The following is a 72,089-nucleotide window of genomic DNA, read 5'->3' as shown; positions in this document are numbered from 1 at the left end:
GACAGGTGGCGTCTCTGTGGATCGTCCCGGCAACAGCCACCAGCACCAACCCGTGAGGAGACACCAGCGCCTTCAGGCCCCGAGGCTCCAGGTTGGGACTGAATATGAGGCGCTCTGTACTTGGCAGCGCTAAAAGACGACAGCTGACCAGTTCGGAGCCCAGAAACTCTTCCATCCGTTCGCTGCCAGCTCTGAAAAAAAAACAAAATTAAAAAAACAGTTTATTTGTTTGTCTGTTAGCAGGATTGCATCCAAATTATTATTTAAAAAATTTGGACAAGATTTTGACCAAAGATAGACTTTACGCCATGGAAGACGCAATCTGGATCAATATACTGATTCTGGATCAGTTTGTTTGTTTTTCTAAATTGAAAAATCTCAATCTTTCATTATTGGCGACATTTCAAAAATTAATATCTGGGTTCATAATTGACCGATCTTTATGAAATTTGACTCAGATTTTTTTATTTTTTCATTATCCCACAAAGTTTCATCTGGATTTGATCCGGATTGCGCATTTTGTGATTTTTCGGAAAAACGGGGGTGCCCTTACATTTATACCTACTGTATCTTTATTAATGGGGACAGACATTTCTTAAGCTAATGCTAACGAGTTCATAAAAAAGTTTATATTAAAGAGTTAAAAGACTATTGAAGTTACTTTTCCTTTTCATGTGCCTTTTTTTTTTAGAAAATAATTTAAATATAAATGAGAAAATGAATGAATTGCATACAATAACACTAATAGAGTGACCCACATGCACAAATATATTCCATAAAATATCAACCAATTAACTCTTCATTCAGCAGCTATTGCAGCTTTTTTTATTATTGTATAAATCCTATTACTGAAGTACATTCTAGTGTTGATGTATTCAATTGAATTTGTATTTGTAAGGAACCTGTTTACACTGGTTTACACTACAAGTTGGGAATAGTTTTTTGATTTATTTATTGTTTTTATTCATCGTAATTTTTATCATTACTGTGAGAAATACCAGAAATTTGGGATACATTTTTAGTCTATATCGCCCATCCCTAGTCTGGGAACATTTCACCCATGACATGCCAAATTTAAAACAAATAATTGTACGATTTATTATCCGATTAGTCGATTAATCGTTTCAATAATTGATGACTAGTCGACTATTAAAACAGTCGTTAGTTGCAGCCCTATGCGTATCATCATGTTTCTTAATACATCAAAAACTAGATTAAACTAATTACCTGCATAATAAACACATTTTTTAAAAAATGCAGGAAATAAAGAAACATTGTTTGCATTCTGTGTCAAAAAGCTTTAAAAAAACAAAAAAGGATTATTATTATTTTTTTAAGTCAGCTATTGAAAGTTTGTTTATTGTTCTGTTCAACTTCACATGCCGACAAAAATCATTATTTTCACACTTTAGTTGCACGTCACATTTTGTTCCCGGTCACATATCACTCACATGCAGCCGAAACATTTCTGTGACATTTTTAGCGCCGCATATAAAAACTCAAACACAAAAATAACTGATGTTGCTCTCACCTGGCAAAGAGCTTTAATTTCACATCTGGCCAGAAGTGTTGTGGTCCCCAGGCTTGAGGCGGTTGATTCAGGGACGAGTTCTGACTGTTCAAGAGTTGAAAGAACCATCGACAAAAATGCTGACCGAGGACCAGAGGGTCGACGTCCACTGAGGGTTTCACATTGGTGGAGTCGGACATCTTCTGATCGGCTTCTTCCTGCTTGTGTTCATTAACCTTAAATAGGGATGAAAAGATTCATCGTGAGGCAGTTAAAAATCGATCAATACTGTGAAACTGAATCAGAATCTAAATGAATAGCCTTCTTCTTCATTTGTACTATTTATTTATTTCTGGATTGATTTTTATTTAAATTTCATTGTTTTGCATAGTTTATCAAGGGATTCTTTTGACAATGAAAGATAAAAGAAAACAGTACAGTATTTTAATTTTTGAAGAAAAAAATGAATATTTTTCAGTCATTATTTATCTACAGTCTCATTTTGTAAAATAAATGGTGAGAGAATTGTATCGTGAACCCAGTATCGGGAATCGAATCGTATCGGGAGTTGAGTGAATCGTTACATCCATAACCTTAAACGTTTTAAACAACACATTTGTGACTAAAGTGAAGTAAAGATGTTTTTCATGCATAACTGGTAACAAACACAGCATGTTTCAGACTGTTTTTCCTCATGAAAAGAAGTGAACTCCAAACTGTATGCTTACAGGCTTGTTAATACCAACTCATGAACAAACTATCAGTTGTGGCTAGGGATGTAACGATTAATCGTAAGGCAGTTAAAAATCGATTCATAGGTATCACGGTTCATATCGATACTCTGAAAACTGAATCGCAGTACTTTTTTTAAACAGCAGAGGGCGCTATATATATATTTATCCTTCTCTTGTCTAGAAGCGTAGGCGGTGGGCGGAATCTGCTACTACTTTCTTTCTGGCCGCCTTCTACTCCTAAACACGTTCATAAATGATTCCTTACCCCTTTAGCACCGAAATAATATCTGTAATATTACCTGAATATCTGTAGAAGTCATGTTTTTCTATTAGCTTTGTCTGCTAGCATAGCATCTCTTCTTCACTGCTAGAATAGCTGCATGCCAACCGACCACTGGGTTACCAGCGCCCTTGGCTGGTCCGAACAAATATCTGCTGTAAATATAGTACAATCACTGTATTTTTAAAGTCCAATTGTTAAGGCACAAAATACATTTTCAGTTGCACTTTTAAAAAGAAAAAGAACTATTATGCAGTTTTGCATTGTTTACTATAGAACCAGAATTTAAATTAACATGCTTCTTCTTTATTTGTATTATTCCTTTTTTTTTATTTTATTCAGGATTTATTTGTAGTTAAATTGCATTGTTTTGAATAGTTTATCAAGGGATTCTTTTGACAATAAAAAATAAAAGGAAAATAGTGCAGTATTTTCAGTCATCATTTGTCTACAGTCCCATTTTGTAAAATAAATCGTGAGAGAATTGTATCATGAACCCAGTATCGTGAATCTAATCGTATAGGAAGTTGAGTGAATCGTTACATCCCTAGTTGTGTCGATAACAAATAAATAACATAAGTGACGACCGATGCTTTCTTGTGACGTGGGAACATTTGTGTCACCTTTCCTGATGACCACAGCTCCAGTGTCCTCTTCACCAGCTGATGTTTCTCACTGTTCGGAGGCATGGTCACGCCCTCCATCGCCAGGTATTTGAATATCACATCTCGGTAAATCTTCCTTCTTTTCAGGAGCTCTTCTGCATTTTTTGTGAATGAGAGAATTGTATCGATGGCCTCTGCATCGCAAAAATAAACATAAAAACCATCATATAAAATATGAAGTATTTGAAAACAATAGTGCCATTGAGCATGATAGTTAAGATTAAACTGGTGAGTCAAAGCAAACTTAAAGGTTTCATAGAAACGGGAGGGGACAGACAAGTTACCATCAGTTTCTCGACTATTTATTAGAGCTGGGTGTTTTGCCTTAAAAAAAAAAAAATCTCCAATTTTTTTAAAGAAAAATTTGAGTTTCGATTGCGGTAACCCACAAGGACGGAATGCGAAAAAGTCCAAAAAAACTGTGGTGGGGAAAAAAAAAAAAAATAATATATATATATATCTTTTTTTGTTTTGTTTTTTTAACTCAAATTGGCTTAATAAAAATCGTTTTTATTTACAAATTCAATAAATCATTTTTTTTTTTTTTTTTTTTTTTTTTGCCCAGCCCTACTATTTAAATTGCTGACTTTCTCACTGAAAGTGTCCCGGTACAACTTATTCACGTCTGACAAGATACTGATATTGACAAATTGTATATTGGCCGATATTGATCCAATATTGGCTACAAGTACACTTACTTTTATTACATATTTTGTAATATGTGGAATGTTGGAAAAGGCTTAATCAAGTGATAAAACTCAAACAAAGAACAATTGACAAACTGACCATTTGTTATTAACCAATGGGTTACATACATTTTACATTAAACATGTTGGTCAACAATTGATATAAATAAATAATACATTTATAAATTATAATATCCCGAAAAATAACTTCAATAAATCCAATAAGAAAAAAAATGAACAGAAGAAGTTGGAGCAGAGTCAATATAATCCAATATTTCTTCTTCTTTTTTTTTTTTTTTTTTTGCTTGAAGTTGGCTGTCTAATACAAGACAAAATTGACGAATTAGTAAGTGTCAAATGTGAGGCATTATTAATATTCCATGGTTAAGTTTATTTACTGTGCAACACTGGTCAAAACTACAGTTCAGACTAATTTGTTTTTTTAGGTGAAAGCAGAGAAACTCAATTCATACTTCATAACCTAAAAGACTTTCTGTTATACAAAACAATTAGATTAAAATTTGAGGATGTCCATTCTTCTATCGAACCCATGATGTCCAACAGTACTGCAATCAAACCTTTGGGATTATTCAAACCGGATATCACCTGAAATAAATCGGAATACTGGGAAAGCAGTTTCGGTTTCTGATGCTAAACTAAGCCTCACCTGTAACATTTTCCACGGCGATCACCTTATTCGTAACTGTGTCACTGAGTGACAACAAGTCCGAGTGTGTCATTAAAGAGAAGATCCTTTTGAATCCACAACGTTCTTTTTCTGACAGACCAAACATCTTCTACACGCCACTGTTTATCTTCTTCTTCTTCTTCCTTATTTACAATTTCCAGCAGACTAAACGCATCTGAGGCGTATTTCTGCCCTCCATAGGTCGTGTGTGTCCCCACATGTAATCGATATCTGTCCTGTTTATCTTTTTCCGTGACGTACTTCAAATACGTCCGTGTAGGAACAAGCAGCAGCTGAACAAACAGTCCGGTACTAGGGTGCTGGTGCTACATTCACGTACGACTTGTTACTTGATACAACAATTCGACATGCAATTGTATCGTAGATTAACTTAAAATCAGGTTTTTACTTTATTTCAAATCAGTTTTATTTATTTTTTATTCAATGATGGTTAAAAAAAGAAACCACTGATTTGGCAAACATAACATTTTAAATCAACCAAAGAAGAGTTACTTTTATTCATTAATTTAGTGTGCTAAATTAGTACTATCAGATACTAATAATACATCTACTATATATTCTATTTAACATATCAAATTAATACATTGATTGGATTGCATTTAGTGTTTATAGCACTGTCGTACAATTGAATAACACAGATGTTTCATTGACTAGCAAAACATTTAGGTTTGTGTTTAATAAAACCATATCAAACCAATCAAATCACCATTATTCACAGAATGAACAAAGAGCTGTTTAATAGGCTCAATATCTCACTAATAATAATAATAATGATAATAATGAATATTATTAACACATAATAAAACATAACCTCTTTACTGCGACGTAAAATTTCCGACGTGTGCCTGAACGCATCCAGAGAAAGGCTAGCCTCAGCAGCTAGTGCGGGTTAGCATGGTTAGCATATTGTTAGCCTCCTCTGCTGTGCGGTGATGTATCGTCAGTGCGTCTCTGTGCCTCCACCTGCTAAAAAAGCATCTGCGCTGCTATTAGGGCTGTCTTTTTTGTACTAGAATGGTTTGTTAAAAATACCCGAAGACGAAACGTGTGGTTTATTACTGTACTTTTGTATCAATGAAGTGAAACCCTGAAAGGTAAGGTACTGTTTATTTCTGATTTATTACTACTGTAACTAGCTTAGCTGAACTGCGGTTTAAGCTGTGTGTAAAAATAGGACTAGCCATTTTGAGATCATAGTAGCTGTTTTTACTGTTATATATGTTTTATTACTAAACTATCGTTTAATTCATTACAGCTGGAAATTATTACCATTTATTTATTTATTTTTATTGAAAGTGTCTATTTGTACGGTTACCGAAGTACACGTACGTAACGTTTTAGGGTTAGGTTATAACCCTATATCACAACAATTTTTATTTCACATTCAGGGGGTTCATACAATTAAAAAAAAAAAAAAAAAAATAGTATTTTGATACAATGCAATATTTTTAATACTGTTGTGTTTTTGTCAGTTTTTCTCCCATTGTTTCTGTTGATCATCACTTAGCGTAGAGAGAGTTTGTTTGTCACAAAAGGCACATTGTTAAACTATTTCAGTGGCTATCCGTACGGTTGCCGTATCAATATACCGACATTCTATTCGCACTGCCCCTATTTGGCCAGTTTAGGTCACGTGATAGGTCAGTCATTGGTCAGTTTAGGTCGCGTGACTAAGACGAACCCGAACCCTTACCCTTAACCTAACTCTAACCCTAAAAAATGTTGCGATATTGGGTTATAACCTAATCCTAAACCTAAAACGCTACGTACTTGTACTTCGGTAACCGTACCAATAGCACATGGGGGTTGTCCATACGGCAACCATACCAATAGGCAAATTGTTAAACTATTGTCTGAGAATTTCCTTTGTTGCCCAATTTGCTCAGACAGAACCTCTCTGGTGAAGTAATGTCTGACTAATTATCAATGTTGTGTATCTAATCTCACTTCTACAGTTGATCAAGTTCTACTAAGACATTTGATCCTATTGACAGTGTGTATTGTGACATCAAGGCCATAGCAAACAGTTGGTTAATTTTCCACTGCAATGTTGAAACATTAACCCTCATTGACAGGGTGAACCTTGACTGGTATTGAACACAAAGAAACAAACAGAAAGAAAATAATTGCACCCTTCTATCATATCCAAACCCGCTTTGCAACTTTAACTCTGTCTTTATAGTGCATCTACGGCTTTGTTTGGTCCCTAATATGAATTTTAAAGCTTCGTTAAAACAGAATACATGACCTTTCAAACTTCAGATGTGGTGTTCAAACTTGGACAAAATAGTTGAGGAACAGTTTCTATCCAACTGCTGTCATCATGGTAAATGCCAAAACTTGGTATGCAATAATAATATTATCATCTGTACAGAGCCCCAGAAATGATTTGGTTAAGAAAAAACAACAATTGTGGCCATGAATTAGCTATAACATGCGCAAGAAATAGTAGTTATTAGTAATGCCTTCCTGAACCGTAGAGCAGCTAAAGATACACAATGGACACTGATAGTATGATTGAATTTTATTTTAGGCTCAAGAATGAGCAACAAAGATATTCTGAAAAGAAAGTGTCTTTTGGTACGGTTGCCGTACAAACAACCCCCGGTGCTATTGGTACGGTTACTGAAGTACAAGTACGTAGCGTCTTAGGTTTAGGGTTAGGATTTAGGTTGTAACCCAGTATCACAACAATTTTTAGGGTAAGGGTAAGGTTTAGTCTTAGTCACATGGCCTAAACTGGCCAATGACTGACCTATCATGTGAGCTAAACTGGCCAAATAGGGGCGCTGCGTACAGGATAGAATGTCGGTACATTGATACAGAAACCGTACGGATAGCCACTGCCTTCTGAAAAGCCTGGCAGCAAGGAACCATTAGTTCAAACATGATCAAACACTAATTGTATCAATTCTTTGGGGTTGTCAGAAATTCTTGATATAAACAATGGGATCACGATCCAAAAAACATTGGGAACCGCTGCACTGAATACCGTTTCTTTCCACTTATTTACAAAATAAGACTCTTTAAAATGTGTTATCACTCGTTCATTCCATCATTATGCTCTATAGTCGTTTTTAAATAGTTCTCTAAGCAAAATGTTGTAGTCGGACTAAGGGGGTACTTGGACTCAGAAATAGGAGAAAAGGGGTACTTGAGCTAAAAATGTTTAACTACTGCTCTTATTAATCCCTTGTACCTTCCTTTTCTGTGACTTCTGTAGATGGAGGACTTTGACAGCAATGCGCAGGGTCGGGTGACCGTATACTCCGTTCAGGGCTGTCCACACTGCGTGCAAGCGAAGGCCACGCTGGGACGTTTGGGCGTGTCAGTGTATGACGTGGACATCGGTAGGCATTCAGAGCTGAGGTCCAGGGTGAAGGAGCTGACGGGACGCAGCACCGTCCCTCAGATCTTCTTCAACAGCGTTCATGTCGGGGGTAATGACGATCTGCAGAAACTGGTGAGAAATAAAGCTATCCACATTTTATTTGTAATTTTTTTTTGCTGTAAAGAAGTGGAACAAACTGCCCGCAGAGCTGAAGTCAGCATCCAGTGTGAAAATGTTTTTAAATCAAAGTTAAAGGCACTCTTTTTCTCTACTTTGTATGATTGAGAGGGAGATTTTTGGTCAGGTTGTTGTTGCTTTAATGAGTTTGTTGATTATTTTAAATGTTTTTACTGCTGACTTTAATGTTCTTAATGAATTTTAAGCTGTTGAATGTTTTCTGTTGCACTTTTTGATCCTGTAAAGCACATTGAGTTGCCTTGTATATGAAATGCTTGCTTTGCCCTGCCTAATGTTAGAGAATATTTGCATTTCCTGAAGAAAATGCAAGTGAGGATGCAGGTGCTGGCCTGCGTTGCACTGCATTAGCTTAGCATTTGCTAGCATTAATCAATCAATTAAATAAATCAGTCAATGATAATTTATAAAAAGCACTTTTCATACAAAGATGTAACTCATAGTGCTTTTCCATATTTTAAAATACACCCACCCCGTAAAAACCCTGCCCACCACACACAGACACACAAGTTAAAATATGGACAATGGCATTAGCATTAGCTAGCATTAGCGTTGACTAGCATTAACAGAAGTTAGCATAAGCATAGCATTAACATCAGCCGAAGTTTAGCATTAGCCTAACAATAGCATTAGCCTAGCATTAAGATTAACCTAACAATAGCATTAACCAAGCATTAGCACTAACCCAGCTTTAGCATTGACCTAACAATAGCATTAACCAAGCATTAACATTGGCCTAGTATTAGCAATAGCATTTGCCTAGCAATGGCAATATCTTAGCATTAGCAATATGAATTAACAAAGTTGGCTGAACTCTCTGTTGCTTTCTGATATTTTCAGGCACCAAACGAGTTGGCGAGGTTGGTGAATATGGTGAAGGAGGAGCCTCTTCCAGCGGACGCTCCACCGTTACCAAACAGGAACCAATCAGAGGACACAGGTGGAGAGAATGATGGAGGTGAGCTCACTTTGTTGAATCACTGCGTAGTTATTCACATTGTGTTGAAATGTAATTACAGAGTCCCTGCTAGTCCTAGGAATTAGATAAACATCTGCTCCATCACAACATGAAATAAAACACAGCAGGGGAAACCTTTACAGTGCTGGATAATGTTTTTAGTACAAAAGTCACTTTGGGCCTCTGACTTGGAGATGATCCAAGAAGATGATAAGCGATTATGAAATAGTGTCAACAGATGTGGTATGTTTATGCAACAGCAGATGTGTGTGTGTGTGTGTGTGTGCGTGTGCGTGTGCGTGTGTACTCATCTCCTGTTGGCAACACTGACAGTTGATGAAGGAAACTCAATACTCAGGGTGAGCTGTGCAGCACCGCCCTCCCCTCGGTTCCTCATTAGGCCAGTTTATTTTCTTCCTCACAGTGTAAACAGTCGTTTCCCCAAGAGGGAAACAGACAGAATTCAAGGTAATAAAAAATGTCTCTGAAGCGTTATCTTCAGTTGATCACAACAAGATTTTGGAGTGGTCTTTTGGCTTTTCCAGGTTTTCTTTTCTTTTCCATTTATGATGTATTGGAGGATGTCAAAGAAACTCTGGCAGGGGATGTATTTAAAATGCTTTGTCATCCTGAATACCAATTAGTTCCCATTTCATAATAGGAGCCTTCGAAGTTGTCCAATAGTTCACAGATCGTTCAACCAGGACTTTTTGTCTTTTCTCATGTTTGTCATGAACAATTGTAAAAACATTTAGTAACCCCAGTTAGTGTTATTAGTTCTTCCTTCCTGGTTGTCATTCTTGCAGATGTTATCAAGCAGAAAGTGTACAGGTTTTTTACAGAATTGTTTATATATAAGTTAAAGCTGCAGTATGTAAGTTTTTTTTTTTTTTTTTTTTTTTTGCTTCATAATCATCTTTGAGTATATTGTAATCCAAAGTGTTCTGATAGGACAATGCACTTTTACACCTTCTCTTGGCTATATATATATATATATATATATATATGAGGTTTAGAACATTCCAACAGGAGAAGTCTCCATCGCGGCGTTAGACACAGCGGTTACATGGCAAAGCAAGTGGAAAAAGGAAGACCGATGTGGATACGCAACAATCTAAAGTTCCAAACATACTCTGGCTGAAGAGACTGCACGGAGGTCTGCTTTGAGTTTGTGTGGTCCTCTGTGACTGCGCACGGTCTGCCCCACTGGTTTCAGAGTGATAACAGAAAAGAGAAGCTTCACGAGGATAACGGTAAGGGACAATTGGTTTTGAAACAGGGAGGGGATGGTGGAACATGGTTGTTTCTATAGAAGTCTCACAATTCTACATACTGCAGCTTTAACTCAGTGTTTGCTCCTAAAATGGTTCGTTTTCTGACCCAGCTGCTAGCAGACAGATTGGTGGCTACGTTGTAGCTGCTTCTCTCCATCATGTGTTTGTTTCAAACTTGTGTTCCTTTGTGTTGTTTCTTCATGTGGGGTTTTGGGATGATCCGCACAGAGTTTAGCTGTGAGAAAGATGAGTTGGCAGACCTGGTAGAGGACCTGAAACGTGCCAGTGTAATTTGCAGTCAAAGGAGAGGACTGACTTCATACAAAAAGTGCTTCTCAGCAGGCCAGCTGCTGGACTGGCTGCACAGAGAGAAGGGTTTGGGTAAGTAAAAGGCTGTGGATGGATGCGTCCGGTTCCGCTCATTTCTCTGAGCCATCATAACACTCTGAAGACATTGAGCTCTGTGTGTGCCAGCCAGGGCTGAGGCCTGTGACACGGGCCGGGCACTGTTGCAGAAGAAGTACATGGTGTGTGTGCATGGCGGCGGGCAGCAGGGCGGCTCGTTTGCTGAGGGAAAAGATGCCGAGGACACACTGTACAGGCTGCTGGAAGACGACCCCAACTCAGCGCTCAACGCAGGACAAACAGCCACGTGCAGTCCCATCCCTGGTAGGTTAGGAGCTCCAGAGCAGATTTGGAACACCACGCTGAGCTCGTCCTGGCTGCTGGCTTGGTGTTTGCTCCTCGGGTCAATGAAGAATGTGGTGCACAGATTAAAGCAGGGCTCCTTCCTCAGTGTGATAACCACTACTAACTAATAATAATCAGAGTTTGACATCAGTAGTTGTAGTTCTAAGATTGCATTCCTACGGGTGAAAACTGATTTAAAATGGAAATTCCATCATACACACAATCTTGCTCTTTGGTGCTTGGTTTGCTATGCTACATCTATGTTTATTTCTTCTTCGGTGGTGGTGTCGATGGATGCCTCTTTACATTATGTCTCGAGCTGAATGTTGTGTATTTCTAAATGCTTGCACCTGTTTATATGTTGGTTGCTGCTGGTTGTGCTTTTCATCTCTAAACAATCTAACTTAGTGTTTTCTAAAAGTGTCTAACAGTTTTTAATATTTCTTATATTGAATTTTGTGTACGCCGTCTTAAAAGGTGCTGGAGACGATATTTTTCTTAATCAGATAAAGACAGTGTAGGCCTCAGATCAATACATTTAAGATTTGCTTTGAAAAAAGATGTAAATGGTTGAAATTGCTGCTCCAAAATGTACTTTGATCTCCACTGTAAACACACCGTTTATTGAAATTATTGAAAATGTTTTGCGCATTGCATTGTGGAATGTGGATTCTCGTAGACAGATGAATAGAAGTGTTTTTACTTTACATGATTTCTTGTGTTTGCCCCCAAAAACTCTGCCAAAATGAGTTTCTAACACATTTCTGGCCAAAATTGAATGTCTGGCGGAGTGAGTGGACATCACTGGGAATACTGGGACCAAACTAGAATAAAAATTGAGTAAAAACTAATCATTGTCCTTCTTGTGTGGTGAATAAACTCAAGAAATCACAGAAAGAATGAAAGAAAAACACTTATATGTATCCATTTATGGGACTCAACATCCCACAATGCAGTGCACGAAACTCTTCCGACAAACAGTGTTTACAATGGAGATCAAACAAACTTTCAATCGGCAATTTTATTCTTTTTCATCTTGATTTATTGATCTATGAGGCCTACTCTATGTCTTTAACTGAGTCAGAACTCCTAAGTTATTTAAGTGTTTGGCAAACACGATTAAGTTACCATAAAAATGAACACTTTTTTCCCCAGGTACCGGTAGTCGTTGATTAAGTAGTTCTGACCTGTGTTCATTCTACACTTTATGCATTGGTGGCTTTAAACCTCATTATAAACAATATGTTTCTCTCTTTTTGTTTTCTAGCTGCTCAGATTTCGCTGCTTCTACGCGACATGGTTTTAAAATTGTTCTCTGAACATCTCTCAGCCGATGGCAAGGTAACATCCATGGTTTTCTGCGTGAGCTTTGGGCGTCTTTAATGTCGCGTGTTGGGGTTTCCTTTTATCTATCAGTCTGTGGACTACAAAGGCATGTCTGCCGACCCTGTGTTTGAGCGTTACTGTGAGCTAGCCATTCAGCTGCAGCGGGTGGAGCTGCTGTCGCTGGGCCGCGAGGAGAAGCTGGCATTCTTCATCAACATCTACAATGCCTTAGTCATCCATGGGTATCTACGCCTGGGGGCGCCCACCAACATCTGGCAGAGATACAGGGTAGATTACACAGCTTCACTGGAACACCAGCATGGCTTTGTGTTCTGCTACAACATCCCATCATCCTGCTTTCATTTGTTTCAGTTCTTCAATTATGTGAGCTACCTGATTGGTGGAGAAGTGTTCACTCTCCAGGACATCGAGAATGGCGTCCTGCGAGGAAACAGGAAGGGCATCGCACAGCTTCGACGACCTTTCTCCAAAACAGACCCTCGACTTCAGGTACAAAAACACACTGTAAAACAAGCGTGCTGGAGTCCAGTCCTGGAGAGCTCCTATACTGCATGTTTCAGACGTCTCCCTGCTCTCTGTGTTTGAAATGGCATACTAACGTACTAATCATACTAAGTCTGACATTAGATAGTATGAAAAAATTGACAACACGAGAAATACTGGGATGTAAACTATATCAGGACATTTTTGAAGTATACATAGTGAGCATACTAGTCATACTCAACCGCCCCATGATGCATTGAGAGCAGAATGTAAAATGGTGCTTGGACCGGTGTCATGTACTGAGTTCACATTGTACTGAGATTGTATATGCACATGCGCGCACATGCGTACTACCAAAAAAATTATTTTTGCTAAAAAAAAAAATTCAGTTTTTGTTTATTTTTTGTTTTCAAAGTTTTATTTGTTTATTGGATTATGTTATGGTTATAATCTCAGTACAGAGGTAAACTCAGACCGTGACACCGGCTTCAAGCTAAAAGTCAAACATCCCCCTTTTCAACACAAAAGCATCTCTTCTCGTCTCCCATTAGTTTTTAACACTTTTGTAAATAGGGCTCTTGTTTTGAAGTTAACAGGAAGTTTGGTCAGTAGCACAATGGCGGATCTCTGAAATGTGTTTCTGTGAGTTTTATGGATCAAATGAGCACATGTTGATGTTCTACGTGGTCACTTTCTTGCTTAAAATGCTTTCAGAACTTTCAAAGGGGGATAATTAATGGAGATATTTAGCCTCAGTGTGCTTCAGGTTGTCATAGTAGGTTCCAAATGCATCTTGGGAAACTTGGGAGTATACCTCAGTGAGAACGCTCTCATCCTAATCATACGAATAGTATATGGTAGACATTACTGTATATACTCATTGAAGGTGTAGTACGTTGGTTGGTATGCTATTTCTAACACAGCCGGTGTCCTCATGCAGAGCTAGAGAAAGCCTAATAATGTGCTACCCCTTTAACATGCAGGACAGAGGCTCTCCAGGACTAAACTTTGGCCCCTCAGCTGTGAAATCTCAGCAAAACTCACTCACTAGCGTTAATTTGTAAACTCACTGTCCCTTTCCATGTTGTCCACTAGATGGCTCTGCCTGATGCTGAACCTCTTATTCACTTTGCCTTGAACTGTGGTGCAAAGGGCTGCCCTCCCATTAAAACCTACACTCCACAGGTGAGCAGCTTACACACAAGGCTCACCTTTTAACTGGATTTTAGGAATAAATGCAGATGTTTTAATGAGTATTTATTTATCTTGATCAGGACATCGACAACCAGCTGCGCACTGCAGCGGAGGCTTTCCTGGAGAATGACGATGCCTGTGTGGTGGATTCTGGGAAAAGTGAAGTGCGACTCAGTCAGATCTTTAAATGGTACAAGGGTGACTTTGGTGGTACTGATGACAAGGTAGTTTTCATTTTTTAATAATATTTTTTGCGTGTGATAAAAACAGTGTATAAACTGTTTTCTGTTGTTTTGGTTTTTTAATAGTTGCTGAAATGGGTGCTGGACCACATGGGTAACTCCCCAAAGAAGACCAGCCTTCAGGGCGTCCTTTCTGCTGGGAAGACTAAAGTCAGCTTTCTCCCTTATGACTGGAGCTCTAACAGCAGCCACTGAGAACTGAAACGCAAACACACACATTCTGTTTGAATATCTCCACTTTATTTGAAGCTATGCTTGCAGGTTAAAGGAATCAGTCCGACGGGGCCGCACTCGTGCAAGGGCTCTTTTGCACTATAAGGTCTAATCTTGCCTCTGGTGAAGGTCTTGCATGAGTTTTTAAAGTATTTCCTTTTTTTAAAAAAATCAGATTTACGTTTGCTGTGTTAAGTTTTATTGGTTATAAGTGAGGAAAAAAGTAGCAACATTTGCACACCAAATCTCAGCTTCATTGATAGCCTGTAACTGATTGCCCAGGAATTATATTCGGGTCATAAAGTCAGTGTCGGGATCTCAGGATTCATGGATGTTCAGATCTGTTCAGTTGACTGTTTAACTTTAAAGTTAAACGCAGCAGATCTCAGCCTGTGACGGATCTCTTTACAAACGTGATCTGCTTATTTGCAAATGTGATAAAAGGATGCTTAGAAAATGTCATAGACTTGAAACTTTGAGCACAGATAACCACTCTACCATCCTATCCAGGTCTTCCACTGAAAATTAGATTATTCCAGCACAGTTATTTATGAAAAAAAAAATATATATATGTATTTAAAACAAGATAAAAATAACAGAAGGACAGCCGTTCGGGGTGCACTTTGACACTTTGCATGTGTATTGCATATATAACTTCTAAACTTGGTAGAAAAAATGTTATAATGTTTTTATGTGCTGCAAATAGGGAACTTTTCAATCCAGCATGTTCAAGGAATACGATAACGAGTGTCTAGATTTTTCAATATTGAGTCATGGTTTATAACATGGTCGATATCACAAGTTTAAGCTCGGACCTAAAAATGTTTACAAAACATTTGTACATTAAAAACAAGCAATACTGGTCATCAACCTGGCCATTATACATTCACATCTCACTGTGTTCAACTGTTAAGTGTTGGTTTGAATGAAGGATTGTCATTGCATTTAGGAAACATTGTCCAACATTTTTCATGGTTGTTTGAAGTCGTGTTTTTGGTTGATAGCGTCATATTTGATGCGTCTGGATTCTGCACACGTTCCATCATACATTTCTACAGCACCAAAGCAAGCCGTTACTTTAGCATGGAGCTGCATGAGACACAGAAAAACACATGCACGCACGAGGATCTCAAGTGTCACTTACACCTGATCTCAATTGTACAATTTGAGCCATTTAACAAATCCCCTTAAATAACTCAATGAGGAGGTGTAACTTAACCTCACATCAGGTAAAGTGGATGCAAAAAGATGTTTGTTTTTTAAAAACTGCTGTTGTCAGTTTTATCTTTTCTGCAACGAAGCAATATGAAAAGTAAATATGCAATGCTGAACTACTGAATTCAAGGTCTGTTTCTTTTTCTATTACCTATGTTGTTTGCTGTGTGTGTGACATTTGTAATGGATTACTGCTGGTACCACATTGTCTAAACTTAGGAGTTTTTAAAGATGGTGTAGTTTGGCCAAAAATTGAGAAAAAGTGCCAAATTTGGACCGCTAAATTCAAAATTGCAGGCTTCCTGTTGAATTTAGGCTGTAGGTGCAAATTATATTTTTGCTAGTCACGGTCTTGCTTACAAGTCAAAATAGGAAGAAAACAATGTGGCCCTTGACTTGGCAACCACTGACATAATGTGGCCCCTGGGCAAGTTATTAGGGAACCTTGGTCTAAAGTCTTGTGACTCTTTGAGATGAGAAGTAAAGACAATGGATGGATGGAGGCATGAATGCATAATTACTGAATTGTTTATTGAAACAAAACATTTTTCTTTAAGAAAAATAGATAAAGAAGCCTTATATTTACAAATCAAATCTATTTACATCTGTACAAATAAATAATGTTCACAGTTTAATATAAACAATGGACATTACAAAGTTATCAATGAGCTGAAAACCTTTAAAATAACTCATGTAAAGCACATAATAGTATAATGGAAGCTGACTTTATACTACAGAATCAAATATTTAATCATCTGTCAGTTTGAACACTGGTTCAGGGTTGGCAGTCATAGGATTCAAATTGAATCATTAACAAACAAATTCATTTGGCACACGATTTGGTCAAAGCTGATATCAAACATGATACTGACAGCATCTAGCTCCTCATTCACCTCTGAAAATTATTACTACAACATAGTGAAACCATTTAGAAATAATTGTATTTCATATAGGTCCTTACTATGCCTGTTTTTCATTGGTTAGACTTATCTACTGATAACAAAAAAACAACCCTTTTCTCATGATACCACACACAAATTAAAATGATCTTGTGCCTATTGAAAACTGTCAAACTTTTATAAACTAGAACTACTATTTTAATGTAAAAAGGAATCACCAAGCTTCAAATTGACCCAATTCAAGACAAAGAGGTGGACATGAGCTAGTAGAGGCATTTATAAATTCATACCCAATATTGCTGCTTATTTTTTTAGTTAAATGCTACGAGGTCATTTAAGTTGTGCTCAAATGTTTCCACTTCAAAACTGGTCAAAAATGTACCCTGAACATCCTGAACTTCCTAATTTAATTATATCTATTTTTTTTTACATATGTTGCCAAACACAAGTCATTTTATGATGCCCACATCAAATTCCAAGTAATATTTAAACAAATAAAAACAAACCACTTCCATACGAGCAAGCATATGTGCAACACTTCCTTATGACTGAAAGAAACCTCAAGCATAAGCAGACGGCAGAGATCGCCATCTGCCATGTCCATTACTGTTCAATGGAAAGGAAGGATAGCCCTGAATCTAATTTAAATTAAAAAAAAATGTTTATCAATCCACGCAAGCCTTACTTTAAATAACATTATTTCAACATTTTGCAAATGCAAACTTGTGAGCACAACTAAGTCGTAATCTTGCCTCTGGAATTTGTATGTCTCAAAGCTAAAGCAGTTTCTTTGAACAGTTTTTTAATGATGCATGATTAACAGAATAACCAGTGTGTGTGTGTGAAGCTGTTACACACACACTCCCAGTTTCAATATCTTGGCTTCCCAAACCTTTTGTGGTAAACCAGTTCCTAATGGAACCCAGTGGGTTCCAGTTATCTATCTTATGAGATTATGAAGTGTCAGTTTAGGTTAAGGTAGACTCTGTGTCAAAGTAATATAACAATACAGCACGTTAATATCTTTATAACTGGTGTGTGATGGCAACTGAGTGTTTGTGTGGATGCACCAAACCTTTATTACACAGATATTGGCCAAATCAGACTGGAGGGTGATTCTTCTCATGCGGCGCCGGCTACAGATGATGATTGACAGTCGATGGGCTTTGGGAAAGAGAATTTCCTACTCGACTCCGAAGGGCAATCCAAATAGTCAGGCAACCTCATTCGTCTCCACTTGACAGATCGAAATAGAAGAAAGAAGCAGCAGCTCCAGTTCAGTCAAACCGACCGATCCATCTGCAACTTCCCCTTTTATCAGCCTAGGAAATGCAGATCAAAAGTTAGTGATGGTTCACATTTGGACACTTATGACGTATAATAGCTCGACGTTTTTTTCTAAATCAGACTACTTACTTTCATCGTCTGAGTCAAAGCCAAAGAGTGAGGAGCAGGTGTTGAGGGCTTGGTGTTTCTGTAAGTCTTCTAAGGTGCTGAAGGAGGAAAGACATTTGTCACAGCGATGTCGAACCTTTTGCTCAGGGACCACGTCTTTAGCCGGCTCCTCTTTCACCGGCTCAGGCTCTTTCTTGTTCTTCTGAGTCCAGTGAAGGTACTTTTTCGGGGGGGACTCTTCAGTGAGCCGCCTCTTACGCATGGAAAGCAGGGACTCGTTAAGGTAAGAGGAGGCCGGAGGCCGCATGAACGGCCCTTTTACCCGACCTCCGTAGTTGGAATTTTCGGGCTTGAAAGACTTGTGCTCTGAGATGTTCGCCTCCACGATCTTTGCATTTATTTCCCCAAACATACCAGTCGAATCCGAAAGTGAGATATCAATTAATTCTCCTTCATCCGCTGATTTAGTTAGAGTATCCTTACACGCTTTCTTACTATGAGTGGACACAGATGGATCTGTAGAATTTATTTTCTCACCTTCAATCCCATTGAGGATGTTACTATTGTCCATAATATCTAAAGAAGTCTGTACACAGTTATCCGGTGTAGCAATGGTTTCACTGACATCAGAAGTGCTAACTTCAGACGCCTCTGTTTTGTTCATTTCCTGTGAAGCCTGAAAGTTACTCACTTCACACAGAGTTGGACTGTCCTTCTCTTTTTTATTTTTAAGCCACACCTCCTCCACCTTCACCTTCTGCTTCCATGGAGCTTCATCGGTTTGATTGCTCTGTCTGCCCTCAAGCTCATTCCTCTTAGGAACTGGGATATAATGTCTCCATTCATGGTCGTGCAGACTCTGAATATTTGGGAATAGCTTCTCACAAGCTGTAAAAAGACACTGAGGGGTCAGGGGTTGATGGGTATGTATGTGGTCCTTTAATTCATGGTGTGTCAAGAACCGCAGGTTACACTCAAAGTGGTAACAAAAATATCGTGGCGGAGAACCGTGGAGCTTCATGTGGTCCTTGTAATGCTGGAGAAACTGGATTTTTCTGTTAAAAAAGAAAAGAAGAAAACACATTGGTATTGTACTTCTTCTACTGCAATATGGTGAAAGAACACAATGACAATAATGCATGGAAAACTAATCGTGGCTGTGGTGGATACCTGGGGCAGAAGGTGCACTTGTGTTTGTCCAAAACAAAAGTCTTCTCCAGCACCTTCTCATCATCGATGTGGCATTTCAGAGCGTGTTTCGTCAGATTGCCGCTTGGCTTTATGAACAATTTATCACAGGACTCTGAAGGGCACAAGTAAAACATCATATCCACACTGTGGCCGTTTTCTCCCGCTGGTAGATCTCCTCCGTCTTCTTCCTCCATCCCTGTTGGATGTTTGACGATCAACAAGTCGTCTTTTATGACAAACTGCTCATTTTTTAGATCTAAAGGCTTGGATGTATTTGTGTCAGACTCTTTATGTCTTTTGTGGGAGACTGACGTCTTTCTGATGAGGTGACGGGCGTTTCTGACGATTCGTTCTTCTCTGCTGAGGGATGCGACTTGTACTTTACCCCGGGGTTTCTGCTCCGGGTTTTGGTCGTTTGAAACAGAGATTTGAGTTTCCTTATGAGTCTCAGATGAACTTTGCACACACTTTGCTAACTTTGTGCACACTTTTTGCACGCTCTTCTTTGGTGCCAGTGTGCACGCCTCGCATTGCTTCCGATCATGCGGTATCTCCTTGCACATTGTATTAATGTGCTCCAGAATATGCTTCTTCGCAACGGCAAACTGATTGAAGCACTTCTCACATAAAATGCAACGGTGTTTCTTGCTCCGAAGATTCCGAAGATGCGCGAGAGCATGCCTCAAAACATTCAGGCCTTTATAGTCTTTGTGGCAGAAGTTGCAGTGGTGCCAGATGTGGCCGTATTTTTGAGAACGAAGAACTTTTTCCTTCCATGTTCTCTTGACTTTACCCTGAATAAAACGCGGGAAAGAAAAACTCAATCAACAGAACAAATTGCACATCATGAAACATTAATATTGTGTTTAAATATTTTATCTTGAGATTACTACAAACCTGAGAGTTGGAGATCTCCTCGGTAACCACAGGTTCAGGTTCCTTCGGTGGCTCAGGCTCTGTAGACTCCGGAGGACTTGCATTTTCGGCACTTTTTGATTGAAGAGAGTAACTGTGGAATATCCCGACTGGGCAACCCAGTAGCTCAAAGCTTGGACCCTCAAGCTCAAGATTAGCCTCGTCTGAAGGATCGGCAGCTTGAAGCTCCCGTGGGAACGCCTCAGACGGCTCGGATTTCGAGTGCAATGTTGTTTCCTCGCTGGTTTGCTCATGAAGATCATCATCACGTAATAATGTAGTGTGATCTATGTTTTCCTCTCCTTCATTGCCCTGGGTCTGTTGAATCTTCCCCTGAGAATGCTTGTCTTGGAGTTGATTTTGCAGGTGATACAAACCTGGCTCCTCTACATCAGCTGTGGTCCTATAACCACACTCCTCTTTGCTCAGATATATTTCATTATCAGGATATGACAGCTCCAGTTTAGATAAAGGTTTTCTTCCTCGTTTTTTCTGAATACCATTGGTCAAGTTCTTTTCTTTCTTGTTTTGTACTTTTACTTGTACTTGTACTTGGTCCAGCCGAGACACACCCTGAAACCATCTCTTCTGACCTTTCCTTTTAAAAATTTGGCTCTTGACGCATCTGGACAGACATTCCCTTTTGTTGTTTAAGGAGAGCTTTGTCCCAGAATTGTCTAAGTGACTGTGATTTCGTCTGAGCGAGTACACAGGCTTGTTGGCCAAAGACGAGGTGGTTTTGATTTCATATATGACTTCTGGATCGTCACTGTGCTCAAGCTCCTCATAAGATATTGATCTCTTTCTCCTTCGCAACTTTTTGCTCAAATTTCTCGTCAACAGAGAAGCCTTTGGAGTCGGTGATGTCGACTTTGTCTCCATTTCACTTTGTTTCTCTCCTTGAATTTTGGTTTGAGCATCCGTCTGCTGGCACGTATTGACACTTTGAATACAAAAATCATTCACACAGGTACTCAAAAGCTCCTCATTGCGTCGCTTCTCCTCTTCCTCTTTCATCTCATTGAGAACGACAGCCTTCATCACCGTGTCGTGCATCAACTCTAAGCAGTGAGTTCTGAGGGTCAGGAGGTTCCAAAACTCAGGGTCAAAGCACAAGCGCTCCTTCAGCATCTGCACGATGTGAAAGCGCACACAGGTCCGTACGGGACTGTTGTGTGGGTGCGGCTCCTGGTCGGGATGCTTATAAAGGAGGCAGACTGTGCGGTAGGCCTCCAGGCTTCGCTCCTGGCAGAAGACGAGCAGCGCACACGCTCGACAGATCTCCAGGTCGTGAGGCAACAGGAAGGCAATGGTCTTGCAGACCAGAGACTGGGTTAGTGCGTCCGCCTGGTTGTCACACAGTTGCAGAGCCCTCGCACAAAGCTCCACACAAACCTGGACTCCATCACTACCAAGCTATTCAGATGGGGAAAAAAGACAAATATTAGTATTTACATTAGATTGAATCTCTGTTGCTTCAAAGAATTTAATCAAAAAATGCAATTCTTTTTATAATGTACATAATATACAAATATTCTAAGTGCCATGAAACACAGCGACTGTGCAAAATGTAAATTATTTCATTCGTTGCTCTTTTAAAAATACATGTTATTTTTTGGCGCTCGAGTCATAAGACCATCGTCTTCTTCTGTTGTGCAATTCTTCTTCACAATGTAAATGGTAAAGTGACACTGCATCCAGCAGTTCATGTCATGGTACTGCAGCAAAAATGAAGCAGAAAGCGGCCACCGGCCTGATTTTATCATGAATTTACAACATTAAACGACGTGTCAACGCAAATTTTTGTAGTCAACATTATCAATTAAGTTCCTAATCATTTTTGTATTCTTGTATATGATACACACATTGTGGTTGGCACAAATCTCGAGACGGTCTATATATTTAATCTCAAACTCCTCCTATGCTTATGCCCCCTAAAACATGCATTATGAAAATTGTGGAAGCTGTGGAAGTCTTACCTCGGCTGTGACCAGTTTAATAAAAGGAAATATTGCCCTGACATTTGTAGCAGAAGAAGCCAACTTCAGGCATTCAGACAGGAAGCCCTGTCGTGAGGGATGGGCTCGTAGGTATAACCTGCTCCAGACGAACACCAGGTCCCTGCAAGTAGTCAAATTTACCATCAACACACGACCGACAACTTCACAGCAAATATAAAACACCTGAATTATCAGTTTGCAATGATTATCTCTGGGGAAGGAGGTTACATTTCACAATAAAAGAAAATAATGAACTTTTTTTTTCTCTAAAAAGAGAGAAATATAAAAATAAAAAATAATAATGTGGAACAAAGAATTCAATTGTTAAATGCTTACCAAATGTAATACATATCCCCATTTTGTAGCTGCTGGGTGAGGAAGACTTTACACAATGACAGCAAAAGCTCATCCTTTTCAACACTTTCTGTGTTACATATTATCTCCACCGCATCACGTCCATCGATTTCTGCCATCTGAAAACATGGACATAGGATTGCTAAGCTTTAACGCAGAGGTAGGCAACGTTTATCACAGCGGGGCCACAAAAATGTGTTTGTTTGTTTGTTTGATGGGAGGGCCACATGATCAACATTAATGTCAGCATTTAGAAAAACTACCAATCTGAGGGTTAACGCAGGAAAGAAAAATAGTTTTTATAGTTATTTTGGTTGTTTTTCTGTCATTCTGTGTATGTTTGTTGTTTTCTTGCTCAGCATTTCTGTTGTTCATTTCTGTATTTTCCTGTGAAATATGTTTTTGGCAGCCATATTGTGTATTTGTGCTGTAATTTTGTATATTTCTTCTGAGTAATTTTGTGTATTACTGTTGTTGTTTTGTTCATTTTTAAAATAGTTTAATGTGTTTTTAGAGATTTTTCTGTGTTTTTCTCGTCTTGTACTGTATTTTCCTGCAATGTTGTAATTCAGTCTTTTTTAATTTATTTATTTTTTTGTCATTTTGTACACATAAAATTATACCGAGGGCCACATGTGGTCCCAGTGGCGCCAGTTGCCTATTTCTGCCTTAATGCATTGCAGTCTAAATAATATACATTAGCAAATTGGTATTACAAGTACTGATATCACAAGTTGGTGTTCTACTGCTCTGTCACCTATGCAGACAATTTCAATGAAGAAATTAAGTAAATAAATTACATATTGGATGTCTTTAGTCTGCTCGGGCTTCTTACATTTACCTCTTTGTGTAGGTGTTCATGCAGTGAGGCCTTATAGAGACAGGTGAGGTAGGCCTGATGGAAGTACAGATGCTTTCCAGCTTCCGGATTCTCCAAGCAGCTTTTTGAAAGTGCCATCGCCTCCTGCAACTTCTCACAGGCCTGCAAATATCGAACCCGCAGCTCCAAGAACACTGGCGGCTCGGCACCTAAATAGTTTTCAACTTTAAGGGGAAAAAACAAACAAAAAAGGCATGGATTAGTTCAACGCATACGGTCACAATTTTCTTTTACACATCAAAATAATTTGGTATGCAAAATTTAGTTGACTTTATTGTTATTAAAATAACCACAGTAACACAATATGTCATAATCCTTTAACTCTAATAAGTTGGAATGTCAAAAAGCAGAATTTTCAGAAAATAAAATACATTATAATGGAAGTAAGGTTAAAAAACAAAATAAAGAAAAAAGTAAAACTGAATTAACTTTTTTCTCACCTTTTTTCTCACCTAATCATGAGCATTCTTTTTTTTGTGCATTTACAAAATGACATTTTTTCTTATTTTTGTGTAATTATGTGTTCTTTGACCCTACATGATGACATCTAATAACCAAAACTGTAAACGTACCATCGTTTTGAGGAAACTCCACTTCCTTTAGGATTCCCTGCAGCACTGGATTCTCCCATGGACCTCCAGCTTTGATGACCTGTTTGACGTGCTGCAGGGATGAGTTCCTGTGCCTCAGGAGTTGAGCATGGCACCCCTGTAAAATAAATAGTTAGCTTTTTCATCACTAACCACACTAACACATTTATTATTCAAACAAAAAAATAAAACGGGTAGATAAAATGGGTTTATAACTGCAAGATGGTGACTTCAAATTAAAAACAAAGCACAGTAGAATAAAATATAGTTGTGTAAGTGTCGGAAATTGTACCTGAAAAGAATCAAGAATATCTTTCAAAGGCTCTTCCACAAACTCTTCTTTACTGAAAAATAACATAAGTTCGAAGAAGCTCCTGTAAGACAAAAACAGGGCAAAAACATCAAAAAACAGAGCTTAGCGATTTAAGCTTATCAGAGCAAATTCAAAAGTCTCACAGAATTAGACTACTACATTTTTATTGTATGAGATCTTACATTAAAAAAAAAAAAAAAAAAAAAAAAAAAAAAAACACTTTTACTGACATTGTTCTGATCACTCAAAGTGTCACGTCGATGATCAGTTATTTATTGTAATTCTGGTGAATAAACACGTCTGATAACATCTATAACCTACTTACAAAGCCATGCTGCTGAGGACATAGTGGATGTGTTGACAGTCGTCTGGGAAGGCAGCGGTGGCTTTGGTGAAACTGGAGAGTGCGGTCCGTAACACCTTCAGCTGAGGAAGAGGAACATGCCATTGCCCAGTGTACTCCTCAACCAGCTGTGGAGGATAAACATACATTGTTCTGTTAACAGACTGGCAAAAGGGACGTTGTCTGTTAATAGGCTTGAAATGTCTTCCAAAAAATAAATACATAAAGGTTTATATCAAATAAATGTTAAGATATATAATCAATCGCAGAGATGGGCAACTTTATGTCATAGTAGGAGCTACAAAAAAGAAACAGGAAAGAAAAAAAAGGTTTAGTCTGTTTTGTGGTTGGTGGGTTTTTTGGTCTTTTGTACATTTTTAACTAATTTTCTGTGTTTTCATGTTTGTTTTGTGTGTTATTCGACTTGAGTGAATTTTTGGGGTTGTTAAGTGTGGTTTGGAGTTATTTTGTTGTCTGTATATATATTTGTTTTTATACATATTGTGTCCATTTAATTATATTATTCTATTTTTTTTGTCATTTTACCTATTCTATTTTTTTTTTTTTTTTTTTTGTGTGTGTGTATTTGTAGTGAGCTTGTCTTGTTTTTATTAGTAATGTTGTGTATTTTTGGAGTGTTTACTTTGGAGGCTGCACAAAATCAAACAGTCATCTACTATGGCTTAATTTTACAGCTTTTATGAATGAAAAATAAGTATTTTATTCTCGGTTTGATCAATACGGTCAATCGCAGAAATAAATTCCAGTTCGTAACTGTTATATATTGAAACCTGTGTGAAACTTTTCCATCTGCTATATCTGATAAATGAGTCTGGGTTTGGCAGTAGACAAGAAATATATAAATATGCTGACTGTGACTGTGTCAAGGGATACATCATAGAGATGGGTTATTGTTTTGTTTTTAGATTTAGAATTGGGCAAGGTATCTTAAGTCAGACCTTATTATTCAGAAAATCCTTTATTAACAATGTGGGTTAAATTTGGCGAAGAAGAAGAAAAACAATAAAATTAAAAAAATAATAAAGATATACTATCTGATTCCCTGATATTACACAGTTATCAAACAACAATGCCTAATCTTACAACTGTTTTTACTATAAAATTGTAAAGAATTACTTAAATAATCATATATTGGGAACATAATAAATTGCCAGAATACGATAGTAAGAATTTAAGATGATCAGATGCAAATGTTTAATAAAGAAAATGAGGGTGTGTTAGAATTAATGTGTTACATTTGATAATTTTGATGATTTACGTGATCATCCTATATTTAAGCAGTCAAAATACCGAGATATAACAAACTTGACAGAGCCACGGTATTTTTTTGAGTCTTTATTGCTATTTTATTGAATCAATTTTCAACTATTGACCATATGTCTTTAGACTTATTTACTGGTAATGTGTCATCCTGTTTTAGACAACCTGCCTCGTAAGGGTACCCAGAGTTAGCTTACATCTCCAGCTAATAAATAAGTTACTTTCCTATATAAGAGGATATAACAGTTATTATTATACCCGCTTACTAAAAAAACATACAATATCTGTACCATGTGGATTTATTAATTCTGTTTTTTTTTTTCTGGTTTGGCTTATCTGTTGTCCGTATTTCCTCTATAGCTATATAAATAAAGGCTAGTCCAGAAGCTAAGGCTAGCTGGAGGAGCTAGCAGCCTTAGCATAAAAACACTCACTATCTTCAGATAAAACCATAAAACGTACCTCACAGAAACCAGAGCAGTACGCCTTGCTGTTCAAGATTTCCTCGTCGATGCAGTATCTGTCACATAAAGTGTCCAGAGCCAATTCCAGCCCCTCTGTTTCCAAATCACTCTCGTTGTCCGCCATACTGTCTGCTGGATCCAGCGCATAGCCGGTTGCCAGGTTTTTAATATCACGTACTCGCGTCCAATGACCGTGGGATAAAACTGGCAACCTTGAGTCAAGAATAAACTTTTTTTTTCTTTTTTTCTTTTTTTTTTTAAATGAAAATGTTATTATAAAGACTTTTTGTTTGGATGTTTATGCAGTAAAATTTAAGATGCTTATTTATAAAAAAGCTAGTGATATATTGTCCTTACAGACCATACGTTTACACAATAATCATTAGGTATTAAAATCTATTTAAAAACCTAATTTAGAGATGGACAACTTTTATCACAGTGTGCTTGTCCGATCCGATGACCACATTCATGTCAACATCTAAATAGGAGCGTGACGATATCTCGATACAGCGATATATCGCGCTATTTTACCGCACAATATTTATTTTTTTTTTTTTTTTTTAACCTTTTCTGCTTTTTCACTAAAATGTGCAGGTAGGTCTTCACAGAACATTTGTCACTGTTTGCTGAAGGAACCAATACATTGTTTACTGGAAAATTGCATTATAATGGTGTCACTGGTAAGAAAGACAGCAAGCAATATTGGAGATACTTATTTGTTTACATTGGTATGTTGACACTTATTTACAGAAATGTTGCACTAAAATAGTGTCACTGTTCATAGGACACTTTTTCAATGTATTGTCTTTCAGAGATATGAAATAAAAATCGTATTTTTTCACTTAATCATTTTTTTTCTTGTGTCATAAATTATGGTAGATTGATTTCTGACCAATATATTGATAATCACAGTATCGTCATATCGTGAGATAATCGTTATCGTGAGCTTTGTATCGCGTATCGTGAGGTACCCGGTTCCCACCCCTAATTTAGAATGTCAACATTAATAGGTAACAAACAATTTTAAATGTTGTGTTTTTGTTGTCATTTTCTATATTTCTCTCCATTTTTGTAAGTTTTTTTTTAAGTAGCTTTGTCTGTTTTTTGGATTATTATTTTTGTTGTTGTTTTATATTTTGCTATTGTGTGTGTTTTTTGTCAATTTATGTATTTTGTCATCATTTTAGAGTGTTTTTGTTGTGAATGTATACATTTTACCCTCATTTTGTGAATTTTTTCTGTCATTTTGTGTATCTTTCTGTCATTTTCTTTTTTTTTGGAGTCTGTGCATTTAACTTGGGGCCACATAATTGGGCCAATCAATCCCATTGTTGCCCATGTCTGACATTAATTAATGTATTATTATTATTATTATTATTATTATTATTATTATTATTATTATTATTTATTAATTAATTTGTTTATTTTTTGGGGGTTTTTTTATTTTAAGTATTATAACGTCAATAATTTCAAATATTATTATTATTTTAACTGTTAAATGATTTTAAAAGGTTTGTCCAAACTTTTGACAGGTATGCATCATAAAAAAACAACCAAAACAAGAGAATAAGTCTCAAAATTGTTGGTTACCTTGTTTTAATCATGCATGCGGGGTTTATACTCCACTCCTTTGATAAACTTGTGTTTCTAATGACTGCTACTGCATCCTTTATTCCTGCATAAGCAAGCAGAATTATAAATGCAATTTGCATTATGCAAATGCAATTCATCATTCACGACAGAAGAGGTCAGACAATAGATGACACTTTTAATTAATTTTATATGGGCGATCAATGGAAGTAAAATAAAAACTATATTTTATAGTTTTCTACATTCAGGAATCTCTTAGTTGCATCTGTGACCATGAGTGAAAATACATCTGGACAGTCAGAAGACTTAGCCACATGGGGGCACTATAACAATGGAGTTGGGAAAAATGTCATGTATTTGAAGCAGACAGACGGATGCACATTAAAGAGTTCAGTTACACAATCACCTTATTGGTGAGATTAATTTCAACATTTTCACAATCTTTAAAATTTGCATTTTAAAGACAATACTTAACTCAGAAAAAAAGATATACCATTGAAGTAGTGGTCCATATACTATTGTTATTGAAACAGTAAAAAGACAAAGGAATTAACACCATTATTTTGGTTGCTGTTGGAGACACATGCAAGCAGAACTTGTATTTTCTCACTGGCGTACAGCACACCCTCACAGTTGACTCATCCACTGTCCTTCCATCAGAATAGCAGGTGCCCTCTTGGAGGCAGTAAGGAAATAGTAGCGTACTTCTATTCCAAGTATTCGAGTGGGAGTGAGCTAATGAGGATTTCTCCATCACCAACTCTTTTCATTTCGCTGATGTCTGACACCATTCTGTGAAAGTAAAGCAGGATGAGGTGTTTATTGGCTCCAGGAAAGATATGGGATGTATTAACAGGCTTCTTTAAGACATTTTAACTCCTGTACTTTAATAATAAGAGGTAATGTGTAATTTAAAGTTAGTAGCATATACTTGTCAAACTGGAGCTTAAATTAAAGAAATTCAAGTGGATTTATTTTTGATTAATTGTTGATGTATCAATATTAGTCTTTTGTTGTTATGTTTGTGTTTTTGTTTTGTTTTTTGCTAATTAGACGACTGTGAGTCTTTCAAAAGTTGCAATTCTTGAGCCTGCGATCCGCCATTTTACGTGTGACGTCAACGGCTCGCCATCGTCTTTGTTCTGTGTCTGTAAACATCCATATCAACGTGGCCAGCAACAATCAACGTGGCCAGGAACATTCACTCTTCAACAAGTGTAAACAAAAACTGGTCTTGAGTGATTTCATGAACTATTCACAGGCTCTTTCTATCAGTCAGGTGTACTTCGACTTCCATGGCTTATGCTGCGTTCGATTGCACTTGGAACCGGAAAGATCCGGTGTCACGGACTGAGGCTGCGTCCAGAGAGTCCCTCCTATCTGCTTTACTATCCACTGTTCTTTCAGCCCCGGAAGTGTTTAAGTGGTAGCCATGATTAAAAAGCGCTTGAAATAGCTTTACGCTGAGGAAAGGAGGCTCAATGCTTCCTTTTTTACCTCCTTTAGCCTAGGAAACACTGACGCATGCTTTACCAAAGGAAACGAGATAATGCTAACCCACAATTTCTTGCGGCGACAACATTTAAAGGGACACACACACCCGAGCACTGACAAGTAACGGAGATCATGCAACTTCAATGCAATAATATGCCTTGAACAACTTTAAATAATCTAAAACCCATATCTTATTATATGTACGACATATCAGATTATAACTGACATAAAATAGACACTCCGTGGTTCAAGAATAAAAAATCAGAGACATTTTTAGCCATAGTCCATTTTCAGAAATGTGTGGTTTTTTCACCACGGCAGACGTCACTAACCTTTGCAGTCGTCAGATTATTGCGTCACCTCGTTGAAGTGTGTCTGATTGTCAAAGCAAACGTGATGGTCGTTTCCTAACTCCTCTCCTAACACCTTTCCTTAAACCCGTGGCGTCATCCACGGGGTTAAGGAAAAGTGGATAAGAAAGGAGACAAAAAGGAATATTCGGACGCAGCCCGAGTTTATCTCATATTATCTCATACTGAGATCGATTATGAGCATGCGCCCAACCGGAAAATGAATTTTTGCTCGTTCCGCTGTGATTCTTGTTACTTCCACCGTGCCGAGTAAGTGACAATCTCAATCAACAACTAGAGTAAAGTAATAGTGTCTCATGCAGCAATACAAATAGGAATATTTTATTCTCCAAAAAACAATGATTATAATAAAACTCGGAACGTAGCAGTCACATACTCAGATTGTAAGACAAGCTCAGTAAGGAGGTAAACTCAGTTTGCATTTTATGCCAAAAATGGTAGATTTACTGAGATTGCTGTACTGATTTTATAAAAATGCTTAAAAAAATATGATTTTTATGATCAGATTGCTAATTTATATGAATACAACATCTTAATATTGTAAAGTCTGTTCTTATTAATCAGCATCCGTTTTAAATTGGACATTATTACATTAGCTTAACTGTTGTTTATAGCAATGTAGATTATAATCATGTTTTTCTTTGGAAAATTAATGATTACTTTTCGTATTTGAACATTAACTTTGAAATTGAATGAGCAATCTCAGCACAGCGGAAGTAGCAAAAATCAATTTTCCGGTATTGCGCATATACAATCTCAGTATGATGCAATCCCAGTACATCACACCGGGTTGTCGATTTCGACCTCCGAGGTAAACAAGTTTTATTCAATAAGCTCGGAAAACATGACTGGCCACAGCAAGCTGATGTTTGTTTTGATATTTTTCGAGGAGCAAAAATGCCTGCAGGGAAATATATTAGTTCCTTCAGGGTAAAGGAGAGAGAGAAATGTTATATACAGTACTTTAAGTATGACTTGAAATCACCAGCGAGGGGAATCCTGCATGTCTCATTGAACCATAGACTTTAGAGAGAATGCATTGAACTATACGAGCATCACTACTTACGCATAGTGGCGTTCAAATAAACAGACAGGGAATGGAAATGCCACTATAAAGTTATTCTACACTTTTAGTCACACAAATGCCAAATTAGAAGCCACATAAAAGTAAAAGTAGAGGAGCCTGTTTACATCTAACGGTGTGTGCCGCCATTTTTCTAAAACGTCATTCCGATCGACTCTGGCTGGTTGGATCCTGCCCAAATTCTTAAGTCAGGGTCCTGAGCTCAAGGGCTGTTTTATTGCACTTTTACGTTTCGTGCTGTCGGATTCAACCGGGTTCCGAGTGCAATCAAATGCAGCAATAATCGTTGAGACAAACAAACAAGTTGCTATGTTAAGCTAGCAAAGCAAACAGCTGCTAGACTGGTCGAGCTGTTGGTCCAGAACAGAATGCAGAGAAAAAGAGGATAGCCAACTTGGAGGGCAGAGTGGATTAGCTGGGATAGTACAGCAGGTTTAATGATATTAGCATCACTGGGCTCCATGTAAAACCACAGTCCTTAGCTTGCTGGGGAATGTTGCAGCTTGACATCAGGGGGACGCTAAAACAGAGAAGACCTGTCCTACCAAGAGTATGTTCAGATCAACAGAAAATTAGATGTATCTGTTTAAACAGGGAAGAAACTTAAAGGCTACAAAGTTGTTATGAATGAGCACTGGGCAGGGGCTCTGTAAGGCAACAGAGACCTGCACACACTGTCAACAAAGCGGTGGAATGTTGCTGGATAATAAATATATCTTTACACTGACATCACAGCAAAAATGGCGGAATAGTGAAGTAAATTATGGACATCTTCATATAAAGGAAATATAAACTTAAAGGTCACTTGTCGGAGTGTTTCAATTCACCTTTAAATTTGTTTAAACCAAACCAATAATGAATTGTTCTCCTGCATCTTTTTGAGATTTACATTCTTTTTCGTGAGTATTGTCATTGATAAGACACAGATAATCAAAGCTCTATATGACCCTGAAACTTCAAATTTTACCTCCTAAAAAGACCAAATCTGTTAGTACATTAAAATAAATTATATTGAACAAGTAGGTGGATGTCATCCATCTATTTGTATTGACTGTGATTCAGACTATAATGTACAGCCTTAATAAAAACAGCCTGGCCTGCCCTTTCTTAGTTTGAAAAGCAAAGGAAAAATCTTCTTGTGCATTGCCTTGGCCACAAACACAACAATTTGGAATGAGGTTGTATTTTATCCTGGAGTGCAAACCTAACAGAGGTGAAGTCTTTCTCGAGAGCAGACACAATGGTCATCTAATTCAAGATCTTTAAATTGGGCTGATCATTCATGTCCAGCCCTTAAAAAGGTTAACGATGGTCCATTTTCTACACATCAACCTGTTCCTTTGTAGAGAGACGCATATGCATGCTCCCATACACCCTCATTACCACCAAAGGAAATCTAAGGCTTTGCTATTGATAGATGCATTTTAATGTGGGACTCTGCAGCAAAACCTCATCAGTGAGCAGGTCCTTGTCTTTCAAGTTGCAAAAGTGGCCAATTTAGAGTCTGGAAATAGGCATCAGTCTTTCTACTCATTTTTCCCCCCTGGCACATGGAGCCAGTACTTCGCATTCTTGGATCTGAAGCAATCATGTTTCATCTCTGTTGCAGATACACTCTAGATGATGTACAGGTTTCATCATTCACTGTCCATCAGAGGTAATGGCTACACCTGACAATTCTCTGAAAGGCTTTTTTGAAGTCTTCATTGAAGATGGTGTAGATGAGGGGGTTGATAAGGGAGTTTATGTACCCCAGCCAGGTAAGAAAGTCAGCCATTTCCATTGAAGTACTGCAAGAACTGCACGTGTTAACAATCACCTCCTTGACAAAGAAAGGCAACCAACAGATAACAAAAGCTCCAATTATCAAACCCAACGTGGATGCTGCTTTGCGCTCTCGTGAGCCTGAGATCCTTGGTCCTTGGTAAAGCTGGCTTTTCCGCGACTCACTACGCGAGTCATGCCGGCGAGCCTTGCATTGGAAAGCTTTTGAGACACGTGCCCGGTCACGTGGATTTTCTTCAGTTGAGGGATCAGAAATAGACTTTTCAACTGGGCTTATGGGCTCAGGACTCCGAGGACCTCCATCGACATCGCCATCTCCCGCTGGGTAGGTTGAAGGAATCATGCTCCCATTAGTCATACACGAGTGGCGGCTTGCACGACTCGCCTCTCTGCGCATGTAGAGGGTCTGAGCAGCTTTGTAGATTTTATAGTAGAGAATTAGGATCAGCATAAGTGGAATGTAGAATGCTCCAAGTGTGGCATACAAGGTAAAAGCCATGTGATGGTGGGTGATGATGCACTGGTTTTCATGCTCTGGGTCGCTGCTGAAGTGCCGCCACAATATAGGAGGAAGTGAAATGAGGATTGACAAGAACCATACCAGGGCAACCATTGCTCCCGCCCTGGCAAATGTGCGTTTGCGAGAGTACTCCACTGCGTCCGTGATGGCCCTGTAACGGTCAATGGCGATTGCCGCGAGGTGCAGGATGGAACATGTGCAACAGGTGATATCAACACTCAGCCAGATGGTGCACACTGCCTGACCCATGATCCACATCTCTTTCTGGATGTACATAATACTGAAGGGCATGACGAGCACAGCCACCAGAAGGTCAGTAGTGGCCAAGGAGCAGATGAGGTAATTGGCCGGATGGTGCAGCTTGCGGGTCACTGCGATAGCTGTGATTACGAGGCAGTTGAGAAACGTTGTCAGAATGGCCACTACAGACAATATAATTGTCAGTACAATTTTACTGGGAGGGAGTTTTGTGTTCTCCAGTGAGTCATAACTGTTGTTGCTAGTAGCGAAGAATCCGTCAGTGCAATTCAGAAAATCCATCCTGCAAGCAAAAAGTAAAAAGAAATTGTTCATCACACCTAAAAGGAACTTAGGGAAGTTATATTTTCCTAATTTATTAATTTAATAGTCTCTACTTTTATGAAATATTTATTGGCATTCAATGCATTAAGTCTGGAATTTGCACAACTGGCAGTGACGTGCGGTGAGGTTTGTGGCTGGTGAGGCACTGATTTACAAATATTTGAACCCATTTATAGAATAGCTTAAATTTACCATTCAATTGGCAACTTGCACAATGACTACTGGCTGTGTTTTATATCTCATATTAACATTATTACACACAGACACATATTTGACCATAGAAGAACATTATATTGATAGCGCCTCAGAGAAAGAGCGCATTTGAGCTACACCCTCATTGATTTCTTAATTTGTCATTACAATTCCACAATTCATGCTCAATAAAAATAAAACTGCAGTGTATTCATGGTCTTACCTTTACTCTTTGTGTCTTACACACTGATAAAACTAAATTATGTTCTCAGTTTAGTCAACAACAGCAGAAAGCTATTTTAATGGAAGATTATTCAAATTAAATGTAAATTTCACAGACAATGGCATTTGTATTAATCATCAAATTCTATCAAATTTGTTACAATTACATTTTAAGATGTTAGTTAACAACAGCTTGCAGAATTTACCTTATTGTTTTACCCCTCCAGCAAAGGTGATTCAACTCATGCAACTGTTACAAAAGTTGGCAACACATTCAATTCTACAGTAGCACTTCCAGTGATGAGATGGCAAAAAACAGGAAACCCTAAGCTCTAAGGTGAATGAGTCCACAGACACAATCAGAACTATACTATTAAAAAAACTGTTGTGTTATTTCACCGAAGATGCTTTGCTTTAATGTAGCTCGGGTGTCAAACTCATTTTAGTTCAGGGGCCAAATGCAGACCAGTTTGACCTCAAGTGGGCCACAGATTTTAGGTAGGAATAAGAGAAATTTCTGTTAGATCTTACGTTTACTTGTAAATTAAGTCCATTCGCCTATCCTTCTGGACAAAAATAGCCGTGACTTTGTTGTAAAAACCCTCCTTATTTTCTTTTAGTTTTAAAAGTCTTTTCGTCTCAATAGAGATTACTGAAAGTCTTCCTTATTCAGTCCATTTCCGGCCTTATTAGCCTCACGCTCCTTGAAGCACGCCCCCTTCACTTGAGGCAGAGGTCTCCCGCAGAGAAACAACAAATTATTGAAATGTTTTGGAATCATACAGCAATTACATTTATTGCCCAGATCAGTAGAAAAAATATTGATATATATTTCATTTAATCGTTAATTGTTTTTTTTTTACCTGCCTCTGACAGCACGTCACTGACAACTGGAAATGTTTGCCATTAGAGGAAAGCCAAAATCCACAAAGCCACAGTCTCACACTGACAGCAGACCAGTGGTACCTGTCTAGGCTCTCGTGTCTTACATCCAGCGGGTTCAGTGGGCAGCAGACAGTCTGTGGTGGGTTGTCATGTCAGTCAGCTCTGCCATTGCATCACCTCTGTCACTCATCAGCCCCTGTGGAACAGGGCAAGAGAAAAGAGCAAGAGAAAGAAATTAAAAACTGAAAGAAAAATAACCTTAAAGTTATCATACAGTTATAGACATCTATGAGTACACAACAGTGGAAATCATCACATCTATAATTCTAACTCAATCTCTGAAAAATGTGTGACAGCACCCCTTATTTGAAATTTGATATTACAGGATCCATTTAAAATATATAACAATGGGTATTAGTTTCAGCTAATGTGTTGCCATTTACAAGTGGGTACCGTAAGTATTGGTTTACACTAATTTAGCAGAGGATTATGTGATTAAATCAAAACTATCGCTGCTCATACATTGCGTCTTTCCATGATTCTCTACATTGCACAGTATCCTGAAGGCATGAGTGGAAGCTGTTGCTATAGAAACACAGAGAACCGTACACAGTACAGTGTTTCAATGGTTTTCTTATGTGGCGATCTTATGGAGGCAGCCAAACTCTGTCAGGTCTCGACTGAGAATGTTGAATTCCCAGGAGCTATATCCTGGCCTGTGTGGGTGGGTGTGTAAGGTGGCTAGGCAACATGAGGACGAAATGAGACAAGAGTTATCAGTAGTTCACTCAGCCCGAACCTATTACAGTGTGTCTTTTAGGATAATTTATTACACTGGTAGTTCATAGAGCAACTTAGATAGAGTGGAGGTTGTGAGATTCATATTATTTGCTAGAAATGTATTATATTTCTGAGGCATTTTAGTTATCTGATTCCAAGATGGATTGGTGGGTGGTTGCGTTATCAGATTGGTGCAATTTGTTTAGATGGATGGATGTATGGATGCCTGGATGGGTGGTTAAATGGATGGATGGTTGTTTAGATAGATGGATATACGAATGGATGGATAGAAGGGTGGGTGGATGGATGTTGGGATGGTGTGTTTTGGTTTGGATGGATGAATGGATGACTGAATAGAGGGTGAATATATGAATAAAAGGTTGGATAGATGGTCTGTTGGGTGCATTTTGGTTTGTTTGGATGGATGATGTAGATGGACGGGTAGATGGTTAAAAGGATGGATGGATGGATGGATGGATGGATGGTTGGTTGGATGGATGAATAGATATATGGGTGGATAGATTGTCAGGTGGGTGTGTTTTGGTTTGTTTGAAAGCTATATGGATTGATGAAAGGATGAATAGCTGGATGAATGGTTGTATGGTTGTATGGATGGATGGTTGGTTAGTTAGATGGATATACGGATGGTTGGCTAGAAGGTTGGATGGATGGTCGGGTGGGTGGGTTTTGGTTCAGATGGATGATGTAGATCAGTGATTCTCAACTGGTGGGTCCGGACTCAAAAGTGGGTCACGGGCCTGTACTGGGTGGGTCGCAGAAAGCTGGCCAAAAAAAAAAAAAAAAATACTTAATGTCTGTCAAGTTGGACATGTCTTTTATTTTGAAAGGAACTTTTTTTTAACAGGCATGCTGTGAAAAGCATGTTGCACAGTAAAATATATAGATTGATGTTTAAAAAAAGATTTTATATGCGTGTTTTATAACAGCTATCTTTGAAAAAAAATAAATTTTGTTGGTTGAATTCTAAAAAAAAAAGAAAAAAAGTGGGTCGCGATTTGATGACCGAGGCAAAATGGGTCCCAGGGTGAGAGGAGTTGAGAACCCCTGATGTAGATGGATGACTAGATGGTTATACGTATAGATGGATAGAAGGCTGGATGGATGACTAGATGGATATATGGATGGATGGATAGTAGGGTGGATGGATGGAAGAATGAATAGATGGATGGTTGGTTGGATGGATGGCTATACGGATGGATGAATAAAAGGGATGGGATGGTCGGGTGGGTGTGTTTTGATTTGGATGGATGAATGGATAGATAAATCGATTGATGGATGGATGAATCATGGCTCATGCATGTAAATTTGAACTTTTAAAGATGGATCAACAGTAAAGGTCTTGTTAAAAATCAATTAATCAATCAATCAAAATGTATAAAAAGTGCTTTTCATACATAGAATGCAGTTCAATGTGCTTTTACAAGCTTTGCATCGGGCATTAGCTCCTCCTCAGCATCATTGGGCGTAAGCTCATTATCATCATTGAGCATCAGCTCAACATTATCATTGGGCGTTAGCTCATCATCATCATTAACATTATCATTGGGCGTTAGCTCATCATCATCATTAACATTATCATTGGGCGTTAGCTCATCATCATCATCATCATTGGGCGTTAGTTATTTTGTTCTTGCAACACTAAGGTAACTTTTTTTCTCACTTCTTTGTAAAGAGAATGAAGTTTATCTATTTTTATAAGCCCTGCACAGACCAAATAAATTTAGGCGACAGGATTAAAGCTCCGTTGCATTTCTATCTACTTTTTTTGGTGAGGGGATTTGCAATGAATGTACTGTCAACAATGCCAAACCAGCTCGGCGCAGCAGGCAGAAGTGCATGCATGCGAGAAGGTGTTTTATAATTGTTTCTCAGGTTCAGTGAGAGAAAATGACTTCCAAAAGTGTCATTTCTCTCTTAGTCCTTTAATAAATCTGGTTCTTTGCAGAGAAGAGTCATTATGCTACTCTGAGCTGAAAAAAAAAAAACAAAAAAAAAAAATAGCTAATATTTGAAAGGCAATACTCATCCCCATTGAATTGTTTTGCAGCTGTGAATTAAACCATCATCCAACTGTATTTATTTCCAGATTTAATGATTTTATTCGCACAAATGTATCTAAAATTGGCATTCACTGCAGTAATGAACAACCCTGCATGCTTTCCCATTGACGAAATGTAAAATAACAATGCTGAATATGCAGATTACGCTGCACAAATGGATAACTTTTTTTAATTATCGCCACATTTCTTTGCAACTGCATCGATACATTTCTATCAGTGCATCTATAAAATGTTTTTTGTTGCTGAAACAAAGCAGAATGCCAGGGCTTTTCTCATGAGTGTGAATCGTATGTATAATTGTGCACAAAGTTTTGTCAGCAGTGTCAGCCTGACATTGTCATTATAGCAACAAAAGAAATCATCTGCTTTTTTTTTCACGGAGCTGTTCTAAAATTTGGGCCGTCTGTTCAACGCCATCGGAAGATAAGCTCCACTGAGCCAGCACAATTTGATCTGATTCCTTTCTAACAATCACAGTGTCTTAAAAAAAACTACTAAAAACATCCAGATGCCTTAACGGGCATCTTCATTGTTACAAATTAAGTGGTTGTCTATGATTAAGATACAGTACATGCTGTGCAAATAACATCTTCTTTAAAGCAAGTTTGGTAGCACGGTGACTGTAATATGTAATACAGTAGCTGCTGCAATATTGCACGTTGATTCCTCTGCACTGTTTCATAATAAACTGATTACAAAGGCTGAAGAAGCAGATATCAGCATTTTTGTTGATGATGCAATAACATCCGTATAGTTTCTTTTTTTTTAACTCTTTGCAGTTCAAGTTTTAACATTTTAGGCGCAGCTAAAACATGACCTTGATAAAATCCTGTAATCATCACCTAGTCTTCAACTTTATTAATTTATTAGTGTATTTATTTTAGTACAAATCATTTGAAAATTTGAGGTAAAATTATGACTTCAGAAAACAATCTAAATCAGTGATTCCCAAACAGGGGTACGTGTACCCCTAGGGGTACAGGAGCACATTGCAGGGTGCACTCGGAAAGATTTAACAATTGACTTAAAAATAATCGTAAAATGTTGCTAGTTCCTTTTTAGGCTATTTTTTGTTTTACAAATGAACTGAATAAATAAAAAAATAAAAAAACAAATCCACCACAAACTAACTATTGCTCAATAAAATATGATATTTTCTTGTAATTTATTAAAGCAGGATTATTTTATGCTGTAAAGGCCATTTTATCACACTTCTGGCAATAAGAGACAATAATTAGCTATAATTTACACAGGAGGTCACATTTATTTAGTATTGCACTAATTGCATTGATGGTAGTTATGATATGAAGAGGGGGTACACAAGATTTGACAAAAATGCAAATTGGGTACACGAGACAAAAAAGATTGGGAACCACTGATCAAAATTTTTCAGCTATTGTGAATACTTATTTAAAAAGTAATAAGTGTTGCATTGACTAAATTACAATACAGATAATAGTCTAAATTATTATTAATATATATTGATTACAGAAAGCACAAAAAGCCAATGTAGATGTTAATACTTGACAATATATCACACTGGTATATAGGCAGCTTTAAAAGAAATGCTTTTACCTTGTCTGTACATGCTGTCGAAGGTCAACACTGCATAAAGTGCAATCTTTTCATGACAATTATGCATGTTTTATTATTAAAATTGAATAAATGCATTAATTTTATTGCATAAGGAAGGGTAAGAAAAACTTTATTAAAGGGAGGATATAAAAAGAGAGGGCAGTGTTACACCTCGGTGAGGGGGAAGGGAACAGGGAAGAGGGAGTCAGGGTAGGAAAATGAAAGGGGTGGGTAAGACTCGACTGTTTGAAGGTAAGAGTGTAAAATGATGTTACAGTTGTGCATATTGTGTTGTATAATTAGTTAAGCCAGTTTGGTGACGAATGTGGAGAAATGTACTATTTATATACTATTGAGTATAAGCCGTCTCCCTGAATATTAGGCTGATTTGAATTAGCTTGGTGCAATGCTGATTGGTGCCTTTTTTAGCCACTAGCATGCCTCTTCTATGATGAAGTATGGCATTTGTTGAAGAAGGCGCTAATCATCAATTGACTAAGCTAATACCAGCACGCTAGGTTAGTGGGCTCTGGTTCTGGTCGTTTTACTGAAATGTTGAGTTTCTACAAAAACCATCTTTGCCTGCTCCATTTCACTGCTTTATATCATAAATTCATACTGTAATCAGGCTACTACAAGCCTGAACACTTGAATGCTTATTTATTGAGGATAGCGCATTACATAAAATACGTCGGAATTAGCCAAACAGGCTAGTTTTAATCATTCAGATTAGTCTGCTCTGCTAGCTGTTTATTAGCTCTACTTTACCAGATTTAAACCAATCTGCTTTTTCCTGTGCAATCAGAGATGTAAAACATGTGTCACTTTGGATACTAGGTACCATATTATTAATGTACACAGACTTTCACTAAGTTCCAAGCTAAGTGAGGAGTTCAAACGGACTCGCATTTCCATATTTTTACTGACTAATCAGGGGTCGCCACTTCAAAGGGAATGAAAAACATGAAAGGCTACCAGTTTGAAACTTCTAAAATACTAAAATTCCATGGCTTCACTTTAATTAGAGGTTAAGATAATGAAGGAAGACGAGCATTGCAGTAAATTAAAAAGGTAAGGAATGTTTAAGTTTCATAATGCAACACTTTATGTTCCTTAGTTTATGAAATTGTTCCTTTTTAGCCACTAACAAAGAACCTTTAACTAAATGTAAATCTAAAATCCAATTTGCCTTTATTTTTTATTTATTTTTTTAAACATATGACAATCTAAACACCAAATCTTTATCGAAATCCAATCTGTGATACTTAAACACATTTGTTCTAATGTTTCAGTGAAAATGAATATTTAAGATTGTTTGATTTGATACAAAAACTGATGTAGTGCAGCATTATTTAACTCTATACTTAAAAACAAATTACATATAAATCGCTCCGCCCTATAAGTCACGTCTTTATTTGGAAAAAAGAAACAAAGTCTCGGTTTAGAATTCCAGAAAAATCGTAACTTTTGCGAAACGAAGAACATCCGTAACACAAAGCGCGATTGAGATGTCCCGTATTTTCTGTGGTGAAGCAAAAAAGTGCCAAATGTATTGCGAAAGTAAGCAAGGCCTGACCATACAAGCGACAAAGTGACCCTAGTGATGATGGAAGAACACGAGAGACAGCGGAAAACTTAACGCTTATACCAACACCTGATCTTTATGTTGTTCCTTTAGGGTACCGATACGTCCAGGGATATTTTACAAATTAATGAAATTGTCCAGGTTTCCCAGGGACCTTGAATGCATCTCTGGAACACGTTAATGTGAAACAGTGTTTCCCAAACTTATTTGTCCAATGTACCCCTTATCTTTTCTGTCTTAAGGCGAGTACCCCTTTATTTTGTTAATTTGTGTCTGAAAGCTTTACTCATACTTTACTGATGTTTTGACCATTTTAGGTGTTGATCTTTACCTTGTTTTTTTAATGTATTTTAAAGAGTTGTGCCACAATGTATTATCGATATAAAATAAATTGACAAATGTTTCTGTGTACCCCCTGAGGTGTGTTGAAGTACCTCTAGGGGTACACGTACCCCTGGTTGGGAACCACTGATGTAAAAGACAGCTAATAATTGCTCTATCTGAGAAATTCCACCAGGTTTCTGAAAGCTAAAGTGTTGCTTTTTCCAGCCAACATGGTTAATTATGGTAAATCTGAAAAGCCAATATGGTTTTCATGGTAATTTTACTCACACGTGACAAAATCATTAAAAGTTGGCGCTTTGCTTTGACATCGACACACAAGGAAAAAAGAAAGAGGAACAAAGTCCAAGAGAAGAGAGAGAGATTAAAAGAGAGCAAATAGCGTTGGATTTAATTGAAAAGGTTTTTAATTGAAGTGTATATTTTATGATTATTGAATGTTTTTTGTTGCACTTTTAATTTCTAGGAGGCAATGATTCTCATATTGTTTCATTGATTGAGATATTTTAAGATAAAATTTATACCTTATGGACAATAACAATTTATTTATTTCATTGTACTTTGTCATTACAAGGTATATTCAAGAAAACGTCAAGTACTTTTTGAATATGCTGAGGTCGGTAGTGTTCTCTTTTTTTGGAAATCAAAATATGGTCAACCTTCATTACTGATTTTTCATTTTTCTACTAATTGTAAATCAGATTTAGAGTCAAAATAGCACATTCAACCCGGACAGAGAATGTTTCTATTTAAATAGCCGCAGGAGGAAAAGAGAGAGTCTACAGCCAAAAAGTGACATTACAGCCTTAGAGCAGGGAGCAAGACGATTGCTGAGTGACAGACAGGTTTCTACAGAGACAACGACGCTCACTCCACAGGAAGGAGAAACTCTGAAAACCTGACACTGTGTATGATAATGATTATCCAGTGATTGTTCCTGCAGCACTGCAGTCCAGCCTGAATTTAATGCACAATTAAGACCCTTACTGACACAAACCAAACAGACAGATATTAAATAACGCAGATGAAAACACAGTGAAACAGAAAGTATTGCATTCAATTGTCGTTACAGAAAAGGTACCAGTACACACACAGCAGAAAACATCACCTGCTGCAGAGGAGCCCAAATTCAGCTTTCAGTGTTAAGCAGTTTGATTTTCAAAGTGAACCTATTAATCCACAATACGTATCAAACTTATGGCTCGGGGGCCAAATCTGGCCCTTTAGAACAGTGGTTCTGAAACTTTTATTCAGAATTTTACTTGGAATTCTGTGAAAAACAACTATAGAGCATAATGATGGACTGAATAGGTGATAACACATGTTTTAAAGAATCTCATTTTGTAAAAAAAGTGGAATGAAACTGCATTTAGTGCCTCCTGAATAGATTTGGTGTGGGACCAAGACTGACTCTTGTATTTTCAGTTCATGTTCTGATCAATATAATTGTGTGTATGTCGTTTTCTATGTTTCTCTGTTATTTTTGTCTATTTTGTTGTTGTTTGTCTGTTCTTTTTTTCACTCAGTATATATATATATATCTATATATAGATATATATATATATATATATATTATTCTCTTTCTTATTTTGTGTATTTTTGTTGTCATTTTGTGAGTTGCTGATAATATTTAGTATGATTATAATTTTTAACTAAAAATAAAAGCTATAAACCCCCATATTTTGGACGCTTGCATTTGTTATTTTTTTCTTTCTCTCTTTCTCTCTCTCTCGCAAGTACCCCCTGTGGTACCATTGCGTACCGCTAGGGGTACACGAACCCCCATTTGAGAAACACTGCTTCAGAGCATCTCATCGGCCCACAGGAGAAAGTAAAAATAAGACAAAACAATATACAATTACAAAATCATTCAGTCTCAGTCCTTCCAAACTCACAAGTTCAATGAAACTCTACAGTTTTGCAGGGCCTTGCCATTTTTCTACACTTTTATCACACAAGTCAAATTCCTCGTGTGCATAACATACATTACTTGGTCAATAAAGTTGATTCTGATTCTGATTCTGACAATTGCAGTCATTCTTAATTTTTATTGGCATATTGTAAAAAAAATAAAGTCAAAGGTTTTCCAGAAACAACATTCCTCTAAAAATGTGTTACAAAATCTAGTATTATAGAAGTAAAGATCATGCAGGGATCACTATCTGTTATTTATTGCTTGGATGTATATACTGTATTATTTACATGCAGAAGTTCAATCTAGAGCACAGTAATGTTGAAGTTGCTATTTTGTCCACCTAAAATCTGTGGCTCATGGTCAAACTGATCTGTATTTGGCCCCTGAATTAAAATGAATTTGACACCCCTGAATTAACCCATTTAAGTAACTCTAGTATTTAACAACTAGTGGTTGGACTCAATTAAAAAAAATAGTTTAACCAATTAGAGACTTTGTAAATAATTATTCTCGATTAATCTATATTAATCGAACAATATTTGACATAAGAAGCAATGTTTTCAATGAAAACAGCAACTTAAATTTAAATAAGCTGTATTCATCCTTTTCTCCGGTGATTGGCAAACTCTTCCTTGCACAATTTGCACACCACTGGACTTTGTTGTCCATACGCCGCCCAAAAAACACAGCAATAACTTTTCCTTGGGTTCTCTCGCTATAGCCAGTGCAGTATTATGGGTATACCGGGAACTTGTGCAATGACAAATGTTCTGCGTAATTTGGAGTGCAAGTGGAGTTAGTACATCATTTTTCATTAATTAATAAGCAATTAACACATTAAAGTCCTAGTATCATCTATTGTCTCTCAGCTATCATGGCAAGACTATCTAGGACTTTTTCGACTCCAAACTTGAGCTCTGCAGGACATGAAGCAATAGCTGTAAAAGCTCAGGCTATAAATCTGTAAACTCAGACCTGCACAGCACTCCATACTCCACAAATAGGCCGGCACTCAAACTCTGTCAATGCACTCGTTTTGGACGCATGATGCGACCTCTCATCTAATGGTCAAACAACACCTCACTTTATCCAGGCCATTATAGCACACAAACCCAGGTCCTCCTACTGAGGTGACACAAACTCTGATTCTCTCTGGCAAAGTGAGTGCACTGCCTGGGAATCCACGATTAATGGTGAAGGCTAAGCTTGGGGAGTGAGATGTTGAAATAAAATATCACATGCCAACAAAAAAAAAAAAAACAACGCCTACATGATCTGTTGTGAGTTGGCACTTCACGGCCTTTACCTTAAATCTCCAGGCAGTGACCTGGACCCTGTAGATTGTAGCTATCAATCAGTACAATATAAGACATCCAGGTACAGGTTCAATGCATGTATGCCTGTGAGGAAAACTCAATCCCACCAACTTTGGGCCAGTGTTTTATAGCTTTAGAAATGAGGTTCCTACAATAAAAAGAGACAAAAACACTTGTTGTGCATCCAGCCTCTGGCTCTTAAAAACTTTATAAACAACTCCCCAGAACAACAATTCTCCACTTGCCCTGCGGCAAATCCAAGAACTTAAAGTCTCCCAAAAGGAAAAAAAGCTGTCTGTTCTAATAGTTTGATCCACTTTTACTACAAACAAAAAGCATCTTCACTGCAGCATCTTTACTGCATCGTGTTCACACAACACATCAACACATCTGTGAAAAATGACAAGAAAGGTCCAGGTGCTGATATTTTTTTTCTCCATAGCAGTGGTTCTCAACCTTTTCAGCCCACGATCCTCAAAATAAAGTACCTAAAGGTGATTGAACACATACATGAACACTGAAGAACAGTCATGTGGAGACAGGGCCATCTATAAAGGAGAATAAATGATGGTCCATTGTTCTATGAATCTGTAATAACCACATTTATTTTTTTTTTTATCTGAATAATATAAAAAAATATAAAATGTGATTTTAAAAACCACAGAAATTGGTTAAACTTTGCAAATTAGAATGGCTAAAAACAATCAGAAAAGTGGTGAGAAGGGTTCCAAGTGATATTGGAACAAATACTTGGAACATCTAGTTTAAACTGGCAAATAATGGGCATGACAAATTTTGAATGTGGTTGAATTGGCAAAAATAAGCATGAATTATGTTGAAAAGAGGTTAAAATTAACAATAATGGGTGAACATATGCAACATTAGGTGGGAAAAGTGGTGGAAAGGGATTATAAGTGCAGAAAATGTCTTAAAAATGGAAAAAATGTGCAGAGACGGCATTGAAATTCGATGGCGAAGAGGCAGAAATAGGATAAATGTATCAAAAATGCATTAAAAGGAGCAAAAATCTGGCAAGAAAAAGTGATGAAAATAGGTTCAAATATGGCAAATTTGGTGTAGTTACAGAAAAAGGGTAAAAATAAGCAAAAATTGGCTCAAATTCTTAAGAAATTATTCTTAGTTTCTTGAAGGCATTTGGCGATCCCCTCCCAAATTGAGTCCTGACCCCAAGGTTCAGATTAGAACCCCTGCTCTATAACATTTGTCTTCCTGCAACAAGAAGCTGTGTATGATCTATACCAGTGGTTCCCAAACGGTGTGCAGTGAGGCAAGTCGGGGTGCACTGTGGGATTTTGTGACAACCATACATTATTAATTTAGGGCCCTATAAAATGCACGTTAATGGAGTCGCAGATCGAATAACAGAATCACCAAAGAAAACGGAATCTACTGCTGAACATGGAAATGGACAGAATCGGCATGAAAAGCCGTCACCGTGAGGCAAGGAACTTTTTTTTTTAATTAGGTGCACCGCTCGCCCCCCTCCCATCCTGGCCACGTTAAACATCGCCTAAACCACCCGAAACTGTGTCTAAACTGCCAAAAAGCATCACTGACCCCAAAAATCAGAGCCTACCAGATTTGGAAAAAAATAAAACAGATTTTATAGGACCCTAATTATTGCAATATACAACTACACAAAAATAATTATGTTTTCATTTTCTACTTTGTATGCACTCATTTCATAATACAGAGGCAAACTTTATCTACTCTACTGAAATATTTTGTTAACAAATATTTCATGAGTAATATAATTGTCTTTGTCAAATAATATTTGGCATTAGTAAATAAATATGCACATTTACAGATATTGTACATGATATGAGTAATGTATAACACATGTTATAAAAGCTATTTTGCACAATAGGTGTGCCTTCAGATTTTTGCTTGTTCTTTTTGTGTGCTTTAGGCACAAAAAGTTTGGGAACCCCTGAACTATATGCTTCATGTTATTATTATTGTTGTTCATTTTGATAAATCTAAGTTCCTTCAGATTCAAAAGACAAACATAAACAATTTTCTGCCCTTGCTTCCTAAAAGAATGGTGCATTGTAGGTATAGTGTGAAGTCTCCATAAATGAGAGCACAGCCCAGTCCAAATAAAAGCAGGCCGTTTATACCCATATGCACCTTTCTCATCCAAGCGCTATTAATTTTTAATCACAGTTTGACAGACCAGAATAATTTATGTAGATTAAACACAGCTTGCAAGTAAATCTTAGCTCCTCTTGGATAATAAATATAAAATGGTGTTTCCAGTACAGAAGCAACAAGTAACAATGTGCTACAAGTTCATTTTTCAAACTTGTGTCTCATACAAAAACCTGCTGACCTGTTCCACCATCCTTCCCCAATCAATCAAAGTATCATTTAAATGGTGTAAAGCACCTGTGTCAAACTCATGGCCCGGGGGCCAAATATGGCCATTTGGAGCATCCAATTCGGCCCACAGGAGAAAATAAAAATGACAGAGAAAACATGAATCATTGTGTAAATGAAACTCAACAATATTTGCAGGGGCTTACAGTTTTCCCGCTGATTATAGTGCACGATTACAGTTATTTTTAGTTTTTAAACTGTTGAAAAAAACCTCATGAGATCCTTTCATTTATTATCACACAATGTGTGTTTTCGTATTTGTGTGCATGGTTTATATGGATCCCGAGTCTGAAATAAAGGTATAAAAAACCATATTTCCCTTTATTTAATGGAAAATGGTCACAAAATCTAGGAAATTGAAAGTAAAGATCCTGCTGGGACTGATATCTGTCACTTATTGCTTGGATATGATGGGTTTCTTACATATTTAGTATTTTATGTATTTGAGTTTAGATAATTGACAGTTGTAACTGACATGAAAATTCAATAAAAATTGTCAATTATAATTTAACACAAAACTGGGGAACCATGTTACACCTCTATGTACATTTCTACACATGTTGTTCACAATAATTCAAATATTTTTCATATCAAGCTTTCCCACATTTTACCGTTTAAAAAAATTGAAATTGAGGGCTATACTGACATGAAAAAGAGATGCCCACACCAAAAATATTAAAACCTATATTTGAATTGATGCCTAACAAGGTAACCAACAGGAAATAAATTAGATATTGGTTTTTAGTGCATTTAACAGCTGATTTAGGACTTGTTATCATAAGAGATGCTAACAGGAAGCTAACACAAGAGGAAGGTTTACTTTTATTAGGTTTATTTATTTCAGCCTCAGTAAATGTGATCAATTATAATTTAACTTTAGTAATTGAGAATGTAATTGTTATTGACTTTCTTTAAATTGTAATTTTAATTGTAATTGGAGAAATGCTGGTCACTCGTAGTTGAAATGCAATTGAACATGGGTAATTGCAAACGTAATCGTAACTGAAAAATGTAACTGACCCCTCCCCTGGTGCAAACTAGACACAATAATATTGAAATTAAATCTGTGGCCCACCTGAGATCAAGCTGCTCCGTATTTGGCCCCTGAACTAAAATGAGTTTGACACCCCTGACGTAAAAGCTGGAGTTTCCTCTGCGCCTCTGTGTCTTTCTGCTTCATGCAGATATGAGTTTTAGCAGATGGGATGCACCAGAACAGTCGATTAAACTGGTTCCAGATCAACAACATGTTGGTGTTTTTGTTCAGTCCCAACCACAGTATTAGTATTAGGTGAAAATCCTTGTGTTTTAGGATTAATGTGAGCTGACTAAAGAGTGCTACTTTTTAAATTACCTGCTGGATGTGTCTGACAGTAATCGCTTTTTTTTATGACTACATGAAGCTCTTTTCCTTTCAGATGTGCTTTGATGGCATGTGGACTTGTACCCGTCTGATCTTCAGCTTTCTAAGCACGACTCTTCCATCAAAGCTATTGTCTCTGAACTCACAAATCTGCTGAGCACTAGTTCAACCGTAGCATTAGGCTTCACATTTTTAACATGATTGTGGACAGTAATAAAGTGAATTTATTCAAGTACTCTGCTTCAGTACTATTTTTAAAAATCTGTATTGTACTTAATTTTTTAAGATTACTTTCAGTACGCTACATTTGATAGACAAATATTATACTTTTAACAGTTCCATTGAAGCCATATGTGGCCCTCAGTCTAATTTTGTGCAGCCCCCAAAACAAATCCCCAAAAATTGTGTTTTCAAGAAGTTGGAAGGAATATAAAGCCCGACATAATACACAAAATAACTCCCAAAACACACAAACACAAATAAAGTACACAAAAACGCAGAAAATATTCAAGAAATACACAAAATGACTCAAAATGGCAACAAAAACAGACACAGTAACTACTTAAACAAAATGATGACAAAAACACATTACAGAATAGCTCCAAAGACACACAAACTGTCAGCAAAATTACACAAAATGACAGAAAAATACAGAAATTCCCCCCCAGAAATGCACAAATCGACAGCAAAAAGACAGAAAATGACAGAAAAATACACATAATGACTCAAATAACACACGTATAAAAACTGACAAAAAAAATAAATAACCCCCCCCCAGATTAATGCTCTGATTGGTCATTATTCTAAATGCTGACATGAATATCGATAATGTGATTTGGCTTTACCCATTCCTACTGCCCCACCTTTAATATGTTGTGTTCATGTTCATCAGTGCAAAAGCAAACAAAAGAGAGAGCTACTTTCAACAGTATGTCATTTTTATCTAAATACTTCAGTACTGGGTCATATTTTAACAAAAGCACTTTTATTTCCTGTATACAACATCAATAAACAGCACAACATTACATAAATAAATGAACAATTATTCAGGTCGTCTTCAAATTAGCCAACTAGTCAACTAAAAAGTTAAATGATTGCATCTATATTAACTTTGCAACAATTTGATTCATTAAAACCCCTATTTTTCTATACTCACAAAACATTTTTAACATTGGTTGATCAGTATGAATACACAATTTAATTACATTTTTTATTTAATTCATTTTGTCATATAAACTGCAGACCTATGTGCAAAGGAGAGTATATAGAAGAGACCAATGATAACATATGTAACAATTAATGTGATCAGACCGCACGCAAAGACTCTCAATCCTCTAAATAGGAGCAAAATCTAGTTTAACTGTCTTTAAAGGTTGATAAAGTCAATAAAAGTTTAAACAATCTACTTATGCCTTAACCCATTTGTCCCAGTTGTACCGTGACAAAGCTGAATTACAAAATACGCCAGCTGATTCGCTGTTCCATTAGAGCTCCCACGTTATGCATTTGTATCCTAAATTAATCCATAACATCATTGTTTAATAGATGTTTCATAAGGTGTGTTGAATCATGTGCAACTGTAATGGGTGCGAAAACTTAGATTACTGTTAAACTATGATGTAGGGATGTTGCTTACATGAGATAGAAAAAAAAAAACACTTTTTAATCATTAAAATTAGTGTTATGTTATTCACGAGGTTTATTGAAATGTATTCTGTTACTAACCAATCGAAACGGCATTTTGGTAGAAGCAACTTCATCATAAACAATGGCACTCAGCAGGTAAAACTGTTGCTATAATCCACAGTTAAACCATGCACGACAAATACATTTACACAACGTGAATGTCTGATAATACCCAGTGTTCATTTGTTTACATTTGTATCTTCTGATACATTACACACACCCTCAGGAATGATCTGAGCCTTCACAAAATCCTTACATTGCACTTGCAGTTAATAAAAAAACAAAGAAAGAAAAAAAACATGGAGGAACGAAGGCGTTAATAGGGCTCTTAGTTTTAAAGTTGTTTGCCTTTGCTAACTTGTTATCTCACAGCAAATTAAGGTTAAAGAGCTGTTTGGCCTTCTGGGTAAATGTGCATGTAATAATTCTTTATGGATTAGCAAACCAGCCCCTGAATAGTAGAGAATGACTCCAGGCGCTAAATGTGTTGTTTAGTGCCTAAAACTGCTGCAGATGCAACACATATAACATAGTCTTATTTCATTGTTACGGCCTATTATCTATTGCTGCTCATGCTTTACCATCGCTACTGTTATGATAATTATTTTACCGATATTTTTCAGTAAATAGTCAAGTTTACACACTGATGAAATCAATCAAATCAATCAAATGAACAGTCAATCTGCCAAAATCTGTGTAATGTCAAGAAACCACAACAACCTTACAATATTCTTTTAAAACATCCACTTTACAACGCTGAAAATATTCAATATCTTTGTCAGACTCGGCCATGTTTACGTTTTATGATACGAGCTAGGCGGGAGCTGGGTAGTCCTGACCTTTGACCCGGACCAGCATGCTTTGCGCGCAGCGAGATGCCGAATCCACTTATTAGTTCATTCTAAAAATCAATATTACAGTACCTCAAACATGTATGCTGCTTATATTTTCTTTGCTAACTTGCTTTTCAGGATTCTGGTTTTAATAAAGCCACATCGAAACACAAACAAGTAAATTGTCAACAGGTCTTTTCCACCTATAGTCACCGGGCTGACGAACGCAGACACAAAAAACCTATAAATTGTATAAAATACAACAATAAGATTATAAATATGCAGTATGAAAATGTACACATTGATTTCAGAGCAGAAGTAAATGAATAAATGAACACATTTTGATTAAATATAACTACGACCAATGAATAAGTTTTCCATATTCCACAATAGTAAGAAAATGAAATGTTAGTGTGATTATTTTTCATTTACATGATTCATAATAATAACAAAACAGTGTGAAACTCAGTATAATCAGTGAATAACTTCATCAGTCACATAAATCTTCTATAAGTGCCTCTCATTCGTAGTCCCTCAAACCAGCAGGAGCTAAATACATCCTCTTGTTTCCACATGAGCTACTTTTGTAATGAAGAGAGAATAATTGGGTATTTTTGCTGTCCTCTTGTGTTTTTTCCAAGCGCTAAAAGCAAGAAAGGCCACTGATTTAAGTAAATATGAAGCACATTGAAGACCATTAGTAGGTTGAGGTGTTGTCCCTTGAATAGTAGTATTATGTCATGTTTACTCTTCCATTGCAGATCAAGGTTATTCTGGTAGAAGTCACACCCTCACACTGTTGACTTGTGTTTCAGGTAATGTTGGAGAGATTGCATTAAATTTGCAAAGAAAGTGGGCGACATAAAGAGAGAAAAGTTTGTTTCAGGGCACGCAGCTTTTGTGTGTATAATTGCTTTCTGCAGAAGTCTTGATTCCAAGGTTTTTGCACAGTTGCCTGAAATATTGACTGAAAAGAAGAAAAAAAAGAAGATATCTGTAAAGGCTTTTGAACAGGAAACGACTGACTGCATCAGCTTTTCTCTGCAGAGGGATAAAAGACGTTTCCAATACGTAACATCAGCACCATGCTGGTTCTTTTAAACTGTGAATAATTTTGAATGCTCAATTTAATTATGTTTTTCATCTGTTTTCAAGCGAATAAATTGCTTTCAAAACATTGTTTGTTTACGTTTTGATGATCTAATGTTTGTCACATCTTGAAATGTGTCACATTGTCAAGAGCTGTGTTGTTTTGTTTGTTGTATTTTCTTTTAGATATAGCAATTCAGACACTAATATTTGGATTTATTACACTGAGTTAACAAATAAGAATAACATTTCAAGAGCTTTTAGGGGAAAATCTGCATTTACTTATGCATTAGTGGTTCCCAACCAGGGGTATGAGTAACCTTATGGGTAGTTGACATCTCAGGGGGTACACAAAAACATCTGTCAATTGAATGTCTAAAATTATAGGAGGAATTTTCCTCATCCATCAATAATACATTGTGGTGCACTCTTTAAAATACATGAAAAGGTGAAGTTCAAAACCTAAAATAGCCAAAACATCAGAGATGGATAAAATCCATTGTTAAAGCTGTTGGACACAAACATTTTTTATCAGATAAACCCATTTGATAGGCCTCATTGATTAATAAATCAAAGACCATTAACTAGAAAAAAGCGTGTTTTCATCTCCAATCACTGTCTTCCATTTCTGGCAAAAAAAAATCTTTTTCAAATTAAAACCACACATTATCTCAAACAACTGTATTCTATTCATAAATATACTGTATATATTGGGGGTGGCCATAAATTTGTGGTATCAAAATGGGGCCACAACCCAAAAATGGTTGGGAGCCACAGAACTAAGGGGTAAAATGGAAATGGATAAAGTTTTCAGACAAAAAAGTTAGCAAACACTGAATTAGGCAATGCCATTATAATGTGGTGATCCAAGGTAACCATTCATAGTCATGACCTTTCCAAACACCACTAATCATTCATTCATTCATCTGTTGACTTTTGAGCAATGGTTGTCTGAAGGTTAAAAGCAAAGAGTGAAAATGAACACATTTTTAAACCTTTGATCTTTCAGCTAATTAAAAAGCACTTCTTCCTGTAGAGCTACGCTGATCATTATGCAACAATTCATCTTATGTCATACATCTGCACTCTGATGTTTCAGTTATGTCTGATTGCAGTGAGTTTTTAGTTACTCTTACCACTGTTCCTTCACCCCCGGAAGTGTTTAAGTGGTGGCCATGATTAAAAAGTGCTTGAAATATCTTTAAGCTGAGGAAAGGAGGCGCAATGCTTCCTTCATAACCTCCTTTAGCCTAGGAAACACTGATGCATCCTTTACCAAAAGGAGAACAAATAATGCTGACCCACAATTCCTCGCGGCGACAAGATTTAAAGGGACGCCCATGCCCGAGCGTTCACAGAAACTCACAATGACCGACGAGGGACGGAGATCATGTGAGTAACCAATGCAATAATATGCCTTGAACAACTTTAAATAATCTAACACCCATATCTTATGTTATGATATGTTATCAGATTTTAACGGACATAAAACAGACACTCTGTGGTTCTAGAAAAAGGCATCAGAGACCCTGTTAGCCACATTATGTTTTATTCAACATAATTCATATTTCTGAGTGGACGGTGATTGTGAGCAACCATTCGCTTCACTTTTTTCCTTTGATTTACATTTAAACCTTGTGATTATATCAGCGGAAAGTGTTATAAATTTATAGTTTTTTCACTAACCTTCGCGGCCATCGGATTATCACGTCACCTAGTGGAAGTGTGTTTGATTATCCAAACAAACGTGATGGCCTTTACCTAACTCCTCTCCTCACACCTTTCCTTAACCCTGGGGTGTCATCCACGGGGTTAAGTAAAAGTGGATAGGAAAGGAGATAGGAGGGACTGTTTGGAGGTAGCGATCGACTCCGTCATTTATAAGGAAATTCTATTAATTGTTCATTAGAGACGACCTCTGAGGAGGAGAAGAAGGAAAGCAGGTTCACAACAGCATCTCATGCACAGTTATCATAATGCCTGTCCTTCAACATACCACACAGTGAAAATATTTACTGCACATCTGACTCATCTATGCAGTTCTTCACAGAGCTGCAGAACTGTTTTTACAGTAATACACTGTGTTGTCACTTTGTCGTCATCGAAATGTACAGAAATAACAGTTTTAGGTGGGAAAAGCTTGTGATTTCAACATTATTCTGCCTTATCTTGCACTTTCACATGTAAATAAATCTCATAAAGAAAATGTAATGCACATACACTATCCAAGCTATAAATGACAGATAGTTCCTGCAGGATCTTGATGTATTTCCTTGATTTTTTTGGCCAATTTGAAATAATTAGTGGAAATTTTTGGAAGTAATTTGAGAAAAATCGCAGCAGTTGGAAAAAACTGAAAATACTTTCAACAATATTGTGGCGTTTCAGTGGATTTGTTTATTTTTTAGAAGGTTAAATATCTACAACTGAATTTAATCAACAAGATACATGTGTCATTTTTATTTTCTCCTGCGGGCCAAATTGGATACACAATACACAATATGTGGATTGTTGATATTTTGCGTAACTCTAACTAAAATTCCCTTTATTGTGATCCATTACTGGTTCAGTAATACCCACGTCATTGAAAAAAAAATAGCTGGTTCCTCTTTTCCACATTCCTCCTGGTTCTGGTTGAATATTCAGGACAATTATAATACTGCATAATAAATCAGCTTCCTCAGTGATGGTATTGAGAGGAGGAAAAAAGTCTTTGTGTAGATGATAATGGCAAAGTTCTATTTATAAACCACAAGTGCTCGACCTGAGCTCTCAATGAATATTAGAAAGCTTTTGCATCTCCAAAGCTGAGTAGAAAGGGTTGTGTGTCCATGAGAGTGGAGAGAAGAAGCTTTACAACAGCTGCTATAGACTTCACACAACTTCCGTATTTTGTACCGGAAATACGCAATCGTTGTGGAAACCTACTTCCTGTTGTGGTCAGGGCAATGGGTAAACAACAAAAATGGTGCGAGCAACAAGCAAGAGTTGTTGAAGCGTTCTTGTAATGCCCAAAAGCAGCTTTATTTATCCTTCTCCTCCTTCCCTGTTAACGGTGAAGCTAGAAAATGGGTGAGATGAATGACCAACAGAACAAAGTCTTCATGTCAGTTATAATCTGATAGTATGTCTTACATATAATAAGATTTAAAGTTGTTCAAGTCATATTATTGCATGATCTCCGTCCCTTGTCGGTCATCGTGAGTTTCCATGAGCGCTCGGGTGTGCGTTTCCCTTTAAATGTTGTCACTGCAAGGAATTGTGGGTCAGCATTAACTGGTCTCCTTTGGTAATGGATGTATCAGTGTTTTCTGGGCTGAAGGATGAAAAAAGCAAGCATTGAACCTCTTTTCCTGACCTTATAAAGAACGCTCTTTATTATGGCCACCACTTAAACACTTCTGGGCTAGAGGGAACAGTGGATAGTAAAGGAGATAAGAGGGACTATTACGCCGCAGACTACATCTTAAGGGGTCACTGTTCGCCACTTGAAACCAGAGTTTGATTACACTTCTAAAGGAAAAAGGGAGTCTGTGTACGAGCGGCAGCTGTTAATGTCGGAAGGAGTCGAGGTAAAAGAAATTGCAAAGAAAGCTTTGAAACTGGACCATGATTATACGATGATGACGACGCCCGCGGGTAAGAAATTCTACCTTCTTTAACATTAACGTTATGTCTTCATGGTAGAGTGGAGTGTTGTCTTGTTCAAGCCCTTAACAGTTTGTCAAAACATACAAACATAAACACAGACATTGCCAGAGAATAAATGTTAACGACGATGATTGATAGCATTCGGCTACCGTTAACGTTAGGCTATTGTCGCTACACACAAGATGTTCGCATTGTGTCATATTGCTTGTAACATCATGATCCATACATACTATCCAGACATAACCCTATAACCCGAGCCCTAGGTCTAAGCAGACACACTAATGATTTGTCATTCTAGGTAATAGTTCAGTAACACTTAGGCTGATTGTTCTCTAACGTTACTTACCTTGATACTTATGAACAAATTCTTTGTAGAAAAATGTGTATCCTTTATCCAGTTTCTTCTTCTTGGTGACAAAGTTTTCCTCTATGACTCATAGCTTATTTTTGACAAATTCGTGAGGGAAGTTGTGTCGACTCTGATCCATTTTAAATTGACTGGTTTTCTGCAGTGCTGACACTTTACCGGAAGTCTGCATACACTACGATTGGGTATTTACGGTTATTGTGTGAAAGGTCTATAGTCACAATATCCACCAGAATACCCAAACAAGTAAGTAAAATATAGGAACTCTATATGTTCTTTCACAATGACTCTTAATGATGAATAATAAAGGCTTTGAATCATTTGGTGCTTTGATTTGAAAGAAAAACAGTATTAAGAGAAGATTGGATGTAATGGAGGTTAATTATAGTGCACTCAAAGTGGAGTAAGACATTATTTACATATATTCTCATTTTATTCAGGTACGTAACATTCCGTGTCCTCTAACTGACTTCATTCAAGGACTGTGGGATGAATAAAAAACTAATTCTATAGATGAATAGTGCTCAACAATATCACGTTGTTGGTTTTAGGACCAGCTACAATTCTCAGTAATGAAACCAAGGTATATTTTTTCTTCTCATCATATATACCTGCTTTTTCTTACAGAATGCTAGAGCCAATCCCAGGCAACATTGGGCATAAGAAGGAGTAAACCACCCTGGATAACACAGATATAACACATTGGGGGCCACCAATGGGGACCTACCAATGGGGACCCACGATAGTTCACTGAGAGGCAGCATTTCTCACCAAACTAGATGAATAAAACTGATGTTGGTAGTTATAAAGTTTTTAATTTAACATTTTTTTTTCCCATGTTACCATGGCAACAACCACATCTTATTCAAGAAATATTTTAGGCTTAATAAAAGATGTAAAAATAAATGAATTCATAAATTAATAAACACTGTTTTTTGACAGTGGTAATGTTATACCAATCACAGATACAACGTTTTACCTTTATATTGAAAGGCTAACAATGAGATGGAAATTACCATCACTTACTTTTTTCATTTCATATTGATACAAATTCTTAAAGAACAGAACATTTACATTACATCTCTCTAAGTTACATGATTTTAAATGTTTTTATTTATTTTTTTCTGTTGCAGACTTTAATGTTCTTATTGATTTTAAGCTGTTGAATGTTTTCTGTTGCACGTTTTGATCATGTAAAGCTCATTGAGTCGCCTTGTGTATGAAATGCGCTATACAAATAAATGCCTTACTTTGCCTAAGTTGAGGAGTCGTGCTTAAGTTATTTTAATCCTGCACTTAAATTTAATCAAATCATTTTTTGTACATGATTGAAAGAACCTAAAATATTGACATTCATTTCCATCGCAAGCATGTATTATTGCATTTATAAAAGTGTGTCCACCTGTAAAGATAATAACTTTGAATTGAGCTGGGATTAAACGTTAATGTCTGTAAATTCTCACGAGTTGAGTAATGATGATAAGCTGCACAATCACGTTAATTTATTCAAACATTCTCACACAAGCGGATCACATGGAAATGAAAGCACCATGTTTTTAACATCGGAGCGAGCGCTGTTTCTTTTTCCAGCTTCAAGAAAACCTCTGAGACGAGGCAGTAGAGAAGGAAGGCCAACAGGTCGCAGCATAAACCGGACTATGAGATTCGTATGAGATCACTATTCATCCTTCAGATTCCTGGATCCACAAATAAACATTCCCTTTAGTATTGCACTCTGACTTCACACAAGTGTGCTTCTGTTCACTTGTAGATAGAAGAAATCAAAAATCAATTCAATAAAACCAAAAGAAATATAAAAGGTCCAAAAAACATTTTTTTTCTCCTTAACAACCAAAATTGCTTGAGTTTTGTGTGAAGCTTATATTTTAATGCCACATTTAAATAAAGGCACACTGTGGGCAGATTGCCCTGCAGATAATTCCATCTAACAAAATAATTTTTAGGCATCCTAGCAACAAGCGTTCAAACAGCAGCAGCAGCACAGTAAGTTTGGTTAAGTGTGTCTGTCAGTACATCAAATACAGTGACGTGCCGTGACCACTAGGGTCGGGTAGGCACATTGCAAATCGAGACCACCAATGACATTTTCATATGTTTCTGCTGGCAAGTGTTAATTCAATTCAAATCAATTTTACTTGTATAAAGCAATTTCCAACAAAGTCATCTCAATGCGCTTATCAAATATAAAATTCATAATAAGAAAGAAAAAACCCAACAAGATCCACACGAACAAGCATTTAGCCATCAAACAAAATCAACATCATAAACACCATTAAAGAAACATAAACAATTATTTTATATAATATATATTGAGTTCTTCCTGAGTCTGGAAGAGTACAGACGTGTTTTCAGGGGCTCTCCGGGAATGCAATACTCCCGTCTGATAACACGACCTTGAGATCAACAGCGAGCAGCGAACAGCTGCATCTGAAGGGAGCCAAAGAAAGCCTGAACCTGGGAAAACTGGGCCCAGAACATGACTACAAAAAAAAAAGCAAGTCAAATGCATGAAGGTACTCAGAGAGAGAACTTTTCGTTTGGAGAGTTGGAGGAACGTAAACAACGACTGGAAAAGAAAGCTCGAGGAGATACGGAAAAAAAGGACAGTGAGGAGGAGTAACAACAGGAACAATGACTGCAGACGAGAACACATCACATAAAAAGGACAAAAAAAAAAAAAAAAAACGTTAATGAAAAGATGAAATTATGAAGAAGATGAGAATGTTTGACTAGGGAAGAAACAAAGTTTGATGTAAAATTATCTGTGTTCAAATCAGGGGACGGATCTGGATAAGCATAATGCTTTTTTCCGTCGCCCTTTCCGGCATGCAAAAGGACAAAAAAAAAAACCAATGATGTGATTTTGCTCTGAATGTCAAAATGAATTTCTGTGATTGCAACCATGTCGGAAATGAACTGAATAAATAAATAATAAATATAGCCTCCATACTCTCCCAACAAGATATATCTCATGACACAGCAGCAAATCCGTTGTTTGCGTTGGAAACACAGAAACATGGAGAAAATGACAACAACAACAACTCAGAACAGCCTCAGTGAGGAGCATCCACAAAGCCAATCCTTCAGTTTGTTCCTTTCACTGTAGAAAGTATGAAACATTTTCTGACCTTACCTTTACTGAAGCTCTGGTAACTCAGGTGTTGGTCTCCCATATTTTAAAAGCTGTCGTTTTTCCTCAAAAAAAAGTTTTTGTATCATCTCTGGAGCTGTCATCCTGCCTGTAGTGTTATCCCGCCCACTAGCTAGAGAACGTAGCAGCAGCATTCACGTGGCATCTATTCACTAATGTACTGTGAACTTACGTATAGCATTTAGCATAGCGCGGTTATGTCCAAAAATCAGCTCTCTACGCTGCCGTTGGACGTAAATGGTTGTCATCTTGGGGACCTGACTGCGCATGCGCAAACACGTAAAAACACGCAATGGGAATCGAGGCAGAGGAGCAACTTGCCTTTGGGAGGGGGCGTGGCCTCCCTCTGTCTGACTGTGCAGCTGTTTCAGGAAATAGCGCTGTTTAGTAATTTGGGCTATGAAACGCACAAAATGCGGACACTTTCAAACTTATAGGTACTGTAGACTATTTAAAATTGATTTATTTTTTTTTAATAATTATATTATAATTAAAACAAATAATTGAAATATCAATTCACCCTTGGGTAGGCACTGCCTACCTTGCCTACCCTGACGACACGTCACTGATCAAATAGCAACATTTCCATATCATCATAGAGTACTAAGAATTTAGCATTCAGCCACTTATTTGCTTTAATACATTTTTAAGAAACACATTAAAGCTTGACAAATTGAAAAAAAATGAAAACGGACACATTGATGTTCACAGCTTGTGGGTGTGTTTAACTATTTTAAATCATTTTATCAAAAAGAAAAACTGCAGTTGGAAAAAACCCATACTTTAATTTGACTTTAATTTTGAGCTTTTCAACTCAAAAGGAATAATTAAAATTTAATGTGCAAAAAGCAAAAACAGACTGACAATTCATGCCAGTTTCAAATAAAAATCAAATCATGTCATGACATTATTGAGTAAATATTCCTGCCTGTGCTTGAACATTGCACAACAAGTTTTTTTTTTATTTTTTTATATCAAACTAAAACACATACACAGCCAAGATTTAAGACACAATAAACACATTATTTTTCCAACAATATTAGCATATCACATTTTCTCTCAACAATTGAGACTTTTAGGCATTAAAGCTCATATCAGGAGTTTCTAAGAAATCTATGTTTATGTATGATTCTTTTGAAAAGCGAAAACTAGTCTTTTACTATGTTCTACTGACGGTGGTCATTCATATACATTAATATATATAAGTCCCTCCTTCGTCCTATAGACCCCTATACAAATGGAAACGATCGCCGACTGCACCCAGCCAATAGGCTTTGACTTCTTGTTTTTGAGACTGTCAATCAAAGTGAATGCAGAACTGTGCACGGAAACAAGGCCGCGGGTCACAACAGCAAACAGGTAAATATGATTTGGCTCTTACCTGACCCATAGACCTAATGTATATCAATGCGACTCGATGTGACCGTTATCTTCCAAGATGTGCATGCAGAAAAGTAGAGGCGTGGCTTCTGATAGATTGGCAGAGGCAGTGGGAGGAAGTGAGGCTGTTTAGGGCGGGACATCGAGATGTTTCTCAGAAACTCCGGGATAGCAGCTTTAACTATGTCTCTGGCAGTTAAACGTAGCAGGGATGGAAAGGTATGCTTCTGGTACTCCACCGTATATTATGGTTAACTGAAATGTTTGACAGCACTAAATGTTTCGTGGAAAAATAAATCAAACTCATTTTCTTATATATGGAATACTTCTAGAGTAATCAAGGAAAAATTAAATACATGATATGTTCATTTAAAGGAGGTGGAGTTAAAAGGAATTTGCTGAATCTTGACACTACAAATGTATTAAGAGATCAATTGCAATAACATAATCCTACATCACATGATTTTAAAGGATTGTTCAAGGATATACAGTATTAACCTATGTTGCCAATGATAGTAATTTTGCCATCAAATGTAAACATGAAAAGCATCTACTGCTATTTTTAACAAAAGGTCAAACGTTGATGATTTCAATCCAATAAAGACAATGTTAATGTAATCCCAGCAAGTTCAGTTTTGTGATATTATGTCAGCCTGACAGAATTGTTGAGTTGGCCACACCCAGGAAAACTCATAGACACATCAAAGCAATCAGCAGACGCCTCTGAGGAAGACTGGCAGTTGACAGTCGAAACATGTCAGAGAACAAAGGACATTTCCTGAAAAAAGTTGTCTGAATAAAAGAAAACCTGAACATGCAATGTAAATTTAGTCTGAATATTATCTTCCTTTGAAGTTTAAACTATGTTAGACTCTTGGTTCTCAGACCAAACATTGGACTGTACCAACTAATCAAACTTAACAATATGTATCACAATAGATGTGTGTTCATTATCAATAGAAAATATGTGCGACAGAATATCCAATAAATTCACTGAACTTTGTTAGAAAAAAACACAGAAACATCCCCGATCCAGCACCGCAAGGCTTTCTGGGGGATGTAGGCAAAAGAACGGCTGCACATTTTGTTTGGATAAGCATTTATTCATAGTTCATATTTGCATATTGACCAATTTGTTCATTTAATTGAGGTTTTTCTGCTCTTTCCATAGTTGCGTTGACCGCTTTTTAAACGGTAAATATTACGTTTAAAATAAAAGTATTTCAATGCGACTATTTTTCTTCTGGTCCTTAAAAAAAAATTAATAATTATCAATATCGACTGACATGAAACACTTCTATTGTGATACATTTTTTAGGCATATCGCCCAGCTTTAATCAAACTAGTATTATTTTTAGCATTACAAAGAGTGTACGTTTATGGTCGTGCTGTAAGTTAAAAAACTAAACAAATGTCAGGGTTGTTCAAAGGACTTCCAAACTTTAAATGAAGGTCGTTCAGTAGTTCCTAACCTGTCAGAAAGAACCACAGGTCGCTTGTAAATGTTTCCAATATGTTTTTGTGCCTTACAGCCTCTTGCTAACACTCGTGAAGGTGAAGTAGGTTTTTTATCATCAGTTTTGAGTCGATACTTTATAGTAGACCCCAGGGGGTGACACCAATTTCATTTGATGTGGCAATATGACGGAGTGTTTCTTCCGGATTATTTTTTTTAACCCTATGAGTTATTCAAATATTGTTCTTTTGTCATTTACACAAAAAAACTGTAGAAATTGCCTTAACACTCTTATTATCCTCAAACTAACACATTTTACCTTTTGGGTCAATCTGACCCCAAGGAGATTTTCCTCCAGAAATTAATTTTCGGAAAATGATTGATGAAATTTGTTGAATACATACTGTACATCACTTGATAATAAAACCTTGACCTGTTTTTTTAGCTCCACTATCAGGCCTTTTTTTAAAAAAATATTATAATATTTAATATTAGTATCCAAATCTTCTCAAATCTTACTGACAAGATTAATGACCACAAAAGTATGAACCCTATTGATTGTGGAGATGATATAACCTTTCCTGCAGAGATACCATTTAGTCAAAATTTCAGTTTTAGAGTTATTGTAGCTTGAAAATCACACACAGACAAATAATACACAGCTAAAACAGCTTGGGGTCAAATTGACCCCAGAGGAACACCAATGCGTGCTATATGTGTTCAGCACATTGAAAATCATCATTATAATTTCATGCTTAATCAGTTGTACTCATAAATTGGAAAAGTTGTGAAATATGAAGCAAAAAAAAAGTCAATTATTGTTTTTTTAAAGATAAACATTGAATGAGGTCAAATTGACCCCAAGGATAATAGGAGGAAATAAACTATTGTTTTACTGCTGCGTTAGTTTGTCTCTCACAGAATGATCTTTACTCTTTTATTGTCAAGGAACCTCAAAACGTCATCAAAAGCCAATAGAAATATAACAAAGGAATCCAAGAAGAACTTTGTACTAATATCTCCAAATGAGCTCCTAACAATAAAAAGGGACTTAATAGGCTTATAAAATGCATGCTAAGGTCTTCAATGGGAACCCAGGGGTTTCCCCTTCAAAGCAAAATGGTACCTAAATGTACATTTCAAGGTGGACTCTAGTTTATGCCGTTTGCAGATTCATATGCATGCTCAGAGCAGGTCATGATTGCACACATGTGACAGTGTGCTGAGTCACCGCTGTTCTCGTCAGTGTAACGCCCCAACATATTGATTTGTACATTACTTTTGGACAAAAAAGCACCTTCACCTTAAAGCATTTCTTAAACTTCTCTTCAAGTTTTCAAAAAAAAGCTCAGTTAATTTCATTTTATTACATTATTGCACTTTTGGGGGCAGTCCAACCTCAAAAAGAAATGAACAATGGTGGATGGATGTGTGTGGCTGCAGGCCAAAGGCACCAGTAACTCTGTTTTATAGAGCAGCTGTGTCACAACAAATGTTGATAAAAGTGTGATAAATTTACCAAAATTAAGTTAAAAGGCTCACATCATCTCATAATAACTTGTCACATGAATGATGTAAGTAGTCGGCTATATGTTTGCTTAGCAGTTATAGCTGTTAGCTTAGAAGCTAATAGCTTGAACAAAGAAAAATGTGTAAAAAAAAATACACTTTCTCAGTTTAACAACTTCACACATTTGTGTGGTGCTTTTTCAGAAACTTAATGTAACAGTTGCCCAGAATAGATTTTTTAAAAGGCTTTGTCTTTGCCTTTAATTTGGAAAAATAGGCAAAACTAGCCATGCTAACAGATGACGACTGAATTGTTAGGGCTGCAATACATCTTGTCCAAGCTGAGTTTACCTGAGTTTACCTTGTATTGAAATCGATTATCAGCATATCTGAGCATGCGCAGCATGCAACCCTAACCTAATCCAATAAACTAATAAAACATGTGTATGTTCACTTCAAAAACAAAAATAAACAAAACTTCTTATTTTATTTATTTTTCGGGCAAAAAATTATTTTCCGGTAGTGCACATGCTTGCTCATGCGCGTATATGCTCATAATCAATCTTAGCACGAATTAAACTCAGTCCGTGACATCATGGACATTTTACAAACTCATCAAATTGTCTGGGTTTCCCGGGGACCTTGAATGCATCTCGAGGAACAAGTTAATTTAAAAGACCGTTGTCGCGTACTGAGTTTACCTCCGTACTGAGATTATAACCCTAACCCTAACATAATTCAATAAACAAATAAAACACGTGTCTGTTCATTTTTTTTTAGCAAAAATTAATTTTTTGGTAATGCGCATGTGCACGCATGCGCACATATGCGCATATACAATCTCAGTGCGATGTGAACTCAGCACATGACACCGTAACTCCGATAATATTGGCTTTATCGGAGAAATTCCACCTGTTTCTGAAAGCTAAAGAGTTGCTTATTCCAGCCAATATGGTTAATTCTGGTAATTTTCATTAAAGATACTGTTTTGTTTTGACTAAATCGTCACACGAGTCTAAGAGAGATTAAAAGAGACTAAACACAGCTAGATTGAAAAGGAAGAATGACAAGCCTCCATGGATGGGGGTTCTGTAAGACTTGAGTTTTACATTAAAGTTTTAATTTCAGATTGTTATAATGTATAATAAAGGTGATTGACTTGAGTCACCCCTAAATTCAGATTTGGTTTAAAGTCTTTGTTATAAAGAGAGAAATCAGTTTCCAAACCTTATGCACAATAACAACTTATTTATCTACTATATTATATTTTGCTGTTTCAAGGCAGATAAAAAGAAAAACATCCAATACTTTGAGTATGCAGAGGTCAGCACAAATGTACTCTTTTTTTGGAAATGAAAATATGGTCACCCTATGAATTGTGCATGTGACTCTTTCAAACTATCAACGCTAAAAACATGAAATGTTTGGAACAGGTGAGAGATGTTGAAGGATCGTTCTTCCATCAGACAACCTTTCTCAATATAAAAACAACAACAATGTAAAATGTGTTTCCAACTAATCCCACTTCCTTGGACCATCAGCCAAACTGAGACTGTATAATTGATGAAGTGCTGTCAGAGAAAAATGTGCCTCTACAAAAGCTTGGACTGTAACAAACAATCTTCTCTGTTTAGGAGCAAAGGCCTGTCTATATTAGGTCTGATTATTTATTCATGAATACTAAAAACCTATCAGCGACCCATTTGGTGGTACAAACAGCAGACCAAGCCATAATAATTGAAAAAAAAAACTGAGCTGTGCAGCTTGCCATTGGAAAATAGTGTTCTTTTATTATCACTCGTCATCACTGGAATCCATTAGAAACAAAGATCTCTACAAGCACATTCAATGAAGTCAAACTCAATCAGGGCAGAAACAAGAATCAACATCTTCAACAACAATATGCAATTTTCAGACTTTGACCACCATAAATACCCAGAAAAGCTCAGATAAGATTCAAATTTACTGATATTTACTTTAACATCACATCCCATCAACAAGAAATACAGAAGCAGAACAAGATAATTTAAAAACCCAACATAACGAGAGCCTCAAAATGCCTGAGAAAACAGAATGGGCATGAAAAATAAGAAAACAATGTAATATATTAGATTAAATTATATCATATTGAAATAATTAATGAATACACAAGGTGTGTTTTGACTGACTACTGCCAGTCTTTGTCAGAGGCATTTGCTGATCTCTTTGATATTTCCTTTGAAGTTGAAGAGATCAAAGTGGATTTCCTAAGAAACAGTTGTCTGAATAAATGACACCTTAACATATTATTCAAAAAGAAGACAAAAATAATCTTGCCGGAATAACTATGCGGATGTCAAGGAAACTTCAATGGAAAAATCAAAGCGATCAGCATACGCCTATGACAAAGACTGGCAGTTGTCAGTCGAAACATGGCAGGAGATCAAAGTGGATTTCCTAAGTAACAGTTGTCTGAATAAATTAAACCAAAACGTATTATTCAAAAAGAAGACAAATAGAATCTTGCAGGAATTACTACGTGGAAATCAAGGAAACATCAAAGCGATCGGCAGACGCCTCTGACAGACTGGCAGTTGTCAGTCGAAACGTGACAGGATATCAAAGTGGATTTCCTAAGGAACAGTTGTCTGAATAAATGAAACTTAACATACTATTTAAAACAAAGACAGAGATCATTTTGCTGGAATTACTATTTCTTATATATAATCTATAAAACATGCAACATGCAGCATGCAACAAATAATTATTTAATTAAAGAACAAGCTAAGAGGTCTTAATGTTGTATAATATTAGTGAAGCTCTTTAAAAGTCAGAATTTGTAAAATAATCCAAAATGTTCTCAGCTCAATACTTTAAATTTAAGGTGATTCAGTATGTGTGGCAATTTCTTTGTCAACGACATCCAATAGAGCACATGTGTCAAACTCAAGGCACAGGGACCAAATCCAGCCCTTTGGAGCATCCAATCTTGCCCACTCGAGAAATGAGAGAAAAAACATGAAACATTTAGTAAATTACCAACTAATTCAATTGTAAATATCTCAACCCCTACAAATACAAAAATACACAATATTTGCAGAGCTCAGTTTTCCGGTTCCTATAGCACATGACAGCAGCGATTTTTATTTTCAAACAAAATTTATTGAAAGAACTAATTTTTTCAACATCTGTCAAAATGTTCAGGAAAATTTAAGTGAAGATCCTGCAGTGACTGATATACTTACATACTTTATCCTTTATATATCACTTATACATAGAAGTGCAAACCAGGGCACATTAGTGTTGAATTGTGTCTTTTTTTCCACCAAAAATCTTAATCTCAATCCGGCCTGTCATTAGCCCCTGAGCTAAAATGAGTTTGACACCCCCCGCAATAGAGTGTCTGAATTTGAGTTCCCAAATGTGTGCTAACATATCAAGGTGTTATCCTACAGCTCTACATGATACATGCTGTAAACCCTGTACTGATTTCTAAAAAGTGATGGCACGCACCTCCTCGACATAAGTGAGTTTGGAAACCCCTGCTGCTGCTGCTGCTACTTGAAATCATCTCCTCCTGTTTAAACTTGCGAGGCAACAAAGCTGATACCCGCTGAGTCAGGGCACCAGGTAAGGTGCAACATAGACAAAAACTGTGGGAAAGAACTGAATTATCTGCAAAGTAAAAAAAAAAAAAAAAAGAAGTGCACCACGCTGTGTGACAGTATCACTAACAAACTGTGCACCGAGCACCCATTATCAAGTATTGTGCGAAAAATAATCAACTAAATTCAAACTTGGCCGGAAGCTGTAGCCAATGATTGGCCATAAAATGTGTCTGAGCCCATCTCCATCAGTAGTGCTGTCCTTGGTTTGACTCTGTTACTCATTATTAGCGTTCCATTATTTTCCCGTCCAAGAGAATTCCCTCTGTGTAATTAAACACGAGTAAATGAATCTCACTCCACTGAGACGATATGTATTTTTTTTCAATTCATTCAACAAGAGCAAGAGTAATATAATTAGTGAATATTGAAAATTACATCAACATTTACCTCCAAAGCACATTTATAGATGATTAATAAGAATCCAGTCTTTTTTAAATAAAGACAGAAAGTTCCTGTAAGAATATTGGGAATACAGAACAACTACATATATCTGATCCTAATGTTGAAGTTGGATCTGTTAATCCGTTATTCATGAACCCACTTTGAGGATTGCTACACTAAAGGTCCAGTTTATTGAAATGTGTCATGCATAAAAACTTGTGAAAACATTAAATAACCTGACTAAAGCTGAAATAAACCTGACAAAAGCTCTATTATATATGATTGTTTGATAGTGTGTGCAGTTAACATTTCCTTTAGATACCCTTTAACATTCATGGCGTTGAAGGACGTTAACATCATCATTCATGTTAGCTTGTGCTGATAGGTCAGTAGCATCTCTGAGTGTCCTTAACCCTGACCCGACCTGTCTTGGGTTGTAGCAAACATATGACATCACTGACTAAAAGGAGCACAAACACCTGAAACAAAGGGAAGAAAAATACAATAATCCTAATTTTGTGTTTTTTAATCCCAATGAGGATTAAGTACTTGAAAAAACCAAGTGTAGAAACGGGCGTGAGAGATAAAACTATAGTATGAGCGCTTTATTGAAACTAGAACCCTGTCCAGGGTGTACCATCCCCCACTTTGCATTCAGAAGTTACACACATACATTCCAGTGACAATCCTCCCATAGCAAATCTTAACTATTGTAATTTTACTAGGTAGGTAAAGTAGGTGACCCCGAGGAAGACCCAGGACACGCTGGAGAGTGGAGCTACTATGTCTCTTGGCTTTGCCTCAGAATGCCTTGGGATCCCACGGGAAGAGCTGGATCAAGTGGCCAGGGAGAGGGAAGTCTGGGCCTCGCTGCTAAGGATGCCGCCCCTTGGACTCGACTACAGATAAACAATAGAAAACGGATGCATAATTTTAATAAGGATGCTTAACATTAGGTTTTTTTCCAATATCCGTATGCTGATATTGTCCAAGACTAAATTTCCAGTTTGCGATATTAACCGATTTCGATTTACAGTATACAACACCCCCTCTAACCTACTTTTAGTGCTGTGCGTATGCGCAGTTCCCAATGAGTTAGGATGGTTGAGTTGTCCAAGGTGCTAGACTTAAGGATTTTTCCTTCTGCTGATGTAGGTTCAAATCCCACTTCTTCTGTTTTTTTTAATTTTTTTATTAATTTTTTTTTATTTTAACATATTTAACACGGCAAATTCCACCTTTAAAAATACATACACACACACACACAAAAAAAAAAACATTTTAGGGTATTTATTGGGTTAGGGTTAGGTCTTTTTTAATTTTAACATATTTGAAACGGCAAAAATAAAAATACAAAGAAAAAAAAACTTTTTAGGGTATTTACTGGGTTAGGGATAGTGTTAGGGTTAAGGCTAAAATAAAACTGACGGAACTATAGCTAGAAGGACACGGGTCCAGCAGTGACGGAATTATCGGCATTCGGCTTACTGCGGACGCATGCGCACAGGAAGTGCCGAAACTATAGCCAGGTTTGTCTGAGGTCCGGGTCCTGCCTACTTTTTACGAGATGCCCCACTGGATGTATTCCAAAATTAAACATCTCTGCAAAATAAGTGAAAGATAGTTATTCAGATAATTATTATTTTGGTAGTGGAAAAAGTACCAGATTTGTTTTTAACATTGCCGATGTTGTCCATCACAAAATTTCTGGTTTGCGATATTAACCAATATCTATATAAAACACACCCCCTTCCCTCTAACCTAGTTTAAGGTCACATGATGCATCTTTCCTTGGAAATAACAGATTAATTCTACTTTTACTGAGATGCCCCACTGGATATATTCCACAAATAAATAACATCTGTGAAAAATTAGAATACCTATTCATCTTTAGTAGTGAAAAAAGTGCTAAAATGTCATCTCAAACAACACATGTCGGTTGAAAAACCGCTATCAACGTCAACTGATGTTACATTTTATGTCAAATACTGGCAGATTATATTGGTGTTTTCAAATTTGACTAAAAGTATCTTTTGTTTCATATTCATGACATGAACAAACTGCACCTTGAATTGTTTGCTTGTTTGTCAGTTGAAGTTGCACGAAAAGCTGTCAAACCATCACTCTTCACCTCCTCCTCTTCATCACATCAACATATTTGGACAGTAAATGGATACTGATGCTGCAACACACTGGCTGGCACTCCCTGCACACATGCAAAAGCTCACATTCCCTCCTCCTCTACACACATTCTCCACCTTGATCACTCTTGATGCAATGATGTGGGTTTTTATCTCCCATCGGTTAGTCTGAGAAAAAAAAAAAAACAACCAAACTGATTCTGTTAGAAGAATCTAATTAATTGCAGCCAAGCATTCTCTAAGGAACTAAAGCATGGAAGAGGTTGTTGCTTCTACTTCCATTGGAATCTCATGCAACGCAGGCACAGTCAACAATAGACAATCTATTGGAGATTTACCAGCAAACAACGCAAAAACAATTATTTCAATTATTTTATCCCTCTTGATGAAGGGTGACACCTAATTCAAAATATAAAACTCACACAGCAAAAGCAGTTTATGCACAATCTGCTGTTGCATGAACAAAACCTGAGCAGACGCATTCAATCTTAAAAGGTAAAGTATAGAAAGCTCAGGAAAAGAAAATAAAGAATCAATCTGTAACAAGTGTTGAAATTATAATATCTGCTACTTATTAGAATAACTTTGAACCAAAAGCAATAATATCCATTAATTTAAAAATCACAATTTTAACAGCCAATAAAGACATTAACAAATAAATAAATAATGACAAAAAAAAAAAAAGATAAAAAAAAAACACTAAGCAGAAATGTCATTTGTAAAGAAATTAAATATTAACATCGTTTCTTCTTCTTTCTTAGGATAGAGAGTAAAGCAGGTTGTCTGTCAGACATCAGATACACTTACCACACCGAATCTGACAACAAGAAAGCCGAAGAATTCCGAGCACATCCCGCGTTAACCATCCGTCCACTGCGACCGACCGACGCTCACACCGACACCCGCACCGGTGCGCCGACGGACGGGGGCGCGCTAACGCGGGCGCGCCTCACCATCACAGCCACAGACTGAGCTCCGAGAGGTGCGTCAGTATGAAGGAAAGAAAAAGAAAAGGTGTGAATACAAGAGAAGAAAAGAAAAGAGTAATGACAGCCCCACACAGCCATACCTGCAAGTTTTATTATAGAGAAGCCTCAGTCTGTGTAAGTCTGATACAAAGAAAACAGCAGATCAATAATTTTCACACGTATTTGTGAATAATTAGCACATTTTATTCTTTTTCTTTTTTTTTCAAAGACATTTTTACAGGGGGGAACTATACAGGACTGTGGACACAATCCTATAAAACTCCAAAGACGTCATCCTTGCTGACTGAGATATAAACTTTATGTTCTTTCAATAAAGATAAGTTAGTCTCTAGACATTTAAATTTAAAGTCAACCATTTAGGAGCTGCAACTAAAAATATATATTCTGCAAAATATTTGAAACATTAATCCATTATTTACCAATAATTAGCTTTAATTGTGTTAAATGAATTGTCTGTGCAGCAGATCTCTCTATGTATCCCTAAAGACCATTTGACTTTGAGTTGATTTATTGTGATTCATTTACGAGAATAAACTTAGTCAGAAGTGAAGCAAGAATTTCCCCGAGGAAAATTGACTGCAAAAGATTTGTGAAATATTTAGATAATTGTACTAATATTCATGTTGGGAGTTATTATTATCATTATCATTCCTTTGAGTGTCATTTGCACATTGTTGTGTTTTTTTAAAAAATTATTTTCTCTTGCTGTTTTTCAATTCATGTCTGACCTACAGCTCTACATGATGCACTATTATCTATGTTAATATTTATTTGTGTTCCTATTGGCTGCTCTTGTATTGTGAATTTACCTTCTGTGGGTCAATAAAGGCATATTCTATTCTATTATTATTGTTATTAGTGGTTATTTCATTATGCTCTTATATTTGCTACAACTCTAATCTAATTTGAAGTGTATTTGAAATCAAAAGTTACCCATGAGCAGTTTGATGCTGATATTTACAGTGTGGGGTTTTTTTTTTTTTTTAATCTATTTATTTATTTATACATGGCCTACTACTTCTGCCCTGGTCTCCTACTGAGAGGTAAACAGATGTGTGAAACAGCACAGTGGAGTACATGATGACCAACTTAATCCAAAGAATGATCAAGCTGAAAAAACAAACAGAAATAATATAATCATTCAAAACAAAACAACAAATAAATACACTAAAAAAGTGAAGTCCACTCAAAACAAAGGAAATGTCATGTTTTCTAATTCCAGCTGCTGTTCGTCAGTCATGTATAAAATATTTAAAGGGATCCTTATTTAATTGGGATTATCTTTGAATCCAGGATATATTTATAGTGATATTGAAATAACTTCAATTATCAATCAGTTTAAAATGGATGCAACC

At 36.9% G+C, this 72,089-nt stretch overlaps 4 protein-coding genes across 6 annotated transcripts in view; 1 reads left to right on the top strand and 3 right to left on the bottom strand.

Annotated features, from left to right (window-relative positions):
- Positions 1–4,832, bottom strand: part of c21h3orf38 (chromosome 21 C3orf38 homolog) — a 5,151-nt gene extending 319 nt beyond the window's left edge. The window contains exons 1-4 of the mRNA XM_028435752.1: positions 4,543–4,832; positions 3,148–3,323; positions 1,532–1,746; positions 1–191 (exon numbers count right to left, since the gene is read on the bottom strand). The exon at positions 1–191 is cut by the window's left edge and continues 319 nt beyond it. Coding sequence (XP_028291553.1) covers positions 1–191; positions 1,532–1,746; positions 3,148–3,323; positions 4,543–4,669 — 709 coding nt within the window. The 5' untranslated portion in view covers positions 4,670–4,832. The remainder of the gene's footprint in view (positions 192–1,531; positions 1,747–3,147; positions 3,324–4,542) is intronic.
- Positions 4,833–5,461: 629 nt separating this feature from the next.
- LOC114454879 (uncharacterized) lies at positions 5,462–15,842 on the top strand. Of its 2 annotated transcripts, XM_028435730.1 has the most exons (11): positions 5,462–5,678; positions 7,808–8,047; positions 8,951–9,068; positions 10,571–10,723; positions 10,817–11,011; positions 12,300–12,373; positions 12,449–12,646; positions 12,731–12,868; positions 13,958–14,047; positions 14,137–14,280; positions 14,365–15,842. In XM_028435730.1, the coding sequence occupies exons 2-11, from the start codon at positions 7,808–7,810 to the stop codon at positions 14,491–14,493; spliced, it is 1,479 nt and encodes a 492-aa protein (XP_028291531.1). In that variant the 5' UTR covers positions 5,462–5,678; the 3' UTR covers positions 14,494–15,842. The 2 variants fall into 2 exon arrangements, with proteins under 2 accessions (XP_028291531.1, XP_028291532.1); XM_028435731.1 differs by lacking the exons at positions 10,571–10,723; positions 10,817–11,011.
- Positions 15,843–16,238: 396 nt separating this feature from the next.
- znf654 (zinc finger protein 654) lies at positions 16,239–26,494 on the bottom strand. The gene is made up of 11 exons (XM_028435709.1): positions 26,350–26,494; positions 24,589–24,734; positions 24,243–24,324; positions 23,933–24,068; positions 23,322–23,524; positions 22,463–22,599; positions 22,106–22,247; positions 20,109–21,542; positions 19,191–20,005; positions 18,042–19,075; positions 16,239–17,947 (listed from the first exon to the last, which is right to left on the bottom strand). The coding sequence occupies exons 1-11, from the start codon at positions 26,473–26,475 to the stop codon at positions 17,943–17,945; spliced, it is 4,260 nt and encodes a 1,419-aa protein (XP_028291510.1). The 5' UTR covers positions 26,476–26,494; the 3' UTR covers positions 16,239–17,942.
- Positions 26,495–28,114: 1,620 nt separating this feature from the next.
- On the bottom strand, positions 28,115–70,698 carry htr1fa (5-hydroxytryptamine (serotonin) receptor 1Fa). Of its 2 annotated transcripts, none has more exons than XM_028435747.1 (3): positions 70,553–70,698; positions 35,158–35,272; positions 28,115–33,736 (listed from the first exon to the last, which is right to left on the bottom strand). In XM_028435747.1, exon 3 carries the CDS (start codon positions 33,733–33,735, stop codon positions 32,542–32,544), a length of 1,194 nt encoding a protein of 397 aa, XP_028291548.1. In that variant the 5' UTR covers position 33,736; positions 35,158–35,272; positions 70,553–70,698; the 3' UTR covers positions 28,115–32,541. The 2 variants fall into 2 exon arrangements, with proteins under 2 accessions (XP_028291548.1, XP_028291546.1); XM_028435745.1 differs by having other exon boundaries at positions 35,181–35,272.
- Between the last annotated feature and the right edge of the window lie 1,391 nt (positions 70,699–72,089).

This window comes from Gouania willdenowi, chromosome 21, assembly GCF_900634775.1.
Source record: "Gouania willdenowi chromosome 21, fGouWil2.1, whole genome shotgun sequence".
Lineage (NCBI taxonomy): Eukaryota > Metazoa > Chordata > Actinopteri > Blenniiformes > Gobiesocidae > Gouania > Gouania willdenowi.
This window is presented reverse-complemented; position numbering and strand designations above follow the sequence as displayed.

What these genes read in the sequence shown, in the direction of transcription:
- LOC114454879 (XM_028435730.1), top strand. Translation starts at nt 7,808, where the DNA reads ATGGAGGACTTTGACAGCAATGCGCAGGGTCGGGTGACCGTATACTCC. An exon ending in AGGTGGAGAGAATGATGGAG is followed by an intron (nt 9,069 to 10,570) that starts GTGAGCTCACTT and finishes TGATCCGCACAG; the next exon opens with AGTTTAGCTGTGAGAAAGAT. An exon ending in GCACAGAGAGAAGGGTTTGG is followed by an intron (nt 10,724 to 10,816) that starts GTAAGTAAAAGG and finishes TGTGTGTGCCAG; the next exon opens with CCAGGGCTGAGGCCTGTGAC.
- znf654 (XM_028435709.1), bottom strand. Translation starts at nt 26,475, where the DNA reads ATGGCGGACAACGAGAGTGATTTGGAAACAGAGGGGCTGGAATTGGCT. An exon ending in ACTGCTCTGGTTTCTGTGAG is followed by an intron (nt 24,735 to 26,349) that starts GTACGTTTTATG and finishes TATCCTCCACAG; the next exon opens with CTGGTTGAGGAGTACACTGG. An exon ending in GGGGATATGTATTACATTTG is followed by an intron (nt 22,248 to 22,462) that starts GTAAGCATTTAA and finishes GACTACTTGCAG; the next exon opens with GGACCTGGTGTTCGTCTGGA.